This window comes from Petromyzon marinus, unplaced genomic scaffold (genome assembly GCF_048934315.1).
Source record: "Petromyzon marinus isolate PM22_M1 ecotype Great Lakes invasive population unplaced genomic scaffold, UKy_Petmar_22M1.pri1.0 PM_Scaffold_137, whole genome shotgun sequence".
In the NCBI taxonomy this organism is placed as follows: domain Eukaryota; kingdom Metazoa; phylum Chordata; class Hyperoartia; order Petromyzontiformes; family Petromyzontidae; genus Petromyzon; species Petromyzon marinus.
In genome coordinates this window covers 133,924-206,012 of record NW_027423099.1, presented here as the reverse complement: position 1 = coordinate 206,012, position 72,089 = coordinate 133,924, and the positions used below count along the sequence as shown (strand labels likewise).

General features: G+C 46.4%; 1 pseudogene; it reads left to right on the top strand.

Annotated features, from left to right (window-relative positions):
* Positions 1–26,074: 26,074 nt before the first annotated feature.
* LOC142922662 (exosome complex exonuclease RRP44-like) lies at positions 26,075–61,049 on the top strand (annotated as a pseudogene).
* The last annotated feature ends 11,040 nt before the right edge of the window (positions 61,050–72,089 follow it).

Below are 72,089 nucleotides of genomic sequence, written 5' to 3'. Positions count from 1 at the left end.
TCCTCCTGCTCCTCCTGCTCCTTCTCCTCCTGCTCCTCCTCCTGCTCCTCCTCCTGCTCCTCCTCTTGCTCCTCCTCCTGCTCCTCCTCCTGCTCCTCCTCCTGCTCCTTCTCCTGCTCCTGCTCCTCCTCCTGCTCCTCCTCCTGCTCCTGCTCCTCCTGCTCCTCCTGCTCCTGCTCCTCCTCCTGCTCCTCCTCCTCCTGCTCCTCCTCCTGCTCCGCCTCCTACTCCTCCTGCTCCTCCTCCTGCTCCTCCTGCTCCTCCTCCTGCTCCTCCTCCTCCTGTTCCTCCTGCTCCACCTGCTCCTGCTCCTCCTGCTCCACCTCCTCCTTCTCCTCCTCTTGCTCCTCCTGCTCCTGCTCCTTCCTGCTGCTCCTCCTCCTGCTCCTCCTCCTCCTGTTCCTCCTCCTCCTGCTCCTCCTCCTGCTCCTCCTCCTGCTCCACCTCCTACTCCTCCTCCTGCTCCTCCTCCTGCTCCACCTCCTCCTGCTCCTCCTGCTCCACCTCCTGCTCCTCCTCCTGCTCCTCCTCCTGTTCCTCCTCCTCCTGTTCCTCCTCCTGCTCCTCCTCCTGCTCCTCCTCCTCCTGTTCCTCCTCCTCCTGCTCCTCCTCCTGCTGCTCCTCCTCCTGTTCCTCCTGCTCCTGCTCCTCCTCCTGTTCCTCCTCCTCCTGCTCCTCCTCTTGCTCCACCTCCTCCTGCTCCTCCTCCTGCTCCTGCTCCTCCTCCTCCTGCTCCTCCTTCTCCTGCTCCTCCTGCGCCTCCTCCTCCTGCTCCTCCTTCTGCTCCTCCTCCTCCTGCTCCTGCTCCTGCTCCTCCTCCTGCTTCTCCTGCTCCTCCTCCTGCTCTTCCTCCTGCTCCTCCTGCTCCTCCTCCTGCTCCTACTCCTCCTCCTGCTCCTCCTCCTTCTGCTCCTCCTCCTCCTGCTCCTCCTCCTGCTCCTCCTGCTCCTCCTGCTCCTCCTCCTGCTCTTCCTCCTGCTCCTCCACCTGCTCCTCCTGCTCTTTCTCCTCCTGCTCCTCCTCTTGCTCCTCCTCCTGCTCCTCCTCCTGCTCCTCCTCCTGCTCTTCCTCTTGCTCCTCTTCCTCCTCCTGCTCATCCTCCTGCTCCTCCTCCTGCTCCTCCTCCTGCTCCTCCTCCTGCTCCTGCTCCTCCTCCTGCTCTTCCTCATCCTGCTCCTCCTGCTGCTCCTCCTCCTGCTCCTCCTCCTGTTCCTCCTGCTCCTCCTCCTGCTCCTCCTCCTCCTGCTCCTCCTCCTGCTCCGCCTCCTACTCCTCCTGCTCCACCTCCTCCTGCTCCTGCTCCTCCTCCTGCTCCTCCTCCTGCTCCTCCTCCTGCTCCTCCTCCTGCTCCTCCTGCTCCTCCTCCTGTTCCTCCTCCTGCTCCTCCTCCTCCTGCTCCTACTGCTCCTGCTCCTCCTCCTGCTACTCCTCCTCCTGCTCCTCTTCCTGCTCCTCCTCCTGCTCCTCCTCCTGCTCCTCCTGCTCCTCCTCCTGCTCCTCCTGCTCCTCCTCCTGCTCCTCCTCCTGCTCCTCCTCCTCCTGTTCCTGCTCCTCCTCCTGCTCCTCCTCCTCCTGCTCCTCCTGCTCCTCCTCCTGCTCCTCCTCCTGCTCCTCCTCTTCCTCCTGCTCCTCCTTCTCCTGCTCCTCCTGCGCCTCCTGCTCCTCCTAGCTCCTCCTGCTCCTCCTCCTGCTCAACCTCATCCTCTTGCTCCTCCTCCTGCTCCTCCTCCTGCTCCTCCTGCTCAACCTCGTCCTCTTGCTCCTCCTGCTCCTCCTCCTCCTGCTCCTCCTGCTCCTTCTCCTCCTGCTCCTCCTCCTGCTCCTCCTCCTGCTCCTCCTCTTGCTCCTCCTCCTGCTCCTCCTCCTGCTCCTCCTCCTGCTCCTTCTCCTGCTCCTGCTCCTCCTCCTGCTCCTCCTCCTGCTCCTGCTCCTCCTGCTCCTCCTGCTCCTGCTCCTCCTCCTGCTCCTCCTCCTGCTCCTCCTCCTGCTCTGCCTCCTACTCCTCCTGCTCCTCCTCCTGCTCCTCCTGCTCCTCCTCCTGCTCCTCCTGTTCCTCCTGCTCCTCCTCCTCCTGCTCCTCCTCCTGCTCCTCCTGCTCCTCCTCCTGCTCCTCCTCGTCCTCCTGCTCCTCCTGCTCCTCCTCCTGCTCTTCCTCCTGCTCCTCCACCTGCTCCTCCTCCTCCTGCTCCTTCTCCTCCTGCTCCTCCTCTTGCTCCTCCTCCTCCTGCTCCTCCTGCTCCTCCTCCTGCTCTTCCTCTTGCTCCTCTTCCTCCTCCTGCTCATCCTCCTGCTCCTCCTCCTGCTCCTCCTCCTGCTCCTCCTCCTGCTCCTCCTCCTGCTCCTCCTCCTGCTCCTCCTCATCCTGCTCCTGCTCCTGCTCCTCCTGCTGCTCCTCCTCCTGCTCCTCCTCCTGTTCCTCCTCCTCCTGCTCCTCCTCCTGCTCCTCCTCCACCTGCTCCTCCTCCTGCTCCGCCTCCTACTCCTCCTCCTCCTCCTGCTCCACCTCCTCCTGCTCCTGCTCCTCCTCCTGCTCCTGCTCCTCCCCCTGCTCCTCCTGCTCCTCCTGCTCCTGTTCCTCCTCCTGCTCCTCCTCCTCCTGCTCCTCCTGCTCCTGCTCCTCCTCCTCCTGCTACTCCTCCTCCTGCTCCTCTTCCTGCTCCTCCTCCTGCTCCTCCTCCTGCTCCTCCTCCTGCTCCTCCTGCTCCTCCTCCTGCTCCTCCTCCTGCTCCTCCTCCTCCTGTTCCTCCTCCTCCTGCTCCTCCTCCTCCTGCTCCTCCTGCTCCTCCTCCTGGAATAACCATCCACGACCCATTTTCAATGCCCTGGCTGAGGGAAGGAGGTTCTCACCCAAGATTTGATGGTACATGGCCCCGTCCATCGTCCTTTTGATGCGGTGAAGTTGTCCTGTCCCCTTAGCAGAAAAACACCCCCAAAGCATAATGTTTCCACCTCCATGCTTGACGGTGGGAATTGTGTTCTTGGGGTCATAGGCAGCATTCCTCCTCCTCCAAACACAGCGAGTTGAGTTGATGCCATAGAGCTCCATTTTGGTCTCATCTGACCACAACACTTTCACCCAATTGTCCTCTGAATCATGCAGATGTTCATTGGCAGGGAAAAAAGTATTTGATCCCCTGCTGATTTTGTACGTTTGCCCACTGACAAAGAAATTATGAGTCTATATTTTTAATGGTAGGTTTATTTGAACAGTGACAGACAGAATAACAACAAAAAAAATCCAGAAAAATGCATGTCAAAAATGTTATAAATTGATTAGCATTTTAATGAGGGAAATAAGTATTTTACCCCCTCTCAATCAGAAAGATTTCTGGCTCCCAGGTGTCTTTTATACAGGTAACGAGCCGAGGTTAGGAGCACACTCTTGAAGGGAGTGCTCCTAATCTCAGCTTGTTACCTGTATAAAAGACACCTGTCCACAGAAGCAATCAATCAATCAGATTCCAAACTCTCCACCATGGCCAAGACCAAAGAGCTCTCCAAGGATGTCGGACAAGATTGTAGACCTACACAAGGCTGGAATGGGCTACAAGACCATTGCCAAGCAGCTTGGTGAGAAGGTGACAACAGTTGGTGCGATTATTCGCAAATGGAAGAAACACAAAAGAACTGTCAATCTCCCTTGGCCTGCGGCTCCATGCAAGATCTCACCTCGTGGAGTTGCAATGATCATGAGAACGGTGAGGAATCAGCCCAGAACTACACGGGAGGATCTTGTCAATGATCTCAAGGCAGCTGGGACCATAGTCACCAAGAAAACAATTGAGATTAGGAGCACTCCCTTTAAGAGTGTGCTCCTAATCTCAGCTCGTTACCTGTATCAAAGACATCTGGGAGCCAGAAATCTTTCTGATTGAGAGGGGGTCAAATACTTATTTCCCTCATTAAAATTCAAATCAATTTAATAACATTTTTGACATGCGTTTTTCTGGATTTTTTTGTTGTTATTCTGTCTCTCACTGTTCAAATAAACCTACCATTAAAATTATAGACTGATCATTTCTTTGTCAGTGGGCAAACGTACAAAATCAGCAGGGGATCGAATACTTTTTTCCCTCATTGTATGTGAGGAGTCTGTGGGTCGCAACAGCACGTACGGCTGGAAGTAGGACATTCCAGACTAAGAGGGTTCATAATGGCCTTGTCAACGAGACTGAACCAGCCAGCACAACTCACTGCCAATAACACATCACGTAATTCACCCTTAAGCAATTGTTCAATCAATTAATTGAATCACTACAATTAAAATCAAAGAATATCCCAGAACAAACACTTCGCACTCTCCTCCGTCAGCCACCTGCATCCACAATAGAAACGCATCAGTCCAGCAGTGGATAAAACCTGGTGTGGGAGGTATGGGGGGGGGGCAGCTTACACTTGCGGTGGACAGCAGGTGGGTGGCTGCATGCAGTAGCCATCGCAGATCAAGCGGTAGAACTTGTCATCGACTGCCATGCGCCAGGGTAAGGGGCCTCTCCTACACCCACACACATCACACACCGAGCGGCACACACGTCACACCAAGGAGCACGCACATCACACACCGAGCAGGTTGCACAGGGCTCCTTTATCAAGACAAACGTGGAGCAGATTACAACTACAACTCTACGCCTGTCACAATGCCCCCCTCTCCCCCCCCCCAGTTTATGGGGGGGCGCGGGCCTCACTCCCCCCTTCGCGTCAGCCCCTACTAATAAATGGTCCGGTTGCATTGTGAATGCACCACTCGAATGACGTGCAGTCCCGTGGCGCACTGTAACGGGCTCGTGATTTACTCACTAAAATTCAACGTAAAAAAATAAAAACGATCCCAAGACATTTAAAATAAAGTATGGCCATCGTGTGTCAGCATCACAGGCGAAAATTGGCATGTAAAAATAAACTTCACTGCGACTCACTCAATTGGGATTGCTCGCAGCAAACAGCACTTGACCTGCTTACAGGTTAGGTGCTGAATAACCGTGTGTCACACAGAGAACAGTTGCCACTGAGGGTGCCCTTTTCAAATGCTTGAGATGTGATTATCGCGTGTAAATGTGCACACTAAAATAACGAAAAAATTATAAGCGAACTATTATCGTTTCAGGTGGCAGGGTGGTGCAGCGGTGATCTTTGACCCTCGCAACAAGAAGGGCCTTGGTTAATTATCCGACTGGCACTTTGCGGAGTTTTCTATGTTCTCCCCTTTGTTCTCTATGGGTTATCCAGTTTGCTCACATAGCTAGAAAACACACAATCACAATGTAACTGGGTATTGGCCAAGCATCCCAATGCTAAAGTTACCTGGAAATTACTTCATTGGGATGACACTCGGCAGCAGAGCCGGATGATGGCATTGCTGGGGCCCTATGCCATTGTTAAGCTTAAGAGGCCCCTTCTATGAATGCCTGTATATTTTTGTCAGCAGAATGAAAATAACTGCTTTGGAGAGTCTTTTTTTCTCACCGATCTTAATTTTTTTAAACAATTATGTTAAAACTCGAAACATCGTGTCCATTTCTTGTTTCGTATTTAGAGACCCCCCCCTCTCTTAATGCGAGGCCCTAAGCTGTAAGTGTAGCCGGTGTGAGCTCGCCTGTGATGAATCACACGTATAATTGTGCACTCTTATTTTCTATGGGTGGCCAGGAGAATTTATTATTATTTAAGTGAATGCAATGGTGATCAGGGGATTGGATCCAGAGCCCCACGTACACAGTAGAGTACAAGGGAACGCCCACAATACAGATTTGAGCTGACCTCCGGATTGAGAAATTGACTGGCGGTGTTGTGACGTACAGGGTGTTTCTGATCGCTATTGCGACCGTCCTGTCCCGACGGGAGGAGAGAGGACAGGGTGGACCGGCTGCATGAGCTTACTCTCCGGCACTGCACAGCACAACATCGCCTCCCTACTGCAAAAATACTCGGCAGGACCCTCCTGAAAATAAAAGTCTTCGGAATCAGTGAGGCCTGTCCTTGGGAGGACAGGCGTAGTCTTGGTCGTCACAAGCGAACATTTGTTTCTCCACATTAATTTGTATCCCCGGGTTACCATCAGGGCTGGGCGCTGCAAGCTTAGCTTCTGAGATCTGATGAGACTGGTAGCCGTTTTGTAAAAGGTAATTTCGGCATCTGGAGCCCAAGCATGCAACAACTCTATGCAACTTCTTGGTTCTTTTGGTAAAGTCACGTAGAATGGAAATAAAATAATAAAAATAAAACATAATAAAAAATTAAATTCTCACGACGTTTCGGCCACAACACAAGTAGCCTTCTTCAGGTGAAGGAACAGAACTCTAGGATGACAGCGCTTCAATAACTGCTGCTAAGATTCGCAGCGTCTTTTAAGCTAGGTGGGAGAGGTAAAGCGCCTTGACAAAGGAGTTTACATATCAAACAGGAGAATTTAGCATTTAAATAGCTGTGTTAAAGTGTTGGATCAGCAGGGTGTTAAAGTCAGAAATTAGCATGTAACTGGGAGATTAGCATGATGTTAATGTGAGCGATTAGCATGCGACTGGTCACGGAAATAGCTATGTTAAGTCAAAGTTTCCATCTCAACAGAGGCATTTAGTATATGGACGCTAAAGGACTGCAACTACCCAACTATTATACAATTAACCGATGTGAAAAAAACTAAGTATAAACAACATCAATATAATAAATGTACTCAATATGTTCTTCAATACGTTGAGCTATAAACATAAAGTAACTGAGTATACACTACACTATATAATGAATACCATATAGTAAACGAATTAATAAAACTAAAATATAAACTACATCAATGTTATCAATAAACTCTATATACTCTCCAATCAGCTGAGCTACTAACAATAAGTCATTATACATTACAATGCCCTATGGCGAAAAAATGGGTGGCGGTTTTTTCCTTCTTTCCAACGTTAGCACCACGGAGAGCGACGAGCCTCGTTCAGACGGACGAGTCCATCCATGCTCGGAACGGAGGAGGGGGGAGAAACAGCCACGATGTGCTGCTCTGTCCTGTGTTGCGTTACAACCATGCCATAAACTAGACTACTATACATTGTAACGTTATACCTTCCAATATAAACTACACTGTATAATATCGTATACGCAGCCCAATGTAAGCTCTAACATTATGCATTATATTGATATGTCTTCAACTAAACTTTTTCCTACATTACACTACTATACACCGTAATATACACTACCATAGACAAACCCACCCTTGAATTACACAATGCGTTACTTTACACTACCCTATACTTTAGACTGTAAAATGTTAGACTTGTAATATTACACTATGTATTATTCTACCAACCCTACTGTATACCACACTGCTGTATATGAATTATGTTAAACATTACAATGTTATACTATTTATTATATAACATGCTATAAACCATACCATTGACCGTCGTGTGAAGAGGCAGTGCCAGCGAATGGACTGCAGTCTGAATGTCACCATAAAATACAATCAATTAAAAACTGAAATTGTTTATAACGTCTTTCCAATGAAATTTTGATTTAAAGCTTTCGTGACTGCAGTAATTCATATGCTTAGTTCTTTCGGTAAAGTCACGTTGAAGGGAAACAACAAAATAATAAAATATATAAAACAATAAAAATTCTCACGACGTTTCGACCATAACACAAACCAATTCCTCGACCACATCAATTCCATACACCCAGCCATCAGATTCACCATGGAGGTCGAAAAAGATGGCAAGCTACCCTTTTTGGATGTCCTAATTAAAAGGAGACCTGATGGTTCAATGAGCCACTCTGTTGACAGGAAAGCTACGCATACGAATGCCGGATTCCCACCACCATTCATGCCAGAAGAACTCCCTCATCAAGACTCTATACCATAGAGCCCAATGCATTTCCGACCAGGAACACATTGCCAGTGAACTTAAGCACGTACACCAAGCTCTCAAGGCTAATGGTTACTCCGACTACACAATCCGCAAAGCCATCACTCCAGCCATGAAGAAGGATCCTCTTGAGGAGCCATTCAAAACCATCACCTTACCCTACATTGCGGGGGTCACAAAAAAGATCTCCAAAATCCTGAATAAACACAAGATCCAGGTCCGATTCAACACAGTACATAAAATCCGTGATCTGGTTCCGTCTGTAAAAGATGTGGTTCCAGACATACAGTACCCGGGCGTCTACAAACTAAGTTGCCTCTGTGGTAGCAGTTACATTGGAGAAACCAAACGACATATCTGGGACCGCATCCGTGAACATAAAGCAGACTTGAAACACGGTAGGACGAGCACCTCAGCCGTGGCAGATCACTTATAATTCAGTGGGCTCACATGACATTGACTTCTCCAAGACGGACGTTCTCTGCAAGCCATCCGGCTACCATGAGAGATTCGTTCATGAGGCCATCCACATATACAAACACAGAAACAATTTCAACCGAGAAGATGGATTCTGGCTTAGTAACCATTGGAAAGACGTTATAAACCATTTTGGTACTTAATTGATTGTATTTTATGGTGACTTTCAGATCGCAGTCCATTCGCTGCCACTGCCTCTTAATACCTTTCACACGACGGTCAATGGTATGATTTATAGCAGGGGTGTCCAAACTTTTTTTCCCGAGGGCCACATACAGAAAAATATACGAAGGATTGGGCCACTCACTAGACGTGAGGTATACTGCCTCACTTCTCATGCACTAATATTGTCAAAATCAATCAAATGCAGGTAAATTCCGTTTGATTATTGAACATGTTTGAAGAAAAAAAGCCTCCATCATAGCTCTTCATTAGTAGATATTAATTTTATTTTTTACAAAAAGGTTGGCAGGTAATTCTCTCAGTGACAGCCTCAGATTGGTTCTTAGGGTGCTGATCCCCCTTCATTGTCCATATGAAGGGAGAGACAAGAAGACAAATAGGGGATGTGGATATTTCAACCTTATTACACAAATAAATTATTGGGCTTGTTAACACATCAACTAACGTTTGTTAAAACAATTGTCATCAACTTTAATTGACTGAATTTATGAAGTAATTGGGCTTATTAACAAATGAAAACGGTGTGTATATTTTTAACTCACCTGTAATGGGAATAATGTTACGCTCAGTGGGAGCAGTGATGCTGCACTTTGGTCTGAAGGATAGCTGACAGGTCAGGAGTAAGTTTGGTGGTTGAGATGCGAAGGACGTCACGGAGATGGCTGTCGGTCGTTCTGGTTCTCAGCCTGCTTTTGTTCAGCGTTAACAGAGAGAATGTCTGCTCACTTATGTATGTTGAGCCGAACAGACTCATCATTCGTTTTGCATGGCGTCTCGTCGGAGGAAACTTGGCCTTTTCCAAACTCCGGTAGAAGTCAGGTAGGGAGAGAAGCTGATGCTGATTCTTCAGAGAATCATCACACTGAATTTCGATCAGTTCTAATTGCAGACTCTCCTCCACTTCTTTTGCATCCATTGGAAACGGAGCCGCAAACAGTGTGATTTCCTTCTCAATGACAGAAAAATCTTGGAAGCGCTGACTGAATTCTGTCATGAGAGATGTGATCACAGACACATATTCTCCCATTTTTGCAGAGAGCTTGGCATTTGGAAATGCGCATTGATTTCGGTCAGCGTGGGGAAGTGCGCTACATTGAAGTTGCGCAGTTGTGACTCGAAGAGACGGAGCTTCGCACGGAATGCTTTCATGTGCACATACAGCTGTGGTACCAGCTGCTCTTTGCCTTGTAGTCTCGTGAGATCAACTAAAAAAGCCAGGCCTGCCAACCATAAAGGGTCACTGATCTCATGGAGAGGTCTGCCCTTTTCTTTCAAAAACTTGTCGATATTTGATCTCAGGGAATAAAACCACTGCAGCACGGAGCCGCGACTGAGCCAGCGCACTTGGGAATGGTAGAGTAGGTCCCCGTATTCAGCATCGACATCAGAGAGGAACGCTTGCAATTCTCTGTGGTAAAGCCCTCGGGCCATAATTTTTTGACATTTTTCACAACTGTGTTCATCACATCGCCAAGCTGGATTATCTTGGCACAGAGGGCTTCTTGGTAGATGATACAGTGCATTTTAACAGTCTCACCTCCGCTCTCCTGCACCTTGGCACTCACCATAGAAGCCATTCCTTTGCGCTCGCCTGTCATTGCTGGAGCCCCATCCATTGTAATTCCACACAGCTTGTCCCATTTAAGTCCAGCCTGGTTAATTGAATCTGACACAGCTTCAAAACATATCCTTCCCAGTTGTTGTCCCCTTTAGACTCCGAAGATCAAGCAGTTCCTCCGTAATGCAAAAATTCTCATCAACTCCCCGCAAAAAAATTAACAGCCGTGCAGTGTCCGTGGCATCTGTGCTCTCATCACATGCAATCGAGTAAAAATCGAAAGCACAAGCTTTATCTGACACTTGCTGTTTTAAGTTAGCCGACAAGTCTTCAATTCGCCGCACAACCTTATTTCTGGACATACTAACATCGTTAAAATCCTGCATTTTCTCCAGGCACATTCCCACGACTTTAGTGAGGCACTGTTTGATGAAGTCACCGTCTGAGAAAGGTTTCCCGTGTAGGGCAATGAGTTGAGCTACTTCATTGCTGGCTATTGTTGCATTTTCTTGAGCTTTGTTAGCACGGAAAAAAAACCCTGCTGCTGCGTTAGCAGGCTAGCTTGCCATTTGCTTTACCTTCTCTCTCCGCTCGGCGCCAGTGTAGGACGTGAAGGTCTGATGTTTCGTTTCATAATGCCGTCGTACATTGTACTCTTTCATCACGGCAACACTCTCATTACAAATCAAACAAACACACTTCCCCTTGGTTTCTATGAAAAAACATTCATTTTTCCACCGAGTCTGAAATTTTCTGCACTCGCTTGCAATCTTGCGTCTCTTCGGTTCCGGCATTTCTGGTGACCCTGAACAAATGTTTTCTTCGATTGCTTGCTTTGTGGAGACGCTGCCTTGTTCAAGACAATAGCGCCATCTAGTGTTTAAATTAAGAAATGCAATACAGTGGGCCATAGTCCATTATATTTTTAAACTTTGATACGGGCCAATTAAAAATGGATGGCGGGCCGCAGTTGGCCCGCGGGCCGTAGTTTGGACACCCCTGGTTTATAGCATGTTATATAATAATAAATAGTATAACATTGTAATGATTAACATAATTCATAAGGCAATATATAGTATTGTAATTTTATAGTGAATATACAGCTGTGTGGTATACAGTAGGGTTGGTAGAATAATACATAGTGTAATATTACAAGTCTAATATTTTACAGTCTAAAGTATAGGGTAGTCTAAAGTAACGCATTGTGTAATTCAAGGGTGGGTTTGTCTATGGTAGTGTATATTACGGTGTATAGTTGTGTAATGTAGGAAAAAGTTTATTTGGAGACATATCAATATAATGCATAATGTTAGAGCTTACATTGGGCTGTGTATACGATATTATACAATGTAGTTTAGATTGGAAGGTATAACATTACAATGTATAGTAGTCTAGTTTATGGCATGGTTGTAATGCAACACAGGACAGAGCAGCACATCGTGGCTGTTTCTCCCCCCTCCTCCGTTCCGAGCATGGATGGACTCGTCCGTCTGAACGAGGCTCGTCGCTCTCCGTGGTGCTAACGTTGGAAAGAAGGAAAAAACCGCCACCCATTTTTTTCGCCATATGGCATTGTAATGTATAACTAGCTCAGCTGATGGAGAGTATATAGAGTTTATTGATAACATTGATGTAGTTTGTATTTTAGTTTTTAGTAGTTTACTATATGGTATTCATTAGATAGTGTAGTGTATTCCCAGTTACTTTATGTTTATAGCTCAATTTATTGAAGAATATATTGAGTACATTTATTATATTGATGAAGTTTCTACTTAGTTTTTTTTCACATCGGTTTATTGTATGATAGTTGGGTAGTTGCAGTCCTTTAGCGTCCATATACTAAATGCCTCTGTTGAGATGGAAACTTTGACTTTAACATAGCTATTTCCGTGACCAGTCACATGCTAATCCCTCACATTAACATCATGCTAATCTCCCAGTTACATGCTAATTTCTGACTTTAACACCCTGCTGATCCAACACTTTAACGCAGCTATTTAAATGCTAAATTATCCTGTTTGATATGTAAACTCCTTTGTCAAGGCGCTTTACCTCTCCCACCTAGTTTAAACGACACTGCGAATCTTAGCAGCAGTCATTGAAGTGCTGTCGTCCCGACAGTTCTGTTCCTTCACCTGAAGAAGGCTACTTATGTTGTGGCCGAAACGTCGTGAAAATTTTATTTTTTATTACGTTTTTTTTCTTTCCATTCTACGTTACTTTACCGAAAGAACCAAGAGGATGAATCCCTGCAGTCACGAAAGCTTTAAATCTGAACTTTATGCAATTAAAAATCATAGTGTAAGATAAGACTACAATCGTTGTCTGCTGTGAGGATCTTCTGTACTCAGGGCCCCGAATGTTTGTGGCAAGTGAAAGGTTGTCTCAGCAAAATATAAGATTTCTCACAGTAGCATACCGTATGACCACACGTCGCTCTGCACCTTGTAGAGCCCATGGAACATGCTTTCTGAAGACATCCACTTTACAGGCAGAGGCACCTAATGGACATGACCGCATGGCCACAAGCACAACAACAATACGTTCAGTAAATTCAGTTCAGGCCGATGCATCGCGATTCGTCATACGTTTTTTGCGTCAGGCCATATTCATCTGGCCAAATTAGCGTCATCTAGCCCTCCACTACCCTGAAGGGTTAAATGTGTAGTGACATCACGGGATGGCACTGTGTAGTGCCGGGCCTAGAGAGGCACGGCGTGCGGTGTATTGACATCGCGGATACCACTCTGGTGTGGGTGTAGTACCGGCCCTAGAGGGGCTCGGTCAGCGCTGATTGATCCCGCTGGATGGCATCACGCTTGGCGTGCAGTGCCAACGCAACAGGATAGGGTGTGGGAGTGCCGACCGTAGGAAACGGGTTACTAAATGCCATGGCACTCTGGTTGACCCGAGAGGACACGTGACCGGTTAAGTCTACAAAGGGGCCCCAAGTGGGGGCTAGGGGTGGTCACGTGGTCGGGGTCCAGATCCTGCTGCTCGATGATTCTAGAAGGTGGTCGTGGCCAAGGGCGGAGCCAGCCACGCCACAGAGAATATAAGCTGGGTCCCCCAGAGGGACCGGCGTTGTTGTTCATCCTGAAGAAACCTTTGTCTACGTCTACGTTCTACCGAGTCTCCAACACATGGACTGGGACCCGAGCTGTGGTCCCGTTCTGTCGTAGCTAGTCATGTTGTAATTAGTGTAGTTAGCCTGGTGGTCACCACCACAGGTTGTTATTCTGGGCCAGTTACCCCGTGTACCACATGGGGGGGGAGGAGGAAGGGGATTTGTGAAATTGCCCCATATTTTGAACTGTCGGCAGAGCAGGGAGATTGAATCCAATTGCCGACCTCTGGATTGCAAGTCCAGGGTGGGAGAGCCATTGAACCACCGTGTGTGGCAGCACCCCCACTCTTTTTTTCTTAGGGGCTGTGCAAAATAAAATAAAAACATTGAGTACAATTAAAGTGATGGGCCTTCTATCCCGATGATGGTGATGACATTGGCGATACTGATAATGATGCTGATGATGCTAAGTAAGGTGAAGGACTCACATTGCCCTTCACCATGTAGTTGGGGTCAGTCTGGACGTCCCGTGCCAGCCCAAAGTCGCAAATCTTTGCGATGTGTCCATGCGTTACCAGCAATTTCCTCGCAGCCAGGTCGCGGTGGATGCACTAAAAAAAAGAAAAAAAATCCCCCGGGGTGGCCTTCAACAAACTTGGGGCAACTTCTGTGAAGGTCGGCCACGGTACACGACGGGGTGGGTGCCCAGCAACACACCCGGCCGCCTTTGTCTCCCCAGTGTAGATGTTTACACACCGCACCAGGTACTCATTTGAGACTGAGTCCACCTGGGAAGGCCCAAGACCGGTTCAGATAATTGTCACTGATGTTGGCCGTGAGCGGGAATCGAACTCTGGCCGTTGGGTTCGTAGCACAGTGAACTAACCACTGAGCGACCACTCGCCACCCAGACAGCCATATTAAGGGCAACAAAGACGTGCACCACAGACACAGTCAAATACAAAGACACAGTTAAACACGCACAGTCACAGAGACACAGTTAAACATACTCTTTGGTTCTTTCGGTAAAGTAACATAGGTATAAAATAAAACAAATCACGACGTTTCGGGCGCTAAACCCTGTTTGTTTGGTATGCTTCTCTCTCTGTGTCCCCTGTTGTATCTGTGTTAGTTCCCCCCTACTTGTGTGTCTGTATATACATCTGGGGTTATGTGTTTCCTCTCGTAAATTTAGCTCTTCTGTACCTAATGATGGCTGCTTGTGTTGCAACCGAAACGTCGTACGCTATTATGTTATTTTATTATTTCTTATTTATACGTGACTTTACCGAAAAAAACAAAGAGTAATTCCTGCAGTCACAAAAGCTTCGAATCAAGTCTGAACCACCTCTACGGGGAGGTATGAGGTTTGTGTCTTTGTGTTGTCTCTGCTTGTGTATCTGCCTTTGTGTCTTGGCTTGGATTTGTGTCTCTGTGCTGTCTCTGCCTGTGTGTGGGCCTTGGTGTTTCCGAGTGTGTGCTGCTGCACCCCCTTTGCTCCATGCATACCTCATGCTAAATTGTCCCATTGTCTCTCAGCCTTACCTTCTCTGCCTATTTAAGGCGACTTCACTGTGTGCGTGTTTGTGCTGGTTCACTCTACTTGGATGTCTATGTGTGTGTGCGCGGTCTGTATTTTAAATTTCATACTTAACTTGCAATTTAGCAATCTTTGAAATAGCGTAATCAACCAGACTATGCGTTAATTGTGTTTTGACCGACCGTCTGTGTTGCTTTATATGGTTTCCAAATTTTGCTAAACCCTGTTTGTTTGGTATGCTTCTCTCTCTGTGTCCCCTGTTGTATCTGTGTTAGTTCCCCCCTACTTGTGTGTATGTATATACATCTGGGTTTATGTGTTTCCTCTCTCTCGTAAATTTAGCTCTTCTGTACCTGATGATGGCTGCTTGTGTTGCAACCGAAACGTCGTACGCTATTATGTTATTTTATTATTTCTTATTTATACGTGACTTTACCGGAAAAAAAACAAAGAGTAATTCCTGCAGTCACGAAAGCTTTGAATCAAGTCTGTAGTGCCTCTTGTTAAACAGTGCTTTAGTTAAACAGGAAAATTAATAAATCCAGCAGGCATGACTTGAAAAGTAACAAAATTACATTTTGGGTGGCACTCTAAATCGTCCGGTAAATCGTGTCGCCAATTATAATGTCTGCGTTTATCTGCGCGTGTCTGTGTACCCCCAGTGGAGGAATACGTGCGCAGCTTGCTGGACAACCCTGAGTTGATTGACCGTCTGGCACTGGCCTCGGAGCAGGTGAGACTCCGTATGCGTGCATCAGCTCTGCCCCCCCCCTCATATTTATGGTGCGGGCCTGTACCCTTGTCCGACCCCTCACTTCCGCGTTGCATCCAGCTGCCTCACTGAAGAAAGGGACACTTGCCTTGCGCTGAGTACGACGTTTCGCTGGTTGTAATCGCCAGGGAAACGATATACTCGATTTGTAAGTGTTGTGGGTTTACTCTCCAATACACTGGCGTGCTGCAGTAGTAACTAATTGACACGTTTTGTTTTACGTAGCAAACCTTACTAATTGGCTGTACCGGGTTAACTACACACATTTACGCGCTCTTACCCAAAAAACCTTTATTATGGATAATATTGGTCGCGAAAGAATACGTGTTAAACAGCTCCCTTTTAGAACGTCTCATCCTCACCAGCAATGGTCAATCAATCAAATAAATCCTAGATTTATAACGTGGAATATTTAGCAAAAAGCAGAGACGGAAGGGTGAAACTCTAGAGGTAGCTCTATGATATCCGCTTTTGTGGAACGTTCTCTAACACAGATGGCCGTACTGCTCTGAGATAAATCAGACTGGATCCTTCGTCTCGTTACGTGATGGCGGTTGCAAAATTGTTGTTGACGCGTGCATGTGCCGTGCGTGTGCTGTGTACGTGTGCAGGATGTGGTGGAGTCCCGGGTAATCTTCCCCGAACATCTCCCGCTGTCCCAGCTGCAGCAAGGTGTGCGCTCCGGCCGGTTTGTCCAGGGAACCTTCCTTGCGAGTCGTGAGAATTACCTGGAGGGGACTCTGAGGGTGCGAGGGGACGGTGACAGTGATAAAGAGGTACACGTTTCACAAGCCTGCGTCTGGAAGGAACAATGCTGTTCGATCGTATCTGTGTGAGTTTTAAAAACAAATTTATAATGAAGCAGTGGCATAGCGTTCTTGGCATGAGCAGTAGCTCTTAACCTTTACTGCAAGGCTGCAGTAAAGGTTAAGCGCTACTGGGCTAAAATATTTGTATTTTGAACGTCTTTTGCACCCTACGTAGGTGTCGTAGCCTGGCTCCTGCCGCCCCGGCCTGTGGGTCCTGGTGCAGTTGCACTGCCTGCACACTCGATAGCTACGCCACCACAACCACAGTATATACGTTATTGTGACTACTTTAATAATAGGGGTTTTCCCTTTTTTTCTGGCAACAAAACTGAAACCTTTTACAAGGAATCATGTGTGCATTAACCACAATACTTGTGGTCAAAATGCAAACAAAAAACACACTATGATAATCCATGATAAGGCGATCTAACCCAAAAACCTTCATTATGAATAATATTGGTCGCGAAAGCCTACATGTTAAACACACTATGATAATATATGCATTGTCCTTGAGACTGATTGGTCCACACCAGGGACGGCTTTCTTTTGAGCCTCGACCCAATTGGTGCGAGACCAGAGGATGCCAAAAGGCATACGCATATATTGCAAATATTATCAGTGTGTTTTTCTTTGCATTTTGACCACAAGTATTGTGGTTAATGCACACATGATTCCTTGTAAAAGGTTTCAGTTTTGTTGCCAGAAAAAAGGGGAAAAACCCTATTATATTTTGGTACTGGCAAAGCAGGTCTAATGATGGTTGTGACTACTTTGTTAACAAAATGAATGGTCTATTTCCACGTCCAAAATGTAACGTTAAATAACAATTAGGTACATTGGCCCTTTGTTGGAGAAAAAACTCAGTCCAGAAATCGCCCTGCTTGAACATATGTTACTGAAAAACATTGGTTTCAGAAGATTGATGGGCTCATAGTCCTACATTTTAAATTGTTTATTCGTGGTATTAAAACTCTTGTACAGTAAAACCTTGGATTGCGAGCATAATTCGTTCCGGAAACGTGTTTGTAATCCAAAGCACTCGTATATGAAAGCACTCGTATATCAGTTGTGATCACGTGACGCTCGGCAGTACAAAGCTGCTCGTATTGCAAGACCCTCGCTCGTTTATCAAATTCATATTCATTAAAAATTTTGCTCGTCTTGTAAAACACTCGCAGACCAAGTTACTCGCAATCCAAGGTTTTACTGTATATGCTGCTCTCTAACAGCACTTGGCCCAGCGGTCTGTTCAGGCTATACGGGGGATCTTTTTTGTCTCCGTGCAGGTGTTGATCCAGGGGCTGCAGCATTTAAACCGCGCGATGCACGACGACATCGTGTGCGTGGAGATGTTCCCCGAGGAGCGCTGGGTTGCCCCCTCCTCGCTGGTCCTGCACGATGAGGGCGTCGCAGGGGACGTTGCAGAAGAGAATGAGGAGGATGTGGTGAGTGGAGCGTCAACACTGCTGAACCAAAATCAAACCCAGACACCTGCAGTGTGCGTGTCTCTCTCCCCGTGGTCGCATGGATTTTTCTCCAGGTCCTCCGGCTTTTCCCTCCACAGTTACAATCTGACATGCACTTAGAGTATTTGGCTGCTATCAATTTCAAATGTGATAAGATACTTCATTGAACGATCATTTGTGGCCAGGTCACTTAAAAAGAGCTATGTAGCTCTCAGGGTCCTTACCTGGTAAAGTTAAAATAGTTTATAGTTTTTAAATAGTTTTAATATAGTTTAAACAAAGAATAACAACAAAGACTCAACCACTTCAAGAGAGACCTTAAACATAATGAACACCGTGTGACCAGACAACAATCCACATTAGAGATGCTGTTAGCTTGATTTTGCGTTTATTAAATGACTTTACCTTACATTACTTCAAAATCAAGTCAGGAGTGCTAATCATTTCGTTCTTTTTTTGTATGTACGTAGGGGTTATTTGACCATACTTCGGTGCGGGTTGGTGAAGGGGGGGGGGCATAGATCAGGAGCATAGAAGGACAGGACAACAGTTCATTTTGCTGTACTGCGCTCTGCTGCCAGCCATTTTGGCGCAGAGCCTATAACACCTGTTATGCATATCCAGGCTCAACACGGCGTCGCTTCCACGGTCTGAGCTGGGTCACAGGGTGGCCTCTATATTGAAAAGTAATTTCTTTAGAACTGCTTTTTGTATTTAGATTGTTGTCCTTTCCGCGCACCTCCGATTAGCATGATTGGCTGTGTACGGTGCGAAATAAGTTCTACATGCATACATACCACAGTGACAAAATGCAAAACATAATAAAGTACAGCAATGAAGTTAATTGAAATTGGCACGAAAACACCCGTGGTTTATGAAAAGTCGACAATTTTTCACAAACATAAACAAGTGTTAGATATGAAATCGCATGTAGTGCAAGTTGGCTTGGGCAGATTATTTATAGACTGATCATTGCACAGTTATACTTATAAAAACGTTACGTAAACATTAAACACATATAGGGTGACTGATGTGCTAAGCAGGTAAGAGAAAATGTCAATCAGTGAAATCATAAAGAATCGAGAGATTAAGCATCAAATTGTGAATTAGATGGGAGGGTAACCTTTGTTGTAGATAATATTGGTCGCAAAAGCCTACGCGTTTTTTTTTTTTAACGTGTGGTATCTGATGGGCGTGTTCCGGTTGATTCTATCAATTGCCAGAACTGTTTTAGCTTATCAATATTTACAACGCGTCAGTCTCATTATTGACATTGATGAGACACAGCATGAAACCACATCCGCAGGTTAAGCGCTATTGTTTTGGATTGCTCCTTCCCCTTCAAGCCAAATTGTATTGTGTTACGCAGTGAGTTGGAAAAAAAATAGTTAATTCATTATTTCAGTGTGTGAGAGAGACGCTATTGTGGTGAGTGCTCATTTGAGTTTGCGTTGTCATCTCCCGGTGCTATCCCAGCTGCTGCTGCTGCTGTCGTCGCTCTTGCTTAGATTACGCAACACGATGTTTGTCCTTTGTTTTGGTCTCCAGCTGAAAGCCGAAAGTGGGAAGATGCGTCGGCCCACTGGCAAAGTGGTCGGCATCATCAAGTGGAACTCGAGGCCGCTGTGCGGCATCCTCATGCCCAGCCCAATCAAGGAGGTGGGCTGATCTGCATGTGTGTGTGTACGTGTGGGGAGCGGTGATGTAGCGGTTAGCGCGCTGCGCTACGAATTCTGGGACCCGAGTTGGATTATATTTATCGCTCATAACCAATAAACAGCGGCAAATGTCTGAACCTGTCTTGGGCCCTTCCCTAGGTCGACTCGGCCATAAATGAGTCTCTGATGTGGCATATAAACATCAGCGCTGTGGAGACAAAGGCGGTCGGGCATGGTGCTGGCCGTACCCACCCCGTCGTTTACCGTACCAGCTTGAATAGGTGTGTGCTGACGGCACTCGCCCAAACAGTTTGTTGAATGCCTTACTGGGGGCTCTTTGTGCGTGTTGCAGGCCACCCGCCACCTGTTCACGCCCGCGGACCGCCGCATGCCACGAGTGCGGGTGGAGACAAGACAAGCAGCGTCCTTGCAGGCCCACCGCATCGTGGTGGCCATCGATGGCTGGCTGCGACACTCCCGCTACCCGAACGTTCGACTGCACCGTGACGCCCCGCACGCCGTGACACCTCATCTGTCCGTCCCGTGGTCGGCATCGTCGGGCTCATCCTTCTGTCTCTTGACGCACGGCCACGCGGCTCTGTATGCAATACAGCCGTCGAACCCAAAACACGAACGGTGACACGGTGAATTGGAAGTCAGGGTGGATGAGCTGGCACCACTGTGATTTTTTTGTTTGAAAGCATGGCAAACTCACCTGTGATTCAACCTAGGTTATTAAGGTGTTGTAAGTTGATAGTCTCAGCCCAGTCACCAATAACTGCACCAAAAACGATATTAAATTTGGTCGTGCACTTCGATTGTTTAATTTCCATCTCTGAGAAAACTACTGCTTTTGACTGCCATGTGATGAACATTACTTTGATTGGCAGAGTGGTTGGAAAAGCACTGCCCCCCTACAATTTGGACCGCATTTCACTTCATTGGATCTTAGAAGTAGCTCTGTTATGTGTGCTCCTGTGGGTCGTCCTTGACCACGAAGGGTGGTATAGATTGCTTGTCTTGTGTGTTACCATTAACACAATGAGAAAAAAAATTGGGGAAAAGCTAAATATATTGTTAAGATGGATTATTTGGGTTGTATCTTTGTTTAAACAGATGCCGGTTAATATTCTACATCATGAACGTTAGGTACAAGGTTGGCATTGTGGTTGTGCTTTTCATACCTATTTGCCACTGCACAACCGAGCGGCACCATGGCTGGCACGGTTTAGTAGGCTGCAGGTTGTTTATTCACTGCAAAAGCGGATCCATGCCATGAACGGTCAATGCTTTGAACAAGTCTAGGCACGTGCAGATGACGCTGTGGTGCCACGTCCCCGTGGTGTACCGACTGCCGTCACCCAATTAACGTGTCGCTAGCCCCGCCCCTGGCCCTGCTCGGCCCCCGGATAGATTTGGATGCCTTGTGGGGCCAGCATATCACGGTTTGGTTCCGGTTCGACACGGCAAAAAGCCAGTGGGTGACCACAGACACCTCGAGAGATCTGCGCCGTCTGGGTTCCAATGTATCATTGGAAAAGGGATACCGGTGACGATTGGCCACGTATGTGCATATGCATGTTGAACTTCTTCCGTATCATACGTAGACAACCGTGCTAATCGTCGGTGTGCTTGTGCAGGGCCATTTTGCGCGCTCTCTGGGCGAATGTGGGGATAAGGAGACGGAGACAGAGGTGCTGCTGCTGGAGCACGACGTGCCACACCAGCCCTTCAGCCAGGCCGTACTTGCATGCCTGTCCCCTCCCACGTTCAGCATCACAGCAGAGGTACGCATGAGACGTGTGACGATATGTCAATTCATCGATTGAGTTCAATTCTTACGCCTGCGGTGTGTTGGTGTGTTTGGTCGTGCATGTGAGAATCCTTTACTTCAATGTTCTTTATTACAAGGCCCACGGGCCACTCGTAGCATCTGGGTGGCCTTTGGTGTGGCCCATGACGTGTGGCCCCCGACAATAGACAAATGCGAAAACACCCCCCATCATCATCATCATCGTGCTGTCAAACCTCAATAGTTTCAAGATGTTTGGCCTGCGTAGAATACCTTCTAGAGGGCCTCTCTGGAGCTCTCCCTCCAGTCGAGGTCCTTCCGCTGCACTGGCATGAACGAGAAGCCACGGGGCTCTACACCTTTACCGCAGACCGTATATAGTAAAGCCGTCGACCTGAAAGAAAGTCGATGGCTCGGACACATCATCGTAAGAAGAGAGGAAATTCACATCGGAGGAAGGAAGGCGACGGACTTATGGAAGCACCAGGGCGGAGACCCGAGAGGCAGGCCTCGAGAGATGCGAATCAAAGTGGTGAGCCAGGATGTGGAGGACTCTGCAGTAGCCGTGGAGATGGTCCAGTACAGAAATGAATGGAGCAAGGGGACTACAAACTTTTTTCCTATAACGCTGTACTTGCGTTCCTGAAGAACACCGAATTGTCGAAAAATCGCATAATAAATAATATAGGGTAAAGCACAGTCCGCGATAACACGTGAGATGCGTACGCAGGCTTAACAAAGACTTTGGGTACGTGAGTAGCATCTAGAAGCATCCAGAAGCATCCCGCCTTGTGTGATGCTACACCGAGGCAACCGTACAACCGCTTATTCTGCCTCGCACAACGCAGTTCTGTTCACTCGATCGCCTTTTATCCAATTCGCATCCATGTTATGAAAAAAATTTGTTCCCTAATGCATTCATCGCATTATATCTAATTCACGATATGAAAACACGCGGAGTTATAGGAGAATGGACTGTACTTTCAAAATATTCAGTCGCCTATTGAGAAGCTAGAACGCCATTAGAATGAAGTTGGTTTACCCATGTATGGCTCACCCTGTGTTTTGTTTGTTGTAAAGCAGCGTTTTGTTGAACCTGGTGCTGTGTGTGTCCCGTACAAGGACCAGGCTGGCAGGGAGGACCTCCGTGTGTTGTCCATCTGCAGTGTGGATCCTCCAGGCTGCACAGACATCGACGATGCCCAACACTGCAAACCGCTCGACAATGGGAACGCCGAGGTATTCATTTGGTGGTGGTAATCGTGGTCACGGTCGGGGTAATTCGTGCCTATTCCTTTCATGGTTTTGTCAATGCTAGCGGAGGTGACAAGGGGAGTTTAATGACACAATGATAAGTGCACTGCACATTCATCCTGTCAAGCTGGTTTAGTTCCAGTCATGGCTAACACCGGTACAGAGTGATATCTAAAAAAACTGCCCAAGTTCTCCCCTTCACCACCTGCATTGACCATCGTAATAAAGCAAGGTCAAATGACAATCGCGACCCATTACGGCATGGAGAAGCCCTCATCCTGCAGTGGATTGACAAAGGGGTGGACAATATTCCTGTTTTTAAGTTTCCAAACATTGTTGCCTTAGTGCCCGTATTCTTGGTCTCTGCTCAGCTCAGGACTGACTTCAACATGGCTCGGTTCTGGCTTGATCTGCTCCGTTGCCTCCAAAGAAGCATGAGTGGCTCAGCTGTGCCTTGGCTCACGCTCAGCTCACAGAAATTCTGAGCGTGGCTGGGAGCATGCAGGGATATACGAGGAGGCACAAGGGACACAGAGGCTCAGGGCTGGAACCATGCTTAGAGGCAGCTCGGGTTTTAAGAATTGCTTTGATGTGGCTTATTGAGAATTAGAATCAGAATATTTATACTGGAGGAATCCGATGAGCTATAAAGCTATTTTTCACATGTCCAGTAGAGGCGGGTAAGAACGTTACAACAACAAACAGTACAAAAACATAATAGCAGTGCAAAGTACAAGAAAGACAAACAAATAACCCAAACACAAACAAATACAACGAAACCATCCCCATCCTACCAGGCAAAGCCCACTGAGGTATTGATTTATTTTTGATTAGTGACCTGGCCACAAATGAATAGCTGAACAAAGTGGCCCATCATTTGGACATTTATAGCAGCCAAAATAATAGAAATAATCTCAATGCATGTTGCGCGAGAGCCAAACCTGAGCCAAGCCATGGCTAAGACCCCACTGGCCTAAGTGTCCACGTCACTGGCCGAATGCCTGGTTCACAATGAATGCACCAGGTGGTAATGGGTGTGCATTTCATTTCACATTATTGTGCTTTGGTTGGAGTGGCTATGGTGGAGGTTATGCATGCATGTGTAGTGAGCAACTTCCGACAGACGTCTAGTAGAAGGCGTCTTATTTATTAAAAGCACACAGGGCGATACACTTCGTAACGCGGCTACACCTAGGCTGTACAAACACGCAGCCCATCTCCGTCCTGCGTAGCTACGCTGGTTGGTTGACGAGCGTAGCGGCGGAGACAGAGCTGCTCTTGCAGAAGAACCAGCCACGTGGTCGAAGACGAAGAGATGACGACGGTAGCGACGCAACCAGGACCCAGACCCCACGCTAACAGCCCCGAAGTTCTGATTCGGTGCTCTTTATATCTGCCTGGAGTGGCCAAGCTCCACCTCTGGCCACGCCCCCATTCTAGAACCTTCTAGGCCCTTCGGGATGGTTCCCGGAGCTTCTCGACTGACTCCGCCGTTGACCTTTACCCCAGATACGCCCCTTCATAATAAGGTATTATGTAATGCAGCTATAACCTTAATTACCCTTACAGGCCGGCAGGTATCACCCTGTCATTACACATCCATGCATGTGAGGGTGGTGACGATGTATTAATGTGTGTTCTAGGTTGGGGTACACATCGCCGATGTGAGCTACTTTATCCGGCCGGGGAATGCCTTGGATGAGGAGGCATCTCTGCGTGGTACCACAGTTTACCTGTGTGAGAAGGTGAGATGTGGATTTCTTCTTGCCACAATATCAAGTGTTTTACAACCCGCCGATTTCATCCTTTCATTCTTAACTTTACGACATGATGTAAAATATTATGATGTAATGATCATCGCGGTACCAGTTTCCCCACAACTGTAATTGTAGTTGACATTTTCACCACATTTTTTTGTGTGCTTTTCAGTACTTCCCGTATGAATAACAACAATGCTAAATATCTCTCATGATGTTTTAAACGAGGTGATTTTGTGGATTTCTTATCATATGATGTACCGTCACATCATGAGCGACAGGCTATCGGCGCAGTGTAACACTCGTGCCTTGCAGCAAGGAGACGCTGGGTTTGATTACTCAACTCTTGTGCCTTTTTGCTTGCTGTTTTGTTTGTTCTCCCCCCTGTTAGTGAATGGGTTTCCTCTGGATTAATCAGATTTCCTCTAAATAAAACCCATACAATCTTAACTGGCATTCGCGAAAACATCCCCTTGCTGAACAGTTACATGCAGGTGATTTAATCATGTGTGGGTTTGCTTGCAAAACACTCGTTGAGTTGGTGCATATGTATTTGCCAGATTGTGTTTATTGATAGAGAAGTGGTTGCGTTTATGTGTTTGTGCACCTGCAGAGGATTGATATGGTGCCAGAGTTATTGAGCTCAAACCTGTGTTCCTTGAGATCCAACGTCGACCGGTGAGATGCACCAACAACTGTGAACTCGCGAGTGCGCACATTGCAACCCATACTCAGCAGCTAACGTGCGTTGTTGCCAGGTGCACATGTAATCCCATGATGCGTGGTACTGCAAAGCTTTTGCAGTCGAACAATGGTTGCTACGTATATATTCCAGTTGAGTAATTTGTAACAACCCAAACCGGTATTTGGCCAAACATCCCGCTGCTGAAAGAATGACTCGACTACCAAAAACTTGGCAAGACCCTCCTGAAAAAGAGTCTCGAGACTTTGCGAGGCTTTCCTGAGTGAACACCCTGCACCACTCCAATGTCGACGACTCCGCCACTCGACGGTGAATGGCCACGATGCATGTGCTGTGCGCGTGCAGGCTGGCGTTCTCGTGCATATGGGAGATGACTCCAAAGGCTGAGATCGTGAGCACACGTTTTACCAAGAGCATCATCAATTCCAAGGTGATTCCCTCCCCCCCCCCACAGACGTTCAGTTTTTGTAAAACTCTCGTTTGCTTTCACGTTTATTGTATCAGTGCCTTGCTATGTTAGTGCAGTTGGGGTTTCCGGATGGCTGAGAGGTCAGAGCGTTGAGCTTGCACCTCTGGGTTCACAAGTGGAGCGAGATGAACCGGGTTCACAAGTGGTAGTATGTATGTTGAACTTCTTTTGCACCGTACGTAGCCAACTGTGCTAATCGGAGGTGCGAGGTAGGACATGAAAGTAGTGAGTTGATGGTCTCTGTCCAGTCAACAATCACTGCACAAAACACAGAACATGCCAATTCGTCACGAGTACAGCACACCGGTGTGTTGTACCAGTGACGAATTGGCCACGTTCTGTTTATGTGACAACCCTTACTAGTCGGCTGTGTCGGGTGGTGGCGGGTTTAACGACACATTTATGTATTTACACAATCTAACCCAAAAAACCTGTATTATGGATGATATTGGTCACGAAAGCCTACGTGTTAAACTCACTGCACAAAAGACCACCAAATTACATTGCACTAAATTTGGTTAAATTCCAGCTTTGAGAATTCAAAAAATATAAATTTTACTGTCTTTGGGTGAGCGTAACCCTCAGTGGTCATCGGGCGCCACGTAGACATCTGTTGAGTTCTGGCTTGGGCTTGGATCAGGCGTGGGCATTGTGTAATTGCGAGGACCCCATGGTTCACCCGTGGTGTGTTCATCGTATCCCCGCAGGCGTCTCTGACGTACACAGAGGCTCAGCTAATGATGGACGACGCCGGGCGGAAGGACCCGGTCACCAGCAGCTTGCGTGGCCTCAACTCCCTGGCCAAGATCCTCAAGCAGAGGCGCATTCAAAACGGGTAACTCATTGTCAAGATCCTCATCCCCTCCACCGCCTCTGGAGCGCTGAGCAGTATTAATGGGTGCACCACATTTAGTCGATCGGCAGGTCGCCTGTGGCGCGGTAAAGTGTGGTTACTCCCGTGTCGTCTAAGACATCCGGCCAGCGTGGAAGAGTAGGCTAAAATACATTGAGAGGGACTGTAAAAGGGTGTATCTCTAGAGGGGCCCCCTCTTATGGGAGCCCCCTTCCAGCAGTGGCTTGAGCAAGCAATTGCAAAGCTGCACCTGTAGGTTTTTTTGACCCCATGATGCATGAGGCTTGGGTGAATACCATGCACAAACAAGTGTTACAGGATTCATACTCTTTGTTTTTTTTTCAGTAAAGTCACGTAGGTAAAACTATAAAATAAAATAACAACTAAATTAAATCACGACATTTCGGGCGCAACACAAGCGTCCTTCAGGTGGGACAACCACAGCCAGAAACAATTGCTGAAGTGGGCAAAAAAGGGCTGTTGTAACAGGCTATATAGGTAAGAGAGTGGGGGGGAGCAAGGGGGGAGAGATAGAGAGGGGGGTGTGGGATAGGGGAAGTGGGGTGCTGCTAGAGGGATTAAAGGGGCGAGCACGGCAAAATGCCGGGGGGGGGGGAGAAGTGAGCGGGGCTGGGAGTGGGAGGCTGAAGAAGCTGGAGATGCGGAAATGAAGGCAACAATAAAGAAGTTAAGGTTTTACCTGGTTAATAACATCCTTCTAGATTGGAGTGTTACAGGCTGCTGCGGGGCTACATTGTGGGCAATAGAGGACAATGCAGTGACATAAATTGTTTTACTCTACTTAATGCTCCCATGTCTGTGCTCCCCCACCTTTGCCAGCGCGTACTGACCACCACGGTTTAGTACGGTAAAACCACCCCACGACTCGCATGACATGGGGGTGGCCCTCATCCAGCAGTGGATTGACTTAACGAGCTCTGCATGTTCAACTCAAATATCTGTGTTTGTGTAGTGTCTTATATTAAGATTCTGTGTTGTTTTGGCTGGACATGATAATCGCTCATGTCCCTTCTCCACCCGTAGGGCATTGACACTGGCATCCCCTGAGGTCCGATTCCACATGGACAGCGAAACCCATGACCCGATCGACCTGCAGACCAAGGAACTCAAGTGAGTCTCGTCAAGAAGACACCTCCCATGACTGCAATCCGACTGTTGTGCAGACCTCTCTATCAGAATCAAAATATATATTTCTACTGGAAGAATCCGATGAGCTATAAAGCTCTTTTTTCACAGATGTCCAGTTGGGGCAGGTCACAACGTTACAACAACAAACAATATAAGCACACGTTAGGATTGCAAAGTATTGGAAAGGTAAACAAATAACTTAAACAAATATACAAATAAAACTAAACTATTTTTATCTTTTTAAAACATCTTACCTGACCACAAATGATAGCTGAACAAAGTGGCTTATCACGTGGGAAATTTATTATCAGCAAAATAATCTAAGATAAATATTCTTGACCCTTGTGATTGATGTGTTGTGGTGGCGGAAACTGGTGCGTGTACACAGGGAGACCAACTCGATGGTGGAGGAGTTCATGTTGCTCGCCAACATCTCCGTGGCAGAGCGCATCGTAGACGAATTCCCCGAGTGTGCGCTGCTTCGACGCCACCCGGCGCCTCCGCCTTCCAACTACGACATCTTGGTGAAGGCGGCGAAATCAAAGGTAGAGTTAGAACCCCTTTTAACGACCACCCTTGTTAACTAATCGCTTAACAACGGACCTCCATAGAGCTCAATGTGTAGGCTTAACCGACCATTTCCCTGTTAACGACGGGCTGTTGTAGGTACAGTAAATATGAATTAATGCCACGTAGAAGGGAAACAATAAAATAATAAGAATATAAAAAATTAAATTCTCACGACGTTTCGACTGCAACACAAGCAATCATCATCAGGTGTGAAAACCACAACAAGAAAATCTGAAAAAAGTGGCAGTTATTTTTAATGTTAGCACCACGGAGAGAGATTTGACAGTTTGTTCAGATGGACGAGTCCATCTATGTTCGGAAAAGAGGAGGGGGGAGACGAAAAATAATGGATGCGGTCTGAAAGCCACCTTGAGCGTGATCAATCAATTAAGACCCGAAATGGTTTATCAAATCTCTCTCCGTGGTGCTAACGTTAAAATAACCGCCACTTTTTTCAAATTTTCTTGTTGTGGTTTTCACACGTGATGATGATTGCTTGTGTTGCAGTCGAAACGTCGTGAGAATTTTATTGTTTTATATTTTTATATTTTATTGTTTCCCTTCTACGTGAATTTACTGAAAGAACCAATAATATGAATTTCTGCAGTCACGAAAGCTTTAAATCAAAATGAATTCATGCATTTATTAACAGTGTTTATTTTAATATGATGTGTTTATAATGTTAGTATCTTTATGTATTCATATCCATTGTTTAAATATTATAAAGTACGTGTTTTGGGTGAACAAGGGAAACTTTCGATGCTCGTGTTCGTGGAACCAATTACCGTCTTTAAGAGGGGTTCTATCGTCTCTAGATTGCTGTTAACCTTCCTTCAATATCATCCTCCTCGCAAGGAATTCAGAGGTCGCCGGGTGGCTCAAATTTTTGTTTGAGGTCTTTTGGTTTAACCGGGTGAGAACTCAAGAGACCATAATAGTCTCATTTGCAAGGGTCACCTGGGTCACCCTATGACCCAGAGATTACAGCTGGGACCCTGGCTTCAAAATCCAGCAGCCGCATTGAACACACTGTGTTATCAAGTGTAGGGAGTTGAAGGACTCGGCTCGTTGCCCAGCTACTCCACAGAAATAAGCAACAAAAAACCATCACGATAAATGTAGTACTGTATTTAATTTTAGATAAATTCCAGCACTGAAATGTTGAAATATCAGGTCGACTTATTGTGATGAACATTGTGCTCAAAATGGGTGGGAATGTGCTACCCCCTACTGTGAAGCAGAGGTGCCTTGAAACGATGTCAGTATTGGCCTGAGCGAGCAATTGCAGGGCTGCACCTTTTACCTTTATCTTGAGATGTAGCCGTATAGGTTCCACTCGCCCTTAGAGGCAGAACAACTCAAAAGGTGTGACGAACCACAGACAACGCTGGAAGGCAGCCAGGCACTGTGCCAGATGTAGATTAATCCACTTGCTGTACTGCCTTCTCCTGGCAAGCCAGGTTATGGAAACCTGAATACCCACAGGAAGTGCGCTGAATAACGTTTTCTTTCCAATACACCACAACCCTTGCTGCTTCCCCAGCACTGAACTACAAGCCACGTGCGGGATAGTCACCTCACAAACGCCGGTGTGCCCGATTTTTTTGCGCAGAACATCGAGATCCAGGTGGACTCGGCTAAGGCGTTGGCCGAGTCCCTGGACCGGGCGGCGGTGCCGGGAGCGCCACCATACCTCAACACTCTGCTGCGCATCCTGGCCACGCGCTGCATGATGCAGGCCATCTACTTCTGCTCCGGCATGGAGCCCGACACCCACCACTACGGGCTCGCCACCGCCATCTACACCCACTTCACGTCGCCCATTCGACGGTGACGTGCTCTGGCGTCAGGCACACGCGTGAAATCGACCTTCGCGATTATTGAGGGGACTATGTTGTTGTCTTGGTGTGGTCTGGGACTGTGCTGCCTTTCCCAAGTTTAGGAATTTATTCATTAATTGATGTACTTATGCAATGTTAATTTGTCATTATGGCACACCTCCGATTAGCACGATTGGCTACATACTTGTATATCTTTTTTCTATTATTTACTTTTAGTGATTTGTTTACCTTTCCTATTCTTAGCACTCCTATCATCTACCTACTGGACATCTGTCAAAAAGAGCTTTTATCGCGAATCGGATTTCTCCAGGATAAAGATTCAGATTTTGACTTATTTTTCTAAAAGGTCCTTTAAACGGGAAGTTTGGCCAATTCCTTAAATGGTTGTTTGGCTTGTGTTGGAGAAAAACTAGAGGATTCGGAGAACACCGACGCCTACAAGGAGGGTGACAGTGTTCCACGTGCAGAATCAAGAATCCATTGCCGTGTTGCAGCGGCGGCCAAAAGTGAATTGCAATTCTGCCATGGATCGCTAACGATTTTGTTGTGGATCTTAAATAAGAACACAGATATGAGCAGGCAGCAATTTGCGTTACATCTGATGACAAATAAAAAGTCCTCAACAAAGAATTAAATTCATACATTAACAAAGATAATTTCCACCAGCAGATGGTGCTAGAACATGGTATGGCCAGAGTACAGTATTCTTTCAGGGTTAAATCCATCTGAGTCATTGTTTGCGTAGCTTTCTGGTGGATCGTGAAACCCGCTGAGATCCAACAGAATGAATCGCGGTGCTTGGTGGATTAATACCGCTGCTCCGTTGGCATCTCGTGGCCATACCGCAGCCTGTATCTACTGTAAATTTAATCTTCATATTAAATAGAGGCTACAACAAATGTGAATATTGTTGTTGTTGTCTCCCTGTACCGTTACAGATACTCGGATGTGATTGTGCACCGGCTGCTGGCCGTGTGCGTGGGCGCCGACCCACGTACCCGGCGCTCACCGACAAGCAGAAGCAGCAGCAGCTCTGCAACAACCTCAACTACCGCCACAAGATGGCGCAGTACGCCCAACGCTCGTCTGTAGCTTTCCACACGCAGGTGGGAGGCGGAAGTGTGGGCCACGTGGAGCTTGCACGGCGTGTGCTTAGGCACCTGATAATGAGTCCATTCGTCTCTTGAAAACCATTTTTAAGGTCACGAAAGCAGGCATCGTATTGTGCGTGTAGTAAGAATCAATTGTTTTCTATTCACACGCTTACGTGTGGTGGTGCCGTGGCTGTACTGGTTGGCTACACTTGACATTGCTTTTCAGCATTCTTCTGTGTTTGCTGAAAAACCTCGTCACTTGGCACATTTGCCCATGATGTGACAACTTTATTTGATTGGCTCTGTCAGGTGATGGAGGATTATAGTCAATACAATTGACATTGTACCTTCACGATTGAACTCAAAATAATCCCCATGACATGATGCCAATAGCACAACTGGAATAAATTAGTGGGGGGATGCGGAAAATTACCTTAAATTTTGTTAAGTAATTATGGGCTTGGTAAGTGATGCGCGTGTGTCTGCTCTTGGCCACGTAGCGGTGATTAACGGCTGTTGTTGTTGTGGTCTCAGTTGTTCTTCAAGAGCAAGGGAGTGGTGAGCGAAGAGGGCTTCGTGCTGTTTGTGCGCAAGAACGCCGTGGTGGTGCTCATTCCCAAGTACGGCTTGGAGGGGACGGTTTTCTTTGACTCCAAAGATCTCAAGCTCAACGTTACCTTCGACGAGGAGGTAGGGCATGTGTTCACTTAACCGGGAGGCATTGGCATTTCCCGAACGGCTGAATTCTGCATTTAAACCCAGGACTGGCTTAATGCACTGGGACCCAAGCCCCCTGACCATCTCTCTACGATTAGGTTTCTATCAGACACACAGACACTTGGTTTAAGGTGGAAGAACGCAGTGAGATACGAAGCTCCGTTTTTTTTGCCATTTGGCAGTGTGGACTATTACAGAGGAAGTTACACCGGTGGATACATTAGAGCCGGATGGCTCACAGGGCTATACCAAAATAAACTGAAACTGAATTAAATGATGTAAATGCGTTTCAAATATAAAACGGTCACAATTAAATTTGCTTTGGAAATAACTGCCATGACGGAGCCCGTATTGTCACGGAGAGGACATCACATTAAAAATACAGTAAAATCCCTCAGATCCGGAAGAATTATAGAGAAAATCTAATGCTTTCTGTAAACAATGAGAAACTCGAAGGGCAGAAAAGTACTTGTAGAATAAAAACAAATAAGGGAAATAGTAGTTGATGCAAAAAGTGATCTCTAGATGGCAAAAAGCACATTTGTGATCAGTGGATCCGGTCCTTTCCAGCATGCCTTGTATGCCGCATTACATTGTCACTCTGCGTGGATAATGCACACAGCCTAATTTGGACCAGAAGCTCAAAAGGGTCAACATTTGCAGCCATATTTTAGGTATGTTTTTAACTGCAATTGTACACTCCATATAACCTAAGGGGGGTTGCATCTACTCCTTAATGATGGCCAAATAAGGCTTTAAAATTCCTTGGCTGGCCCGCACATCACGATCCCTCGGTTGGTTTGGTCATTGCAGCCATCGGCTTCTCATGCCTGGTTTTCAGCTCGCGGTGAGGTGGCCCAAGCGGTATTGCATTCGCTGTGTGTTGTGGAGGTTTGCGTTTCAAACTCGGTGGCCACTCCGGTTAATACTGTGGTGTGTATTAAGCGTAAAATATTTACAGGCTATCCGCTTTAACAGTGGACGTTAAAAGATCCTGTAACGTTATTCGTGTGCCAGCATCATGGTCCAAGGTTGGCAAATTACATGCAAATTACTTATTTGGGGAGCACATATTAATCATTCGCCTCCTTTTACAAAAACGTAGCAGTGACCTTGAATGCAAACGTTTTGAGAATCAGTGAGGCTTTTCTGAGTGACCCTTGTAATTGTATGAATAATAACGTTGGGTTCACGTCAATCCGTACTTGTATGCAGGGCACTTGGCAGAGAGCAGTCAGCGGTAGTGTAGCGGTTAGCGTTCTGTGCTACAATCCTGGCGACTTGGGTTCGATTCCTTCGCACGGTCAACACCAGTGATGATTATCTGAACCGGTCCTGGGCCTCCCCTAGGTTGACTCGGAACTCAATTGAATGCCTGGTGCGGTGTGTAAACATCGCCACTGGGGAGACAAAGGCGGCCGGGCATGGCGCTGGCAAACCACCCCCTTGTGTGCCGTGCCGGCCTTCATCTGTGCTCCTCGCCAACAGCACTTGCCCCAACAGTCTGTTAAGGCTACATTAGAGATGTCTTTGTGTTTTGTGTAGGGCCTCACACTGTGCGTGGAGGGCATCGCGCTGAACATGTTCGACCGCGTGCGCGTGTCGCTGGATTCGTCCAACCTGCAGCACCAGCGGATCCGCATGCGCCTCGTCCGCCCGGAGGTACTCACCGTGCGGCGCGACGCGCAACCTCGGAATACCACCGATTTGTATTGTGACCATGCTGCTGTTGCTGCTTGCTGCGCCAGCAGTAGTGCACAAAAAACAAACGCTCGCCGCATCGGAACGTCAGCGGGCCGAAAATTAATGACACAAGCCACAGCATAGCGCTTGTTGCCATGCAACCCAAACTGTGGGACCGTATAGTAAACCCATAGAGACACAGAGATACATAGGAGATACAGAGAGACCCATTATGATTCCTAGAGATTCATAGAGACTCATACAGATACATAGCAGTGCATTAAAAACAAGCTCCTGTACGATTGTGGCCATGCAACCCAAACTATGGACCACATTTTACACCACTGTAGTCTGCGCTCCTTCAATGGACGGGGTGGCAAGATGACACAAACTCTCTCCTGAGGCTCTCCCGTGGCTATCAGACCCATCCATTGGCATTTAGCCCCTGAACTTAATACCCTTATAACACAGGAATAAAATATAAACTCCGGTCTTGGATGGAAAAAATATATGTATAGCTAGCATTTTGAGCTGCAGTCTGTTGTCCTATACCTCCTGTAACTGGCAAATTGGATATAACGCGATGATGAATGTATGAGGGAACGCATTTTTTTGTATAACGCGGATCTGAACTGGATTTAACTCGGTTGAATGAATGGAACTACGTCGCGCGATTAGGAATAAGCGGTTGTGTAACGGCTGCCTCGGCGTAGCATCACACAAGGCGGGATGCTGCTGGATGCTTCTAGATGCTACCCACGTTCCTTAGTCTTTGTTCAGCCTGTGTTACGCATCTCACGCGTTATTGCGGAATGCGCTTTACCCCATATAATATATATTATTTATTATAACACGATTTTTCCAAAACGCGGTGTTCTTGAGGTACGCAACTACCGTATTATAGAACAGACTGTATATCCAAAGCCTATGGGATACTATCCCTACCTATATCAGTTGTGACTGTCCGTGTGTTTAAATCCAGCTTGAAAACGTCGTTATTAATTGGCTTTTCCTGGATTCTGATTGGTTATTACTGTGAGGGGAATCATTATGATTAGCTTTTATTACATTTTGCATGCTGTGTAAAGTGTCAGTATCACTGTCATTATTGTTATTATCGGCTTTTACTTTATTTCTATTGGCTTGTATCTATACTTGAGTAGTTTTTTTTAATGTCCAGTGCTTTTTTGAGATATTTCGATATCCAAGGTGCTGTATAAATTAGATTTTTTATCATGGCCCTAGTTCATTGCACAAGGAGGGCCATTATCTGAAACGTGACCTATTTAAATGATCGTTTGGGGCTGTTGTTGATGAATGCGAGTTCTCAAAATACCAAGCTAAGTCAGGGTGTGGGAGCCTTGGTAGATATCAGATGTCTTAACAAAACTCCATGAGTCTGTTCTGCATGGGTTTCCTCCGGGTTCTCTGGTTTCCTCCCATATCTAAAAAGAATCATGCGTTGAAACTGGTATTAAGGTAGTTTACGTATCGCCATGGGCGGCAGGGTGGCACATTGGTAAACCCTTGCGTCTTGCAGCAAGAAAACTGGGTTTGATTCCCAACTAGAGTGTTACTGTGTGGAGTTGTCATCTTCTCTCCCCCTGTTCCTCAAAAGTCTTCAGACTTGGCGAAGTTTTTCAGTGTTAATAAGTGTAATAATAACGTATCACTTGTGTTGGAAATACTCGCATGTGTGTGTGTGAGAGCATTGGTGTAGTGGTTAGCACGCTGCGCTATGAACCCGGCAACCCAATTCCCACTCACCGCCAACACCAGTGAGGATTATCTGAACTGCTGTTTTGCCTACCCAAGGTCAACTCTTTCTTAAATGAGTACCTGGTGCAGTGTGTAAACATCAGCACTGGGGAGAGGTGTTGGCCACTTACCCCCTCGTGGGCCATGCCGCCTAACAGCAGCACAGTCTGTTAAAGGCTTATTTGGGTGACTATCTTCGTTGTACGTTTGTGCCATTTGTGTGTCCGCTGTCACAGATTCCAGGCTACAACCCTGCGGAGTCCACCCCATGGGGCTCGCCTTCTCCCCGGCCTAAGAAACCCAGACAGCACTAGTGTATCGTGAATGCGGTGTCAACAAGATGTCGGAGGAGGTGCATGAGTGGGCACACACTCTGGGTTTTACATCTGCAGAGTTAATTAAGTGTACATTGTGCTCGCAAGTAGAGGTGAACAATTGAAAAAAAGCAGTGGCGGTTATGAGAAATGTTACCCTGAAGTAACAGACGGTTTGCACTCTGAACTTGCAATCCAGAGTTCACCGGTTCTTCGTTCTCCTGTCGCAGCGGTTCAAATGGTAGTACAATCAGCCAATGAAGGTGTATACGCGTCAAGATGTATGAAAGGTTTAGGATATCTTATGCCCCACTTCTTTGCCAGCCAAGACACTGACCCCCTTGTGATGAAGGTGATTTCACAAAAATATTGGTTACTGAATCGGTGGTGTTTATTGACTAACGCAGCAGTGTCCAACCCACAAAGCACTGTGATCCATTCTGGTATATCTCAACATGTTCCGTGATCTACCAGCAATATATGACCAACAGTTACCCGGATGGATTTAACCGACTAATAGAACACTGTAGACATGCCAAGTGCTAGTGCGATCTATTGGTTTAAGATATATATTATTAATCCATTAATTCTTAGTCGGGGATTTTGTTTTGCCATCTGCTATAACAAGAATTGCTTTATATTAGAGGTGTTAATTCCTATTTGTCCAGAGATCCACAATCAAATCTTTTGCGATCATCCACCCATGGATCGCGATTCACATATCGGCTACCACTGATCTAACAGTTGAAAACCAGTTTAACACGTAGGCTTTCGCGACCAATATCCATAACACAGTTTTTTTGGGTTAGATCGTGTAATAAATATTTAAATGTGTCGGTAAACCCACCACCACCCGACACAGCCAATTCGAAAGGTTTGTCACATTAACAGAACGTGCCAATTCGTTACTAGTAACATCACACCGGTGTCTTGGAGAGCAAAGCCCCAACATTTACAATCTGAGTACAATGTTTCACCAGTAATTACAACCAGCTTCATCAGGCGACAGCCAGATTCGTGGCGAATCCTCGTTCCTTAATGCGCATGCATAATGTGTGTTGATTAACATATAAATAACCCAATCGGCAATGGATACCCGTAGTCATATGCATTCATTGATTCCCCTCCCAATTCGCGAAAGAAGTGCTCACAAGTGATGGCTGTCGCCTGATGAAGCTAGTTAGTGCTGGGGAAATGTTGTACTTAGATTGTAAATGGTGTGGCTTTGCTCTCCAACACACTGGTGGACTGTACTAGTAACGAATTGACATGTTCTGTTTATGTGACAAACCTTACTAATTGGCTGTCGGGTGGTGGTGGGTTCAACAACACATTTATATATTTAAACGATCTAACCCATAAAACGTGTATTATAGTTGAAAACCTACAATTGTGCCAAGTTTGGCCTGTTGGAGTGGGCCATTAGGGTGGCCACTCGGAGGGCAAAGCTCTGGGGAATCCGAGCAAGAGCTTCGAAGTATGATTGTGCACGGTGACACCCGCAGGGGTCTCGTGATGGATGGCAAATGGAAGATTTTTTATCGCGAGAGGATTCCCTGCAAGGGATGTTAGGTTACTTATTCTTCTGAGGATGCCATTTACTGTATGAAGGGGCAGCGGTCAGCTGCATAGAACAGAGTATAAAATTCCCCGAGCTGTTGCTGTTTAAATCGTCGGTTTAATGAAGAATTTCACCTCAGGTCTTTTTTACACAGCTACCCCACCCCTCATCGGACTCTGTGCAATCACACAAGGAATGTTTTTGGAAAAAATGTCGGTGTCAGAAAATTTTAAGGTTTAATCGTTTACAAATGCGCATTTCGTTACAGCTTCTCTTGTCCTTTAGACGTGCAAAGATAATTTCTGACAAAATATTGACACGTTTTCAAATTGTTTCGTAAATGGTTATAACTTTGCTCACGTATATACAGTACTTGGGCAATAATTCTGAGCTCCTGGAGTAGTGGTAAAGATTTAAGGTAGTTGATGTCTTTGCGACTTTGTGTAAATGTGTTTTACATTTTTTAGCTGAATCGTATATTCACAAGCATGTACACATGAGTTATACGCGTTTATATACAAAATTAAACCGATTTCTTTTCCATGCATCTTCTGTTATTTTGGTTACTTTAAGTTACGTTTTCCACTGCTGGATGAACATCTCGCCACGTGATGTTGGATGTCAGGTTTAGTTTGACCATACTTCACCATGCTGGTCACTGTTGGATGATAATAATGTCCACTTGCAATGCACCACCGCGCAGTATTCACTCGCCTTCGAATCGAGTCCTGCACCGCCGTTTCACATGCAAATTTGATTATCAATCCCTGGGCCAACTTGCTCCTGATTAGCATGCGATTTGCCACATTTCGATCTCAGAGGTGATTAAATGCGCCGGCTTCCAGGCTTGTTGAGCCGCTCGGAGCCCAGTTAACGAAAATTGTTGCCAAAGCAAAAGCGTGAGCTCGAATGTTTGTCCGTGTTCTTTTCAAACCACCAGTCGAACGCCGGCCTCTGCCCACTCCGACCGTGCGCAGGCCCTGGCCGTCGGGGAGGCCCTCATGGTGCCTCACGGCAAACGTGGGGCCCGGGTGGGCGCGTCGACGGTTGATCGCGTACAGGCGGTGCAACTCCCACAAATGAAACATCACACCTTGCTGATCTCGTGTCCAGGAGCATAAACGATCATCACGCAAACTCCGGTCATCCTCGCAGCAGCAGCTCTTGGCCATCGAACAAAGACGATCACCGCTTCCTTCCGATATTAGAAGCCACGAGCTATGAACGACTCGGAGGTTCGAGCAACCACAGCCGAGTGGGAAGGCAGCAGCAGCCCAGGCGGTGAGCCAGCTCCAAAATCCCCCAAGCACTGAAGTTCTCGATTTAGTACATTGAAAAACACGACGGTAAGTGAAACAACGTAAATCGAAACCAATTTTGCCTTTCACTTGAGGGGCCGTCCATAAATGACGTCACGCAATTTTTGACCTCTCGTCACTCGGCGTCACAAAAGTCAGACCCCCCCCCTCAAATATGACGTCACAAAGCTCTGCCCCCGCCCCCCAAAACCATATTTCCATTTTGAAAATAAAACATGCTTCAACTATTGTCATTGTAGTGCGTGGCGCTGCACTGATGTTGTAGGAATGTTATAACAATTAGTGTTATAACAATTCTATACTTAAAGTTGCGAATTTTGATGTGACGTCACATTTGTCAAACCCCCCCCTCCCCCTCGTCACAAATGTCTGAACCCCCCCCCCCCCCCCCCGAGGTGCATGACCGCGTTACCGTGTTCATTCTGTGGTGAAGGGATGAGGAAAAGGAAGAGGGAAAAGCATCCAGTGTCGCCGCACGCAGGCAACTTGTTTATTACACAGTGGTCAAAATATAAAAATGCATATATATGTAGTGGGTTCCACGGACACTGGAGACGTCTTTAGAGGCAACACGGTTTATTTGTAACTTTGAACAGAACTCCCCTTAACTCCCACTATCTAGGGAGGTACATCCTCCGGGCTAGCGTGCCCTCGCACTGATCAAACCTGGCTCTCAGCCCTCTGGCTATCTGTGCCCTAGGGGAGGCTAACTGACCCGACCCAGCCAAGGTACGGGTCCTGACCACTGGTCCGAGCTCGGCCCAGCCCTTACAAGGACGTCGGACTCGACGTCCCAGGGTCCTAGCTAGGGAGGCTACTCTGACCCGACCCAGCCAAGGTGCGGGTCCTGACCACTGGTCCCCGCTCGGCCCCGACCCTTATAAGGATGTCGGGTCCCAGTGTCCTAGCTAGGCTGGTCTTCTGTTCTTCGTCTTCGGAGCACTGCCCCGAGCTGTCCCAGAGGTGCCCCTTTAATACACCTCTCGGGGGCTCTCCGCCCCCGGTACCGCCCCCTCTCTAGAACCTTCCAGGGGGCTCTGGAAGAACCCCCCAACCCCTCACCTGGGGCCTGGCTCAGGGTGGCACCCCCTATGGGCTTGTGCCTGCAAATGCAGGTAAGTATACCGACGGTATAGGATGTGCATTTATGACGCTACATATATGCGAGAGAGTTTGTGGACAAGAGTCTGCTCTGCGGAAAGCAAGCATTGCCATACGAATGAGATGAGCTCGCGTTTGATGCGGGCAGTCTTGAGGACGACCGTCGACAGGCACGCGTGGAGGCACGCCGTGGTCACAGCGCAGCGCCGACTCGTGTAGGTGGTGATGGCCCAGTTGTAGAGAGGAATGCCGGAGCTTGGAGCAGATGTAGCCGAATGTAGGATAGAGCATCTTGAGGAGCGTTGCCCTCGACCCCCTCCGGGAGGCCGTATGGTTTACTTGGCACTCCCGTCCCTTAGAGTCCAGTCTGATGTAGGCCTCCTCAGGTTCCAGCAGCCTGGCTTCGTAGGTCTTCATTGCACCGCTCTGCTCGTCTAGCATAGTCTGAAGGGTCATATGTGGCTGCCTCCTGAATCTTCACCGTCCTGCAAACCTTACTCGACATCTCGTTGAGGACCCGAAGAAGGGCAGTATTCTCTTTGTTTTGTTTTTTACAAAAGGGCTTGTAAGAGCTCTCGTTCCTCCCACCGCGATCTCTGGTGTCAACTTGAACGGAGGGGGGAGGGGAGACAAAGCTATGGCTTTTTTTCCCAGGGGATCTGTCTTCCATGGAGCACAAAGATACAGGCGGAAGGTCCCGTTGGCCTAGCCATGAGGTCAGGCTCGAGTTGCTTACTGAGGACCCTACACCTAAGGAGGCTGTGGATCGTCCTAGGAAGCTCCAAAGTAGAAAACCAGCTTTCCAAGGCCCCCTATAAAGTGCCTGAGTCCAGGTAGAAAAATAGGAAAACTATCAAACAGGAAAGCGAGTGGTTATGTTGGGTCGAAAAAGGTAATGTTCTAATAATGTAGGGGTTGGAGCGGTCATTGCTGCTTACTCGGCCATGACGTCACTGCAACTCGTTTGATTAACACTTTTAAAATAAAAAATCACGACGCGTACTGAACATATTATTCCGAATCGGTTTTACCACCACTACCACCATGACACAGTGGCAAGGCTGGCACATCGCAGTGCAGCTGCTATGCTGAATCATATGAATAAATATAATCAAATCTAGAAATATCCTTTCTGTACCCAGGAGAGCCACATTGAGTCTCGAGACTCATTATTAGCTCCGTGCTGCATTGAGATGTTTGGACAATTTCAAGCATCAGGGTTCGGCACGTAGGAGGAAACCGGAGAAACGCGCAAATGTTGTGAAGCTGGCTTGGTGGTAGAAGTCAGTCCAGAACATTTGGCCCCACACCTATCACTGTAACGAATCAGTGTTCTACGGGGGCATTCTAAGCGAGGACTGATTGTATTAAAATCTACTTTGATCTACGAATCGTAATGTATCAATAATGTTAACGTGTAACATGCCCCATGGTTTTTCTTAATCTGGAAGGAGAGAACAACGGATGATCTGTGTGCTGATGATGTTGGTGATGATCTCGTAATGGCTGTTCACTTCGAGGAGTGGGAGAGTCTGATGGTGAACCTGGATCGTGCCAATAAGAGGTAGGGCCTTACCATTCGCCCTACCAAATAAATCAAAGCAGTACCTGCCTTGATATTTTGTATGTCTTCAAGGACTCCACCCCCTCAACTCCGCATGATAGGTAGTTGTGGAAAGAGTGGAGGTATTCCCATATCTGGGCAGTTGTTCATGACCAGCTCCAATTTCAGAGCGAAGGTCTTACTCTGAATTAGTTCAATGGCATATCCTTTTTTCAGCTGTTTAGCGCCATATAAAAGTTACATGGCCTATCACTTCATACAAAGCTCTGGTTCTTTTCTGCCAAACTTGTCCTCTCCCTCGCAGCTATAACCTCCCGAAAGCAACATGTGACCTTTGTTTTGGCGTGACAAACACCAGTGAAAGCAAAACACCGAAAGTGTAATGACTACACATAATGCAAGAATCTCAATTGTATTTCTCAACGGGTATTGAATATGAAGTCCCAGGAGTGGTGAAGGTGCATCAGCCTGCAGACCCACAGGTGGCAGCGGTGGATTGGCTTGCAGACGTTGGGGTGGTGGTGGATTGGCCTGCAGACGTTGGGGTGGTGGTGGATTGGCATGCAGACGCTGGGGTGGCGGCAGTAGATCGGCCTGCAGACGCAGGGGTGTCGGTGGTGGATCGGCCTGCAGATGTAGGGGTAGCGGCGGTGGATCTTCCAGCAGTAGCCGACCAGTGAAGTTCTCGAATAAATTTACGCAATTTGCCGAACCTGGTGGCTTTGGCACAGGCGGTGGTGGTGGTGGATCTCCCAGCAAAAGCTGGGGAGGCAGTGGTGCATCTGCCAGCATGAGCTGGGTTGGGATGACAGCGTTGGATCTCCCGGCAGCAGCCGGGGTGGTGGTGGCGGTGTTGGAGATGCCAGCAGCAGCCGGGGTGGCAGCGCTGAATCTGCCAACATCAAGCGCCATGGCGGTGGGGGTGAATAATATGCCAGAAGCAGTCGGGGTGGGGGTGGCGATGCATCTCCCAACAGCATCCCTGGTGGTGGCGGCGGAACTGCATGTGGCTGCCAGGATGGCGTTGGAGGCAGTGGTGGTGTTGGTGGAGACCGTGGCCGTGGCTTTCTCCAACTCCTTGAGCTATCGACGCATCATTTCCAACTGCAGATGGCGCTCCACATTCTCCCGTTTGTATACTTGAGTGCAGGGAAATCATCGACAGTTTGGTCAACATTAGCCCCTACCCGAGCCTTCTAATCATCACAACTCTTCAAACTATATCGCTAATATAATGTACATAATTTCAGTCACAACAAAAATTACATATAACACATCGGGGCTGTGAAAATTACGGCTTCGTATTGTCATGCGAACGGTGAGGAATCAGCCCAGAACTACACGGGAGGATCTTGTCAATGATCTCAAGGCAGCTGGGACCATAGTCTCCAAGAAAACAATTGGCAACACACTACGCCGTGAAGGACTGAAATCCTGCAGCGCCTGCAAGGTCCCCCTGCTCAAGAAAGGTCATATACATGCCCGCCTGAAGTTTGCCAATGAACATCTGAATGATTCAGAGGACAACTGGGTGAAAGTGTTGTGGTCAGATGAGACCAAAATGGAGCTCTTTGACATCAACTCAACTCACCGTGTTTGGAGGACGAGGAATGCTGCCTATGACCCCAAGAACAGCATCCCCACCGTCAAACATGGAGGTGGAAACATTATGCTTTGGGGGTGTTTTTCTGCCAAGGGGACAGGACAACTTCACCGCATCAAAAGGACGATGGACGGGGCCATGTACCATCAAATCTTGGGTGAGAACCTCCTTCCCTCAGCCAGGGCATTGAAAATGGGTCGTGGATGGTTATTCCAGCATGACGACCCAAAACACACGGCCAAGGCAACAAGGGAGTGGCTCAAGAAGAAGCACATTAAGGTCCTGGAGTGGCCTAGCCAGTCTCCAGACCTTAATCCATTTGGAAAATCTGTGGAGGGAGCTGAAGGTTCGAGTTGCCAAACGTCAGCCTCGAAACTTTAATGACTTGGAGAAGATCTGCAAAGAAGAGTGGGACAAAATCCCTCCTGAGATGTGTGCAAACCTGGTGGTCCAACTACAAAAAACGTCTGACCTCTGTGATTGCCAACAAGGCTTTTGCCACCAAGTACTAAGTCATGTTTTGCAGAGGGGTCAAATACTTATTTCCCTGATTAAAATGCAACTCAATTTATAACATTTTTAACATGCGTTTTTCACTGTTCAAATAAACCTACCATTCAAATTATAGACTGATCATTTCTTCGTCAGTGGGCAAACGTACAAAATCAGCAGGGGATCAAATACTTTTTTCCCTCACTGTATGTGAGGAGTCTGTGGGTCGCAACATCACGTACGGCTGGAAGTAGGACATTCCAGACTAAGAGGGTTCATGATGGCAATGTCAACGACACTGAACCAGCCAGCACAACTCACTGCCAATAACACATATCACATAATTGACTCTTAAGCAATTGTTCAATCAATTAATTTAATCACTACAATTAAAACCAAAGAATCTCCCAGAACAAACACTTCGCACTCTCCTCCGTCAGCCACCTGCATCGACAATAAAAACGCATTAGTCCAGCAGTGGATAAAACCTGGCGTGGGAGGTATGGGGGGCGGCTTACACTTGCGGTGGACAGCAGGGGGGTGTCTGGATGCAGTAGCCATCGCAGATCAAGCGGTAGTACTTGTCATCGACTGCCATGCGCCAGGGTAATGGGCCTCTCCTGCACCCACACACATCACACATCCAGCGGCACGCACGTCACACCGAGGAGCATGCACGTCACACACCGAGCAGGTTGCACAAGTCTCCTTTATCAAGACAAACGTGGAGCAGATTACAACTACAACTCTTCTACGCCTGTCACAATGCCCCCCTTTCCCCCCCTCCCCAGTTTATGGGGTGGCGCGGGCCTCACTCCCCCCTTCGCGTCAGCCCCTACTAATAAATGGTCCGGTTGCATTGTGAATGCACCACTCGAATGACGTGCAGTCCCGTGGCGCACTGTAACGGGCTCGTGATTTACTCACTAAAATTCAATGTAAAAAAATAAAAACGATCCCAAGACATTATTTAAAATAAAGGATGGCCATCGTGTGTCAGCATCACAGGCGAAAATTGGCATGTAAAAAAACTTCAATGGGAATCACTCAATTGGGATTGCTCGCAGCAAACAGCACTTGACCTGCTTGCAGGTTAGGTGCTGAATAACCGTGTGTCACACAGAGAACAGTTGCCACTGAGGGTGCCCTTTTCAAATGCTTGAGATGATATGTGATTATCGGGTGTTATTATTATTATATAACATGCTATAAACCATACCATTGACCGTCGTGCGAAAGGTATTAAGAGGCAGTGCCAGTGAATGGACTGCGGTCTGAAAGTCACCATAAAATACAATCAATTAAGAACCGAAATGGTTTATAACATCTTTCCAATGGTTACTAAGCCAGAATCCATCTTCTCGGTTGAAATTGTCTCTGTGTTTGTATATGTGGATGGCCTCATGAACGAATCTCTCATGGTAGCCGGATGGCTTGCAGAGAACGTCCGTCTTAGAGAAGTCAATGTCATGTGAGCCCACTGAATTATAACAGTGATCTGCCACGGCTGAGGTGTTCGTCCTACCATGTTTCAAGTCTGCTTTATGTTCACGGATGCGGTCCGAGATATGTCGTTTGTTTTCTCCAATGTAACTGCTACCACAGAGGCAACTTAGTTTGTAGACGCCCGGGTACTGTATGTCTGGAACCACATCTTTTACAGACGGAACCAGATCACGGATTTTATGTACTGTGTTGAATCGGACCTGGATCTAGTGTTTATTCAGGATTTTGGAGATCTTTTTTGTGACCCCCGCAATGTAGGGTAAGGTGATGGTTTTGAATGGCTCCTCAAGAGGATTCTTCTTCATGGCTGGAGTGATGGCTTTGCGGATTGTGTAGTCGGAGTAACCATTAGCCTTGAGAGCTTGGTGTACGTGCTTGAGTTCACTGGCAATGTGTTCCTGGTCGGAAATGCATTGGGCACAATGGTATAGAGTCTTGATGAGGGAGTTCTTCTGGGATGGATGGTGGTGGGAATCCGGTTTTAAGTAAGCATCCGTATGGGTAGCTTTCCTGTAGACAGAGTGGCTCATTGAACCATCAGGTCTCCTTTTAATAAGGACATACACAAAAGGTAGCTTGCCATCTTTTTCGACTTCCATGGTAAATCTGATGGCTGGGTGTATGGAATTGATGTGGTCGAGGAATTGGTCTAGAGCAGGCCGGCCATGTGGCCAGATGATAAAAGTGTCATCCACGTACCTCTTCCATAACGTCGGGCGTAGAGTGGCAGTCTGGATGGCATCAGTTTCAAATTTCTCCATGAAAACGTTGGCCCCCGTGGTGCCTCACCACAAACGTGGGGCCCGGTCAGCCGCGTCGACTGTCGTGATCGCGTACAGGTGGTGAAACTGCCACACATGAACCATGATACCTTGCTGATCTCGTGTCAAGGAGAATAAACCAGCAGCCCGTCGTTAGCAATGGGAATGATCGGTAAGGGAACACATTGGTCTCTACAGAGGCACTCCACTATTATACACCACTACTATACAGTAAACATTGGGCTCTATGGAGGCCTATCGTTAAGGGATTACCCGTGAACATGGGGTGGTCGTTAAGAGGGGTTCTATTGTATATAACAAGTTTAAATATTTAATAAGTTAATAGAGAGTACTCAACTGAGATGGCGGAGGAGTTTGCTAAACTCACAATACAAAGGCCACTGTCCCAGCCTCTGTGGTTGGACCATCTCTAGCTCCACCCACCTACCTTGATGCACCTATCTCAGGCCTATATTAGACCTTGTCTCAGCAACTTTCTCTCTCACCTGACCTGAAGACGATTGCTTGTGTTGCGATCGAAACGTCGTGATATTTTTATTATTTTTTATCTACGTGGCTTTACCAAAGGACCCATAGAATATAATCATAAACAGGTTACGTCCTCTACATGGACCCCCCCCCCCCTCATTATTAATCATGAGCAGGTGACGTCCTCCAAATGGACACCCCCCTCCATTGATAATAATTAGCGGGTGACATCACTCCACATGGGGGGGGGGGGGGGGGGCGAGGTGCCTCCTCTCCCCTCCTAAGCGTCAACTTATCAACTCACTACAAAGGCAGAACCCTCACGTAACGCGATCTCCATAACGCTATTGAGACATCTAAGTAAAAAGAACGTCATGATGAACAAGGGATTATAACCTTTAAAGGAAATAGGTCTGTCACCGCGGCCTTACAAATTGCACACAAATGGATGCAATGAATATCACTTTGCGGTCTGCTTTGCGCTTGCAAGTTTCAGATTTACTGCAATACACCCATGCTTGGACGGGCAAAAGGCTAGTAAACAAATAATCCCCTCGCCCGCTCCCCACCACAATATCACACAATGATATAGTACTTCCTTGTACAGTATACCCAATAAAGATCAAATCTAATCCCCATGATAGGTAAATTGATATACATAGAGCTTGCCGGCGATAGGTCTAAACCACGAACTATGAACTCGTGATATTCAAGGGTCTCCCGTATTTGGAATTTGCATGTTCTCCCCATGGTCACGTTGAGATAATGACTATGAATTTTCACATAAGCCACCTCGTTGAGCAATCATATGTGGCCAGGCTGCTTCTGGAAAAGAGCTATATATCTCAGTGGGCCTTACCTGGTCAAATAAAAATAGGTTGCTTACAGGAGTTGAATGGATTGCCACATCACAGGGATGTGAGGAATCGCAGCATGGAGAGGGCTTCATCCAGCAGTGGATTGAGTGTTCTTGTTGAAACGTGTGTATTTAATATTTCTCTGATGTTCTTTTAGTCTCGTGCTGATCATTCGTCCTGTTTGCCCAACATAACATTTGCCACAAGTGCAGTTAATCCTGTACAAACCTTCTGTTGATAGCTTAGGTAATACATATTTTATACCAGAAGTCGAGTTCAAGAAACATAAGTACGTTTTTATTTCAACTGAAATGTATATATACATATATAAATATACATGTCCATACAACCACGTCTCAATGTCTATGTCTGGGAGAACATGCTAGTTTCTCCCTCTGTGGAGTCTCCACCACTTCTCTTTCTTCTTGTTTCCCAGCTCCTCGTCTTGGTGCTCCTTCCCTCTGTCTCCTCCACGTTCATTCTCCTCTTCATCTTTCTCCAGCTGCCGTGTGCAGCACATGAAGCTCCAAATTGCCCAACGCCAGAAACTGTTCTTTCTCTCTCCCTTAGTAGATGGGATGTGCTTAATCTCTTTCTTCTCTTCCTGAACACTCTCTGCCCTCCAAGATTGCTCACATCTTCCTTCCTCATTCACCACTTCCTGCTTTGTATCATCTTCAATCGTGTCGACCTCCTTCAGCTCTACCTCATTTGCCTCTAACTCAATAGCTCCTACTTCTTTTGCGTCTACCTCTATTGCCTCTACATCATTCGCCTCTACCAAAATCGCCTCACTCTCCTCCACCTCAAAATCCCCTACCTCCACTTCTACCTCAATCACCTCTATGTCATTCGCCTCTAACTCATTCGGCTCTACCTCCATAACCACCTCCTGCTTGGCCTCTCCCTCAATCTCCTCTACCTCTTTTGCCACTTCCAGGATGGCATCTACTTCATATGCCTCGACCTCATTTGCCCCTTCCTGCTTTATTTCCTCCACCACGTTCTCAACTTTTTTTGCCATTTCCTGTTTGGCCTTTAGCTCATTCGTGTCTACCTCATTGATCAAGACCTGCATGGCCTTTTCTTCGATCGTGTCGACCTGAATTGCCTCGACCTGTTTCACCAATTCCCGCTTTGTATCTCTCTCAATCCCTTCTACGACATTGGCAACAACCTCTTTCACCACTTCCTGCTTGGCCACTGCATCTACCTCAATCACCGCTACCTCTACCTCACTCGCCACTTCCTTCTTGGGCTCTACATCATTCCCCTCTCCCTCAATCTCGTTTTCCTTCATCTCTTCTACTTCCCGAAATTTCATCTCAGTCCTTCGTAGCTTCCTATTCCTACGTTTCCTCTGAACACCATCCTCTCCTTCTTTCTTTGTCTCCACAACATTATCAACTTTCTTAGCCACTTCCTGTTTGGCTATTCCCTCATTCACATCTACCTCACTTGCCTCTACCTCTTTCCCTAAGTCCTCCTTGGCATCTCTCTCAATCCCTTCTACGACAATGGCCACTACCTCTTTCACAAATTCCTGTGTGGCCACTGCATCTACCTCAATCACCGCTATCTCTACCTCATTTGCCTCTACCTCACTCGCCACTTCCTTCTTGGGTTCTCCATCATTCCCCTCTCTCTCAATCTCGTTTTCCTTCATCTCTTCTACTTCCCGAACTTTCATCTCAATCCTTCGTAGCTTCCTATTCCTACGTTTCCTCTGAACACAATCCTCTCCCTCTTTCTTTGTCTCCACAATATTCTCAACTTTCTCCGCCACTTCCTGTTTGGCCATTCCCTCATTCCGATCGACCTCATTTGGCTCTACCTCTTCTGCTAATACCTGTTTTGCATCTCTCTCAATCCCCTCTATGACATTGGCTGCTATATCTTTCACCACTTCCTGCTTGGCCACTGCTTCTACCTCAATCACCGCTACCTCTGCCTCATTCGCTAATTCCCGCTTGTCATCTCCTTCTAATACCTCTACCTTATTCAACTCTACCTCATTCATCACATCCTCCAAAGCCACTGCCTCAATCATCTCTACCTCAATCGTCCCAACCTCCACCACTTCCTGCATGGGCTCTCCCTCACTCCCCTCTCTCTCAGCCACATCTTCTTTCACTGTCTCCAGAACTTTCTCCTTGTTCTTGTGTTTATTCCTATTCCTACGTTTCCTCTGAACACCATCCTCTCCCTCTTTCTTTGTCTCCACAACATTATCAACTTTCTTAGCCACTTCCTGTTTGGCTATTCCCTTATTCCCATTTACCTCACTTGCCTCTACCTCTTTCCCTAAGTTCTCCTTGGCATCTCTCTCAATCATTTCTACGACATTGGCCACTACCTCTTTCACAAATTCCTGTGTGGCCACTGCATCTACCTCAATCACCGCTACCTCTACCTCATTTGCCTCTACCTCACTCGCCACTTCCTTCTTGGGTTCTCCATCATTCCCCTCTCTCTCAATCTCGTTTTCCTTCATCTCTTCTACTTCCCGAACTTTCATCTCAATCCTTCGTAGCTTCCTATTCCTACGTTTCCTCTGAACACAATCCTCTCCCTCTTTCTTTGTCTCCACAATATTCTCAACTTTCTCCGCCACTTCCTGTTTGGCCATTCCCTCATTCTGATCGACCTCATTTGGCTCTCCCTCTTCTGCTAATACCTGTTTTGCATCTCTCTCAATCCCCTCTATGACATTGGCTGCTATATCTTTCACCACTTCCTGCTTGGCCACTGCTTCTACCTCAATCATCACTACCTCTGCCTCATTCGCTAATTCCCGCTTGTCATCTCCTTCTAATACCTCTACCTTATTCAACTCTACCTCATTCATCACATCCTCCAAAGCCACTGCCTCAATCATCTCTACCTCAATCGTCCCAACCTCCACCACTTCCTGCATGGGCTCTCCCTCACTCCCCTCTCTCTCAGCCACCTCTTCTTTCACTGTCTCCAGAACTTTCTTCTTGTTCTTGTGTTTATTCCTATTCCTACGTTTCCTCTGAACACCATCCTCTCCCTCTTTCTTTGTCTCCACAACATTATCAACTTTCTTAGCCACTTCCTGTTTGGCTATTCCCTCATTCCCATTTACCTCACTTGCCTCTACCTCTTTCCCTAAGTTCTCCTTGGCATCTCTCTCAATCACTTCTACGACATTGGACACTACCTCTTTCACAAATTCCTGTGTGGCCACTGCATCTACCTCAATCACCGCTACCTCTACCTCACTCGCCACTTCCTTCTTGGGCTCTCCATCATTCCCCTCTCCCTCAATCTCGTTTTCCTTCATCTCTTCTACTTCCCGCACTTTCATCTCAGTCCTTCGTAGCTTCCTATTCCTACGTTTCCTCTGAACACCATCCTCTCCCTCTTTCTTTGTCTCCACAACATTATCAACTTTCTTAGCCACTTCCTGTTTGGCTATTCCCTCATTCCCATCTACCTCACTTGCCTCTACCTCTTTCCCTAAGTCCTCCTTGGCATCTCTCTCAATCCCTTCTATGACATTGGCCACTACCTCTTTCACAAATTCCTGTGTGGCCACTGCATCTACCTCAATCACCGCTACCTCTACCTCATTTGCCTCTACCTCACTCACCACTTCCTTCTTGGGTTCTCCATCATTCCCCTCTCTCTCAATCTCGTTTTCCTTCATCTCTTCTACTTCCCGAACTTTCATCTCAATCCTTCGTAGCTTCCTATTCCTACGTTTCCTCTGAACACAATCCTCTCCCTCTTTCTTTGTCTCCACAATATTCTCAACTTTCTCCGCCACTTCCTGTTTGGCCATTCCCTCATTCCGATCGACCTCATTTGGCTCTACCTCTTCTGCTAATACCTGTTTTGCATCTCTCTCAATCCCCTCTATGACATTGTCTGCTATATCTTTTACCACTTCCTGCTTGGCCACTGCTTCTACCTCAATCCCCGCTACCTCTGCCTCATTCGCTAATTCCCGCTTGCCATCTCCTTCTAATACCTCTACCTTATTCAACTCTACCTCATTCATCACATCCTCCAAAGCCACTGCCTCAATCATCTCTACCTCAATCGTCTCAACCTCCACCACTTCCTGCATGGGCTCTCCCTCACTCCCCTCTCTCTCAGCCACCTCTTCTTTCACTGTCTCCAGAACTTTCTTCTTGTTCTTGTGTTTCTTCCTATTCCTACGTTTCCTCTGAACACCATCCTCTCCCTCTTTCTTTGTCTCCACAACATTATCAACTTTCTTAGCCACTTCCTGTTTGGCTATTCCCTCATTCCCATTTACCTCACTTGCCTCTACCTCTTTCCCTAAGTTCTCCTTGGCATCTCTCTCAATCCCTTCTACGACATTGGCCACTACCTCTTTCACAAATTCCTGTGTGGCCACTGCATCTACCTCAATCACTGCTACCTCTACCTCACTCGCCACTTCCTTCTTGGGCTCTCCATCATTCCCCTCTCCCTCAATCTCGTTTACCTTCATCTCTTCTACGTCCCGAACTTTCATCTCAGTCCTTCGTAGCTTCCCATTCCTATGTTTCCTCTTAACACAATCCTGTCCCTCTTTCTTTGTCTCCACAACATTCTCAACTTTCTCCGCCACTTCCTGTTTGGCCATTCCCTCATTCCGATCGACCTCATTTGGCTCTACCTCTTCTGCTAATACCTGTTTTGCATCTCTCTCAATCCCCTCTATGACATTGGCTGCTATATCTTTCACCACTTCCTGCTTGGCCACTGCTTCTACCTCAATCACCGCTACTTCTGCCTCATTCGCTAATTCCCGCTTGCCATCTCCTTCTAACACCTCTACCTTATTCAACTCTACCTCATTCATCACATCCTCCAAAGCCACTGCCTCAATCATCTCTACCTCAATCGTCCCAACCTCCACCACTTCCTGCATGGGCTTTCCCTCACTCCCCTCTCTCTTAGCCACCTCTTCTTTCACTGTCTCCTCCAGAACTTTCTTCTTGTTCTTATGTTTCTTCCTATTCCCACGTTTTCTCTTCATACCATTTCTCTCCCCCACTTTCTCCATCTCTTCAATCTCGTTCTCAACCTTGTTGCTATTCTGACATGTCTGCTTCACATCCTTATTATTGGTGCTGACTCCTGCCTGCTGCTGCTCTTCTGCCTTTTGCTGCTGCTGCTGCTGGTGGTGGATGATGAAGCTCTTCAGCTCGGTGCTGTTCTGGAATTGCAGCAGCTCCCGCTGATATTTGGCCTGCTGCTGTGCACAATGATCCAGCAGGATCATCTCAAGCTCCAGAATCTGGCGCTTAGCTTCTAGTCTTGTGTCAACGAGGAACCTCTTTCGCTGCCCCTTCGAGCGACGGTCTGGGGAGTCACATGGGGAGGAGAGAGCAGCACCACAATTGATTCGTTAATGGGTATTTGAGTATTTCCTGTATGATAATAGGTTTTTCCCGTTTTTACTGGCAACAAAACAGGTGTTAAGATGTTAAAACACCAAACTGAAACCTTTTACAAGGAATCATGTCTGCATTAACCATGATGCTTGTGGTCAGAATGCAAACAAAAAACATACTCTGATAATATATGCATTGTCCTTGAAACTGATTGGTCCACACCAGGGACAGCTTTCTTTTGAGCCTCGTCTCAAACGGTGTTAGACCAGAGGACGCCAAAAGGCGTATTTCCTGTATGTTATTTTGGTAAAGAAACTTGGCACCATTGACAGGAATCTAACTTAACTTGAGACCGATGTAACAATGATAACACTGTAGGGAGGTCTGGAGGTTGACTCATGTGCCGGAGACACCTCCTCCTCCAAATAACTTCATTAGGATTATGGGCTGGTTGGGGAGGCCATATTAAGTTTGCGAGGTCTGGAAACTCCACGGCAAACATAGATAAACTTCCGTTATCTCAGAAAAAGTAAGATGGATTGATGGGCAAGCTGTGGAGGTCTGGCTAAATTTATAAGATGTCCATTGTTTCACAAGAGAGAACATGAATTGGATAAGAAATACACTATTAATTCTTATACACTGGTCCATTCATACAATTAGTATATTAGTGGGCTACGTTAGAGAAGATAAAGGGAGGAGAGGAGAAGAGGAGGGCCGGGGTGCCCGGAGCCCAGAGATTGCCCAGAGGGGCCAGAGAGCCAGGGGCAACCCTGATGTTTCTGTTGGCTGGATAGCATGTGCTCCCGTGCATGTGAGGTTGCTCTCAACAGAAGTCATTCCTTGCACGAGAATGGCTGAAACGCTGAGAAACCACTCTGAGGTATAGTGGTTAAGCAGTGGAGACGGTATAGTGGTAAAACAGTGGAGATTTTAAAAGCAAAGTTTAAGATTTGCATTTGTCAATTTATATTGAGCCGATACATATGGCAAGTGAAATTAAGAAGACTTAAAGTGAGTTTTGCAGAAAGAGAGGATACATGTGTGTCTCTTGGAGAAGGAAAGGCATTGCTCAAAACTGTGCTGCAAGGTCACGTGCCATGAATCACATGAGTTTAGAAAAAACGTGACTGTAAACCAACAAGCCTGTGAATAATTATCATGGTGAAGACACCTCTATACGTTGGATACTGAAGGAAATCCATCGTGCTACACATCGTCAAAGCCTGACAACACCTGACATTCGAGAAAGAAGTACAATTGCATCGTTCTACACATCGTCAATACCCCACCACATCTGGAGAGTCACCAGCTGCATCAAGCACCTGACTGTTGTATTGTTCGAAAGACACTGTGTGTAACGACTTTACATCCGCCGGCACTGCGGGTTTCTAAACGCCTGCCATGTCACCTTCTCAACACTAGCGTCTGAGACCGTCTGATACAGACTGAAAGCTGATTTCCTTTGTTGCACTGTTTGTCTTTTCATGAATGTCATATTGTGCACTGGGTTATGCCTTATTAACCTAAATTCTGAATTTAGCTATTCATGTATTTCTATTACAGTATCACATATTCTTTGGACCAAGTGTCAATTGCCTATTTGATGACTGGTACTCTGATTCTTTTTTTTACAAATCAGGGACTTGTTTTAATTAAAATGTGTCTGTGTGTGTGGTTGAACGGTGTGACAAATCCATGCGTTACATGTGTAGTGTTGCAGCGCCGACCTGGTCAAGGCCTATGATACAATCAGTAGGCCAGGGCTCTGGATTGTTACTCGTATTTCCGGAGTCCCTAACCCTCTGCTCACAATCATTAAGGACCTTCACGATGGTGGGCAGGCCCGGATAAAGTTGCGTGCCCGGGAGTCAGAGCAATTTCCTGTTTACAGTGGGGTGCGACAGGGATCTACTCTGGCTGACACATTATTTAGCATCATCTTCGACCACATAGTTCGAGAAGTTTTTTTATGGCTGTACCGGTGGATTTTTTAATATTTGCTACAGATACAATGGGAGGCTGATTGATGCCTGGGTGAGGTCAAGGGATGGCTCCCTACTGGTCAACCATGTTATGTACACTGATCATTTGGAAGTTGATGCTCACACTGAAAAATAGTTGGAGGTTCTGCTGCTAAGCCTGGAGCGTGTGACAAAGAGGTGGTGCCTTACCATCAGCCCCACCAAAACTAAGCACCCGCCTGAGTATTTTGTGTAATTTAATACTCCGCCCCCTCAACTACTCTTGAGTGATGGGGTAATTGTAGAGAGAAGTTTACGTACCTGGATTCATCAGCTTCGTAACACTTTGGGGTATCTACCTGGTCTGTCACTCGACACAAAACGCTGGGTCTTCTTGGCCAATGATAGAATAAATGAAAAATCTGAACCAGCTTTACACTTTCAGACTGGCCTGCCTACGATCCACCCTGGGTTTAACTAGGCTGGAATGTGTGAACAGCTCACAGTGAGCTCCACTGGTGGGCAGGGCTGCATTGCCTGGGTCATGTAGCCTGCTTGCTCAGCCACCGCATCCCCAAGCAGCCTCTGTTTTTCCAGATAGAGGGGGCTAAATGGGCGTGGCACGGCCTGGAGAAGAGATGGACTGATGCAGTACAGGAGGATACGGAACTAAGTGGACTTGCCAAAGACTGGTACCACTGGTGTCAAGATCTGCCTCTATGGTGGAAGCTCGTGAAGGATGCTTATGGGAAGTTGGTGGCAGTTGCCCTCAAGCAAAAAAGGAGGGTGAGAGGAGCGACGCTCACAACAACAGAGGGTGCACTGGATGACTAAAACGCAGCAAGTTGGCACAGTAGGATGCAAAGGTGGTGCGTCTGCCAGTCATCTCAGTCAGTCAACCCATCGCACTGGGGTCTGTCCCCTGATCTCCTGTCGGCAAGCCTTCGACACTTCAAGTGGCCTCGGAGTGCACCAGGCCTGGCACAAGCGCCATGGTGACGTCTCCGTCACTTAGTGGCGAATGAGGGCTGTTGTTGTTATCTGAGTCGGTTAGGGGCCTCCCCTAGGTCCACTCAGCCTCAAATAAGTATCTGATACGGTGTGTAAACATCGCCTCTTGGGAGACAAAGACGGACAAGTGTGGTGCTGGCAACCCACCCCTCGTGTGCGGTGCCGGCCGTCATAGGTGCTCACTAACAGCACTTGCTCCTACAGTGTTTCAAGGCTATACACAAGATTTCTGTCTTTGTTTGTGTCTATGTGCAGTGTCTGTATTCACAACCATCAGTGACTAATAAATAAAACCGGTCGTGTGCGTCCCCTACATCTACTCAAACTTAAAATAGTACCTCGTGCAACGTATAAACATCAAATGTGGGGAGACAAAGGCATCCGGATGCGGTGCTGACCACCCACCCCATCATAGGTGCTAACTCGCTAACAGCACTTGACTCAATAGTCTGTTAAGGCTATACGGGGATCTGTCTTTGTATACAGGTGCATGTGTCTGTGTGTATGTCTGTGTGTGGAATTACAGTACTCACTTCCCGTCGGCTTGCTCATCTCTCCACCCTGCAACAAAATCACAGCAGCGCACGTGAGACTCTAATCATATCACAGCTTACAACCACCACCACCATCATCATTACCGTCCTCATCATTAAACATTTCGAACAGACACACATTCACATATAGATGTTCTCTCAGATTAATGTTATCCTGATACAGCGCGCGTGTGGATGTACTCACGGAAGACATCGCCTTGAAGGCAGAACGAGAAGTCACGGATGGTCACGTTTTGTCAATAGATTTCGTTAACTGTGTTAATGAAGTGTTCAACCTCACGGATGTTTGTCAATGAGGTTTACCAAGTAATTTAACCGCGTTATCGATGTTCACTGACAACGTTGTTGAAGTGTGCTCCCGAATGCGATCTTTAAGCACACAGAGCGCGCGTCCACCTCCGTCTGTAACGATCGACCGTTGCTAGGGAAGTGACGTCACTTGTTAAGGTAACGAACCCCGGAAACCACGTGGTCCACTGTATCCTCCAGGCCTGATTAGTTACACGACTGTCAAATTTTTACTTTAAACTTTCGTAACTTGCAGGAATTCATAATTTTTGGTTCTTTCGGTAAAGTCACGTAGATAGAAAATAACATTTTAAGTTAAGGCAAAAAACCCACGAGGTTTCGGTGGCAACACAAGCGGTCTTCATCACGTGTTGCGATCGAAACGTCGTGGGTTTTTTGCTTTTATTTTAATTTATTTTTATTTTATTGTTGTTATTTTCTATCTACGTGACTTTACCTGAAAGAACCAAGAATATAGTAAGGATTGTACCCTGGTCGCCACGGATGAAGAGGCCGAGCGGGCTCGGTTCAACTGTTGCCAGGTACCTCCACCACTCAGCTCGCAGCACACACACACAGTGTCCACTATGTAAAAATCAGGCTAAACTAAACCTTTCTAGAAGTTACTAAAATAATGCTATAAAAACAATGCAACAGTGATCATAAGACATGTGATTGAAAGTTAACAATAGCGACATATATAACATATATTACTAAACCTAGCATCCTTCGCTAGCTGCTTGAGTCAATCCATAATAGCAGGAGTAACAATTATGTATGTTGATTAACTGCGAATAACCCAATCAATAACAGATATCCATTGTAATTTACATCAATACATTACCCCCCCTCCCCCCCGTATCGGATCTGCTTACAAGCGACGACGTCACATTTATCCCCCGTCTACGTCTATTAAAGACCGAAACAGGGGAAGGATTTCACCACAACTCTGGCTGTCACCTGACGAGGCGGGTTGTTGTTGTAGTTACAGGCGAAACGTCACGGTACTTGAATTGTAAATGTTGTGGGTTTACTCTCCAACACACCGATGTGCTGAATTAGTCACTAATTGGCATGTTTTGTTTACGTGACAAACTTGACTAAGATTTACGCGAGCTAACCCAAACAAACAAAAACACCCTCTAATAAGTAAATATTTGTATTAATTCCATGAATGGACCTTGGCCTGGGACTGTGGGGATTGAGAAGTTATGGATGTAGCTTCTGTTTGTGCTGCCATCAGAATGACCAACAAATAAATAAATAATACACACGGATTGGTGACTACAGTACTAGACCCCCAGTGCTTTTATATTAAAAAGTGTATGTGCTTTGTGGTTGCTTTATTGCGCGTGTGTACGTACTGTGTAACACTTGTTTGAACGCAGGTGATGGGGTTGTCCATGTTGGGTGTCATTACAGGCAAAAACAAGCAGCAGTACGAAGACCAGGACGCCGTGGCCGACCATGAGGACGGAAATTGGCCTCGCCCGGTCACAACGTACGACAGCAGTACAGGTTTCCCTCCACACATGCACACACCTACGAGTTTCCCACTACAGAGACGAAGATCTCCCATATAGCCTTAACAGACTGTTGTGGCAAGTGCTGTTCGCAAGCACCAATGAAGGTCGGCATGGTATACCAGGGGGTAGGTGGCCAACACCAAACTCGGCCGCCTTTGTCTCCCAAGTGGTGACGTATTACACACACCGCTCCAGGTATTCATTTGAGGTTGAATCGACCCAGGACCAGTTCAGATAAATAATCGTTATTGGTGTTGGCCATGAGCGGGACTCCAACTCGCATGTTTGCGGGGTTCGGAGCGTGGCGTACTATCCACTGCATCACTGCTACCCTCACATAACGCACACAGAAACAGCACACAGGGACCCACACGCATGGACACACAGGGGCCTGCTCAACATTGAAATGTGCAGCCCTTGTGTGGCGGCCTGCGTTGAATTTTGGCGTTCATCTCGTCACCCATACAAAAGGTCTCGACACAATCAATGGCAGTCCCCCTTGCCCTGCCTGGCACGCACATCGGGCCAGTCACCCCACGCACAGCGCACACAACGTGCGCGTCGCGTATGCCAAATCAAGAGTCGTCCCCGAGTGTCCGGCAAATTGGACCGACTATCCCGGGCCCCGCGCTTCGGGGGAGGCCCCACGTGTAGACATCAGTGTCACATGTAATGCTTCCGGTTTAGTTTGAAGGCATCGGGGGGGGCCCCACGCACCCCCTATGGACGGCCCTGGTCAAAGCACACGGCAGCGCGGAGCACGCGCGTCACGTGCACGGGCCACGTGCGTCACGGGTACGTGACATCTACAAGGCAAGCACCTGCATCGCGTGGTCATCACTTGTAAGGCATGCCCTTTGTGCATGGGACGTGCGTAGTGTGTGCAACACGTGGCACATGTATGTCACACATGCGCATCGCAACGTGATGTCATGTGTACGTGGACATTTGAATCGCATGTAGCTGTCTGGTGGGCAGGACGGATCTACGCGTGGGCAAGTAAGGGGGTGGCTGAGTAAGACTGATACGGAGACACGTCAAGCCACACACTCACCACACACTCACCGGCACACTCACACACACCACATTCACCGCACACTCACTTTCCGGCACACTGACTGCACATTCACACACTCACTGGACCCTCACTGCACACTCACCACGCACTCACCGGCACACTTACTGCACATTCACACACACTCACCGCACACTCACTTACCAACACTCTGACTGCACACTCACACACACCGCACTCACACCGCATTCACACACACTCACACAAACTCACACCGCACTCATTCACTCACACACACTCACACACGCACTCACACAAATTTACACACACCGCACACTCACACACAATCACACTCACCGGCACACTCGTGTGCAAGCACACTAGTGAGCTTCCACAAAATGTGCTGCACATTAGTGAGGCCACACACCAGCAGGTTTAGACATCAGTGAGCTTACACACTAGTGTGCACACACACAGTCGTAAGCTTACAGATTAGATAGCGTACACACCAGCTCACCGGTGAGGTGAGCTACACACTGGTGAGTTAACACACCCACCTGTTTACGTGCGCAAAGCTCTTAACCCTAAACCTAACATATCCCAAATGTCATGGCTAAAGTTATTTTACACACGCACGTGCATACACACGCACGTGCATACACGCATGCGCTTATGAAGGCACGCATGCACACATACGTGCACACAATCACACATGCACGCACATGTTTAAACATATACAATTCCATGGCGTTGGACTTGAGACTCCCAGAAGTGGAATCAGGACTCCTGAGTGTGCGATATAGCTCAGTGGGCCTTTCTTGGTAAAATTGAAATAATTAGTTTAGTTTCAGGATGTAGGGTTCTGAAGATATTTCATCTTTCAGTCCTTTCTGACCGTTTGAGTGTGGGTGAGTGAGTGACAACTACTTATGCATTTTTTTTATTACAAATACAAGCATTTCCAGCTATTGACATGAAATGTATTAACTCTGGAAGATGATGGTGATACAGGTGGTGGGTAGCGGTAGTGTAGCGTTTAGCACGCTGCACTACGAACCCGGCGACCAGAGTTAAATTCTCGCTCATGCCCAACGCTGGTAACGACTCTCTGAACCGGTCATGGACCTCCCCTAGGTCGACTCAGCCTCAAATGAGTACCTGGTGTGGTGTAAACATCACTACTGGGGAGACAAAGGCGGCCGGGCGTGGTGTTGGCCACCCACCCCTCGTGTGCCATGCTGACCTTCACAGGTACTCGCTAACAGCACTTGCCCCAACAGTCTATTCGGGCTATACAGGGAGTCTTTGCTTTGGTGGTGATGATACAGATGGTGATTTATTATACAGATGGTTAGGATGATGATAATGATACATTTGGTGATGATGGTGGTGATGATGGGACTGTAAGAGTCGTCCTTGAAGATATTTACTGTGTAATATTAAGACACACTAATATAAAATGTAATCATTAAAGCACAATATATAACATTTGTAATTTCTGTTGAAAGCATGTGCTTATAATTGTGACGTGTATTTGTACGTGGTTGTGCATGAATGCACGTGTTTTTTATTTTCTGTATTAGGTGCTTGACGACAGCACTTGGCCCAACAGTCTATATTGGTTGTACAGGAAATCTTTGTGTTTTGATTCATGAATGTTCCATTCACGAAATTTAGTGAAAACGAAATTGACAAATTAAGGATACTTTTCGACTTACGAAATAGGATTTCAGCGGAAACAATATATCACATGGCACGCACCATGAGATCATCAAGCAAAAAGCTGTCATCCATCCACGGCAGTGTCACGGTATCCCCATAGTGCAAAAGTAACGCCTCGTCACCTCTCCAGTCATTCCAACATGCAGATCTTTTGGTGAGTTCCTTGAAGATGTTAATTATTTTTGTTTTAAATTGATTATTATTCAACCGTTGTAATATTTGTTCTTTATTATTTTTTGCATTGTGAAATGTTGGTGTTTATTTTGGGTTTATAGTAGAAATGACTGTCTGAAACACATCGCAAGTTTTTCGTATTCAATTAATGGGAAAAGCCATTCCGATTTACGATATTTTGTTTCACGTGCGTTTTTCGAAGAACGCATCCCTTTCGTAAGTAGAGGCATACATGTACAGGAATCCATTGCCAACCGCTAATTTACCAACCACGAGATTTTAGTAAACACGGATTGACTACTGGACACCTGTTTACTAACCACGAGCATCTCGCTTTGAGTATTCGCGAGTCGCGCCGAGTCGTGAAATCAAAACAACACGATGTACCTTATGGGGGGGGGGGGGGGTTCTTGTATTTGTTCTTGTATTTGTACGAGCTGTTGTTTGTTTATGTTACAGATGTTTATGGGGAGCGTTAGTGCAGCGGGTTAGCGAGCTGTACTATGAATCCATTAATCCTGGTATAATTCCTGCTCATGGCCAACACCAGTGGCAATTATCTGAACCATTCCTGGACCTACCCTTGGCCTCAAATGAGTACTTGGTGCATTGTGAAAACATCAGCACTGGGAGAGACAAACCCCATATGCTGTGCTGGCCTGCATAAGTGTTCATAACGGCACTTACCCAACAGTCTGTTACATGGGGGGATCTTAGTCTTGGCGTGTAAGTGAGAGTTTGTGGACTTTGCATGTTCTTCCCCTGTTGTGCACGCGTTTTCTCAGGGTTCTCAGCTTTCAAAAAAGAGCAACCAATACTAACAGTGAGATTTTACTTGCAAATTACTTAAACAGGGATTACACACCGTGGCAACATCGCCCCCTTCTGTGAAAGCTGGACAGGACCCTCCTGCAAAAGAGTGAGACTTCCCTGAATAAACAAGTGTAGCACGGTAATCTTTGAAATAATAAAATAACTATTCACCCAATAAACATCTGAATGGTTCAGAGGACAACTGGGTGAAAGTGTTGTGGTCAGATGAGACCAAAATGGAGCTCTTTGGCATCAACTCAACTCGCCGTGTTTGGAGGAGGAGGAATGCTGCCTATGACCCCAAGAACACCATCCCCACCGTCAAGCATGGAGGTGGAAACATTATGCTTTGGGGGTGTTTTTCTGCTAAGGGGACAGGACAACTTCACCGCATCAAAGGGACGATGGACGGGGCCATGTACCGTCAAATCTTGGGTGAGAACCTCCTTCCCTTAGCCAGGGCATTGAAAATGGGTCGTGGATGGGTATTCCAGCATGACAATAACCAAAAACACACGGCCAAGGCAACAAAGGAGTGGCTCAAGAAGAAGCACATTAAGGTCCTGGAGTAGCCTAGCCAGTCTCCAGACCTTAATCCCATAAAAAATCTGTGGAGGGAGCTGAAGGTTCGAGTTGCCAAACGTCAGCCTCGAAACCTTAATGACTGGAGAAGATCTGCAAAGAGGAGTGGGATAAAATCCCTCCTGAGATGTGTGCAAACCTGGTGGCCAACTACAAGAAACATCTGACCTCTGTGATTGCCAACAAGGGTTTTGCCACCAAGTGCAGAGGGGTCAAATACTTATTTCCCTCATAATGCAAATCAATTCATAACATTTTTGACATGCATTTTTCTGGATTTTTTTGTTGTTATTCTGTTTCTCACTGTTCAAATAAACATACCATTAAAATTATAGACTGATAATTTCTTTGTCAGTGGGCAAACGTCCAAAATCAGCAGGGGATCAAATACTTTTTTCCCTCATTGTATGTGAGGAGTCTGTGGGTTGCAACAGCACGTACGGCTGGAAGTAGGACATTCCAGACTAAGAGGGTTCATAATGGCCGTGTCAACGAGACTGAACCAGCCAGCACAACTCACTGCCAATAACACATCACGTAATTCACCCTTAAGCAATTGTTCAATCAATTAATTGAATCACTACAATTAAAATCAAAGAATATCCCAGAACAAACACTTCGCACTCTCCTCCGTCAGCCACCTGCATCCACAATAGAAACGCATCAGTCCAGCAGTGGATAAAACCTGGTGTGGGAGGTATGGGGGGGCGGCTTACACTTGCGGTGGACAGCAGGGGGGTGGCTGCATGCAGTAGCCATCGCAGATCAAGCGGTAGAACTTGTCATCGACTGCCATGGGCCAGGGTAAGGGACCTCTCCTACACCCACACACATCACACACCGAGCGGTACACACGTCACACCAAGGAGCACGCACATCACACCAAGGAGCACGCACATCACACACCGAGCAGCACGCACGTCACACACCGATGAGCACGCACGTCACACACCGAGCAGGTTGCACAGGGCTCCTTTATCAAGACAAACGTGGAGCAGATTACACCTACTACAATACGCCTGTCACAATGCTCCCCTCTCCCCCCCACCCCCCCAGTTTATGGGGGGGCGCAGGCCTCACTCCCCCCTTCCCGTCAGCCCCCCCTAATAAATGGTCCGGTTGCATTGTGAATGCACCACTCGAATGACGTGCAGTCCCGTGGCGCACTGTAACGGGCTCGTGATTTACTCAATAAAATTCAACGTAAAAAAATAAAAACGAGCCCAAGACATTATTTAAAATAAAGTATGGCCATCGTGTGTCAGCATCACAGGCGACAGTTGTCATGTATAAAAAAAAACTTCACTGCGAATCACTCAATTGGGATTGCTCGCAGCAAACAGCACTTGACCTCCTTACAGGTTAGGTGCTGAATAACCGTGTGTCACACAGAGAACAGTTGCCACTGAGGGTGCCCTTTTCAAATGCTTGAGATGAGATGTGATTATCGCGTGTAAATGTGCACACTAAAATAACCAAGAAATTATAAGCGAACTATCGTTTCAGGTGGCAGGGTGGTGCACCGGTGATCTTTGACCCTCGCAACAAGAAGGGCCTTGGTTAATTAATTATCCAGTTTGCTCACATAGCTAGAAAACACACAATCACAATGTAACTGGGTATTGGCCAAGCATCCCAATGCTAACGTTACCTGCAAATTACTTCATTGGGATGACACTCGGCAGCAGAGCCGGATGATGGCATTGCTGGCGCCCTATGCCATTGTCAAGCTTAAGAGGCCCCTTCTATGAATGCCTGTATATTTTTGTCAGCAGAATGAAAATAACTGCTTTGGAGAGTCTTTTTTTCTCACCGATCTTTATTTATTAAGCAATTATGTTAAAACTCGAAACCTCATGTCCATTTCTTGTTTCGTATTTAGAGATCCCCCCCCTCTCTTAATGCGAGGCCCTAAGCTGGAAGTGTGGCCGGTGTGAGCTCGCCTGTGATGAATCACACGTATAATTGTGCACTCTAATTTTCTATGGGTGGCCAGGAGAATTTATTATTATTTAAGTGAATGCAATGGTGATCAGGGGATTGGATCCAGAGCCCCTCGTACACAGTAGAGTACAAGGGAACGCCCACAATACAGATTTGAGCTGACCTGCGGATTGAGAAATTGAACTGTTTTGTGACGTGGAGGGTGTTTCTGAATGCTATTGTGACCGACCCGTCCCGACGGGAGGAGAGGGGACAGGGTGGACGGGCTGCATGAGCTTACTCTCCGGCACTGCACAGCACAACATCGCCTCCCTACTGCAAAAATACTCGGCAGGACCCTCCTGAAAATGAAAGTCTTCGGAATCAGTGAGGCCTGTCCTTGGGAGGACAGGCGTAGTCTTGGTCGTCACAAGCGAACATTTGTTTCTCCACATTAATTTGTATCCCCGGGTTACCATCAGGGCTGGGCGCTGCAAGCTTAGCTTCTGAGATCTGATGAGACTGGCCGTTTTTTAAAAGGTAATTTCGGCATCTGGAGCCCAAGCATGCAACAACTTTATGCAACTTCTTGGTTATTTTGGTAAAGTCACGTAGAATGGAAATAAAATAATAAAACATAATAAAAAATAAAATTCTCACGACAATTCTGCCAAAACACAAGTAGCCTTCTTCAGGTGAAGGAACAGAACTGTCGGGACGACAGCGCTTCAATGAACGCTGCTAAGATTCGCAGGGTCTTTTGGGCTAGGTGGGAGAGGTAAAGCGCCTTGACAAAGGAGTTTACATATCAAACAGGAGAATTTAGCATTGAAATAGCTGTGTTAAAGTGTTGGATCATCAGGGTGTTAAAGTCAGAAATTAGCATGTAACTGGGAGATTAGCATGATGTTAATGTGAGGGATTAGCATGCGACTGGTCACGGAAATAGCTATGTTAAAGTTTCCATCTCAACAGAGGCATTTAGTATATGGACGCTAAAGGACTGCAACTACCCAACTATTATACAATTAACCGATGTGAAAAAAAACTAAGTATAAACTACATCAATATAATAAATGTACTCAATATGTTCTTCAATATGTTGAGCTATAAACATAAAGTAACTGTGTATACACTACACTATATAATGAATACCATATAGTAAACGAATTAATAAAACTAAAATATAAACTACATCAATGTTATTAATAAACTCTATATACTCTCCAATCAGCTGAGCTACTAACAATAACTCATTATACATTACAATGCCATATGGCGAAAAAATTGGTGGCGGTTTTTTCCTTCTTTCCAACGTTAGCACCACGGAGAGCGACGAGCCTCGTTCAGACGGACGAGTCCATCCATGCTCGGAACGGAGGAGGGGGGAGAAACAGCCACGATGTGCTGCTCTGTCCTGTGTTGCGTTACCACCATGCCATAAACTAGACTACTATACATTGTAACGTTATACCTTCCAATCTGAACTGCATTGTATAATATCGTATACACAGCCCAATGTAAGATCGAACATTATGCAGTATATTTATATGTCTTCAACTAAACTTTTTCATACATTACACGACTATACACCGTAATATACACTACCATAGACAAACCCACCCTTGAATTACACAATGCGTTACTTTACACTACCCTATACTTTAGACTGTAAAATGTTAGACTTGTAATATTACACTATGTATTATTCTACCAACCCTACTGTATACCACACTGCTGTATATTCACAATACAATTACGATACAATATATTGCCTTATGAATTATGTTAAACATTACAATGTTATACTATTTATTATTATAACATGCTATAAACCATACCATTGACCGTCGTGTGAAGAGGCAGTGCCAGCGAATGGACTGCAGTCTGAATGTCACCATAAAATACAATCAATTAAGAACTGAAATTGTTTATAACGTCTTTCCAATGAAATTTTCTTTTAAAGCTTTCGTGACTGCAGTAATTCATATTCTTAGTTCTTTCGGTAAAGTCACGTTGAAGGGAAACAACAAAATAATAAAATATATATAAAACAATAAAAATTCTCACGACGTTTCGACCATAACACAAACCAATTCCTCGACCACATCAATTCCATACACCCAGCCATCAGATTCACCATGGAGGTCGAAAAAGATGGCAAGCTACCCTTTTTGGATGTCCTAATTAAAAGGAGACCTGATGGTTCAATGAGCCACTCTGTCGACAGGAAAGCTACGCATACGAATGCTTACTTAAAACCGGATTCCCACCACCATCCATGCCAGAAGAACTCCCTCATCAAGACTCTATACCATAGAGCCCAATGCATTTCCGACCAGGAACACATTGCCAGTGAACTTAAGCACGTACACCAAGCTCTCAAGGCTAATGGTTACTCCGACTACACAATCCGCAAAGCCATCACTCCAGCCATGAAGAAGGATCCTCTTGAGGAGCCATTCAAAACCATCACCTTACCCTACATTGCGGGGGTCACAAAAAAGATCTCCAAAATCCTGAATAAACACAAGATCCAAGTCCGATTCAACACAGTACATAAAATCCGTGATCTGGTTCCGTCTGTAAAAGATGTGGCTCCAGACATACAGTACCCAGGCGTCTACAAACTAAGTTGCCTCTGTGGTAGCAGTTACATTGGAGAAACCAAACGACATATCTGGGACCACATCCGTGAACATAAAGCAGACTTGAAACACGGTAGGACGAGCACCTCAGCCGTGGCAGATCACTGTTATAATTCAGTGGGCTCACATGACATTGACTTCTCCAAGACGGACATTCTCTGCAAGCCATCCGGCTACCATGAGAGATTCGTTCATGAGGCCATCCACATATACAAACACAGAAACAATTTCAACCGAGAAGATGGATTCTGGCTTAGTAACCATTGGAAAGACGTTATAAACCATTTTGGTACTTAATTGATTGTATTTTATGGTGACTTTCAGATCGCAGTCCATTCGCTGCCACTGCCTCTTAATACCTTTCACACGACAGTCAATGGTATGGTTTATAGCAGGGGTGTCCAAACTTTTTTTCCCGAGAGCCACATACAGAAAAATATACGAAGGATTGGGCCACTCATTAGACGTGAGGTATACTGCCTCACTTCTCATGCACTAATATTGTCAAAATCAATCAAATGCAGGTAAATTACGTTTGATTATTGAACATGTTTGAAGAAAAAAAGCCTCCATCATAGCTCTTCATTAGTAGATTAAAATTTTATTTTTTACAAAAAGGTTGGCAGGTAATTCTCTCAGTGACAGCCTCAGATTGGTTCTTAGGGTGCTGATCCCCCTTCATTGTCCACATGAAGGGAGAGCCAAGAAGACAAATAGGGGATGTGGATATTTCAAGCTTATTACACAAATACATTATTGGGCTTGTTAACACATCAACTAACGTTTGTTAAAAAAATTGTCATCAACTTTAATTGACTGAATTTATGATTTAATTGGGCTTATTAACAAATGAAAACGGTGTGTATATTTTTAACTCACCTGTAATGGGAATAATGTTACGCTCAGTGGGAGCAGTGATGCTGCGCTTTGGTCTGAAGGATAGCTGGCAGGTCAGGAGTAAGTTTGGTGGTTGAGATGCGAAGGACGTCACGGAGATGGCTGTCGGTCGTTCTGGTTCTCAGCCTGCTTTTGTTCAGCGTTAACAGAGAGAATGTCTGCTCACATATGTATGTTGAGCCGAACAGACTCATGCTCACATATGTATGTTGAGCCGAACAGACTCATCATTCGTTTTGCATGGCGTCTCGTCAGAGGAAACTTGGCCTTTTCCAACCTCCGGTAGAAGTCAGGTAGGGAGAGAAGCTGATGCTGATTCTTCAGAGAATCATCACACTGAATTTCGATCAGTTCTAATTGCAGACTCTCCTCCACTTAAATTTTGATTTAAAGCTTTCGTGACTGCAGTAATTCATATTCTTAGTATTTTTCGGTGAAGTCACGTTGAAGAGAAACAACAAAATAACAAAATATATATAAAACAATAAAAAATTCTCACGACGTTTCGACCATAACTCAAACCTGATGATGACCGTTTGAGTTATGGTCGAAACGTCGTGAGAATTTTTTATTGTTTTATATATATTTTGTTATTTTGTTGTTTCTCTTCAACGTGTCTCCTCCACTTCTTTTGCATCCATTGAAAACGGAGCCGCAAACAGTGTGATTTCCTTCTCAATGACAGAAAAATCTTGGAAGCGCTGACTGAATTCTGTCATGAGAGATGTGGTCACAGACACATATTCTCCCATTTTTGCAGAGAGCTTGGCATTTGGAAATGCGCATTGATTTCGGTCAGCGTGGGGAAGTGCGCTACATTGAAGTTGCGCAGTTGTGACTCGAAGAGACGGAGCTTCGCACGGAATGCTTTCATGTGCACATACAGCTGTGGTACCAGCTGCTCTTTGCCTTGTAGTCTCTTGTTCGGGGTGTTGAGATGATCAGTGAGATCAACTAAAAAAGCCAGGCCTGCCAACCATAAAGGGTCACTGATCTCATGGAGAGGTCTGCCCTTTTCTTTCAAAAACTTGTCGATATATGATCTCAGGGAATAAAACCACTGCAGCACGGAGCCGCGACTGAGCCAGCGCACTTGAGAATGGTAGAGTAGGTCCCCGTATTCAGTATCGACATCAGAGAGGAACGCTTGCAATTCTCTGTGGTAAAGCCCTCGGGCCATAATTTTTTTTGACATTTTTCACAACTGTGTTCATCACATCGCCAAGCTGGATTATCTTGGCACAGAGGGCTTCTTGGTAGATGGTACAGTGCATTTTAACAGTCTCACCTCCGCTCTCCTGCACCTTGGCACTCACCATAGAAGCCATTCCTTTGCGCTCGCCTGTCATTGCTGGAGCCCCATCCGTTGTAATTCCACACAGCTTGTCCCATTTAAGTCCAGCCTGGTTAATTGAATCTGACACAGCTTCAAACATGTCCTTCCCAGTTGTTGTCCCCTTTAGACTCCGAAGATCAAGCACTTCCTCCGTAATGCAAACATTCTCATTAACTCCCCACAAAAATATTAACAGCCGTGCAGTGTCCGTGGCATCTGTGCTCTCATCACATGCAATCGAGTAAAAATCGAAAGCACAAGCTTTATCTGACACTTGCTGTTTTAAGTTAGCCGACAAGTCTTCAATTCGCCGCACAACCTTATTTCTGGACATACTAACATCGTTAAAATCCTGCATTTTCTCCAGGCACATTCCCACGACTTTAGTGAGGCACTGTTTGATGAAGTCACCGTCTGAGAAAGGTTTCCCGTGTAGGGCAATGAGTTGAGCTACTTCATTGCTGGCTATTGTTGCATTTTCTTGAGCTTTGTTAGCACGGAAAAAAAAACCCTGCTGCTGCGTTAGCAGGCTAGCTTGCCATTTGCTTTACCTTCTTTCTCCGCTCGGCGCCAGTGTAGGACGTGAAGGTCTGATGTTTCGTTTCATAATGCCGTCGTACATTGTACTCTTTCATCACGGCAACACTCTCATTACAAATCAAACAAACACACTTCCCCTTGGTTTCAATGAAAAAAAAATCATTTTTCCACCGAGTCTGAAATTTTCTGCACTCGCTTGCAATCTTGCGTCTCTTCGGTTCCGGCATTTCTGGTGACCCTGAGCAAATGTTTTCTTCGATTGCTTGCTTTGTGGAGACGCTGCCTTGTTCAAGACAATAGCGCCATCTAGTGTTTAAATTAAGAAATGCAATACAGTGGGCCATAGTCCATTATATTTTTAAACTTTGATACGGGCCAATTAAAAATGGATGGCGGGCCGCAGTTGGCCCGCGGGCCGTAGTTTGGACACCCCTGGTTTATAGCATGTTATATAATAATAAATAGTATAACATTGTAATGTTTAACATAATTCATAAGGCAATATATAGTATTGTAATTTTACAGTGAATATATGTTTGGTATACAGTAGGGTTGGTAGAATAATACATAGTGTAATATTACAAGTCTAATATTTTACAGTCTAAAGTATAGGGCAGTCTAAAGTAACTCATTGTATAATTCAAGGGTGGGTTTGTCTGTGGTAGTGTATATTACGGTGTATAGTTGTGTAATGTAGGAAAAAGTTTATTTGGAGACATATCAATATAATGCATAGAGCTTACATTGGGCTGTGTATACGATATTATACAATGTAGTTTAGATTGGAAGCTATAACGTTACAATGTATAGTAGTCTAGTTTATGGCATGGTTGTAATGCAACACAGGACAGAGCAGCACATCGTGGCTGTTTCTCCCCCCTCCTCCGTTCCGAGCATGGATGGACTCGTCAGTCTGAACGAGGCTCGTCGCTCTCCGTGGTGCTAACGTTGGAAAGAAGGAAAAAACCGCCACCCATTTTTTTCGCCATATGGCATTGTAATGTATAACGACTTATTGTTAGTAGCTCAGCTGATGGAGAGTATATAGAGTTTATTGATAACATTGATGTAGTTTGTATTTTAGTTTTTTTATTAGTTTACTATATGGTATTCATTAGATAGTGTAGTGTATACCCAGTTACTTTATGTTTATAGCTCAATTTATTGAAGAATATATTGAGTACATTTATTATATTGATGAAGTTTCTACTTAGTTTTTTTTCACATCTGTTTATTGTATGATAGTTGGGTAGTTGCAGTCCTTTAGCGTCCATATATTAAATGCCTCTGTTGAGATGGAAACTTTGACTTTAACATAGCTATTTCCGTGACCAGTCACATGCTAATCCCTCACATTAACATCATCCTAATCTCCCAGTTACATGCTAATTTCTGACTTTAACACCCTGCTGATCCAACACTTTAACGCAGCTATTTCAATGCTAAATTATCCTGTTTGATATGTAAACTCCTTTGTCAAGGCGCTTTACCTCTCCCACCTAGTTTAAACGACACTGCGAATCTTAGCAGCAGTCATTGAAGTGCTGTCGTCCCGACAGTTCTGTTCCTTCACCTGAAGAAGGCTACTTGTGTTGTGGCCGAAACGTCGTGAAAATTTATTTTTTTATTACGTTTTATTTTTTTTATTTTATTTCCATTCTACGTTACTTTACCGAAAGAACCAAGAAGATGAATCCCTGCAGTCACGAAAGCTTTAAATCTGAACTTTACGCAATTAAAAATCATAGTGTAAGATAAGACTACAATCGTTGTCTGCTGTGAGGATCTTCTGTACTCAGGGCCCCGAATGTTTGTGGCAAGTTAAAGTTTGTCTCAGCAAAATATAAGATTTCTCACAGTAGCATACTGTATGACCACACGTCGCTCTGCACCTTGTAGAGCCCATGGAACATGCTTTCTGAAGACATACACTTTACAGGCAGAGGCACCTAATGGACATGACCGCATGGCCACAAGCACAACAACAATACGTTCAGTAAATTCAGTTCAGGGCGATGCTTCGCGATTCGTCATACGTTTTTTGCGTGAGGCCACATATTCATCTGGCCAAATTAGCGTCATCTAGCCCTCCACTACCCTGAAGTGTTAAATGTGTAGTGACATCACGGGATGTCACTGTGTAGTGCCGGCCCTAGAGAGGCACGGCGTGCGGTGTATTGACATCGCGGATACCACTATGGTGTGGGTGTAGTACTGGCCCTAGAGGGGCTCGGTCAGCACTGATTGATCAGCTGGATGGCATCACGCTTGGCGTGCAGTGCCAGCCCGACAGGATAGGGTGTGGGAATGCCGGCCGTATGAAAGGGGTTACAAAAGGCCATGGCACTCTGGTTGACCCGAGAGGACACGTGACCGGTTAAGTCTACAAAGGGGCCCCAAGTGGGGTCTAGGGGTGGTCACGTGGTCGGGGTCCAGATCCTGCTGCTCGATGATTCTAGAAGGTGGTTGTGGCCAAGGGCGGAGCCAGCCACGCCACAGAGAATATAAGCCGGGTCCCCCAGAGGGACCGGCGTTGTTGTTCATCTTGAAGAAACCTTTGTCTGCGTCTACGTTCTACCGAGTCTCCAACACGTGGACCTGGACCCGAGCTGTGGTCCCGGTCTGTCGTAGCTAGTCATGTTGTAATTAGTGTAGTTAGCCTGGTGGTCACCACCACAGGTTATTCTGGGCCAGAGTTACCCCGTGTACCACATGGTGGGGGGGGGGCGGAGGAGGAAGGCGATTTGTGAAATTGCCCCATATTTTAAACTATCGGCAGAGCAGAGAGATTTAATCCAATTACCGACCTCTAGATTGCAAGTCTAGGGTGGGGGGGCCATTGCACCACCATGTGTGGCAGCACCCCCCACTCTTTTTTTTCTTAGGGGCTGTGCTAAATAAAATAAAAACATTGAGTACAATTAAAGTGATGGGCCTTCTATCCCGATGATAGTGATGACATTGGCGATACTGATAATGATGCTGATGATGCTAAGTAAGGTTAGGACTCACATTGCCCTTCACGTATTTGGGGTCAGTGTGGACGTCCCGTTCCAGCCCAAAGTCGCAAATTTTGGTGATGTGTCGATGCGTTACCAGCAATTTCCTCGCAGCCAGGTCCC